Source organism: Pristiophorus japonicus, chromosome 26, assembly GCF_044704955.1.
Source record: "Pristiophorus japonicus isolate sPriJap1 chromosome 26, sPriJap1.hap1, whole genome shotgun sequence".
Classification (NCBI taxonomy): domain Eukaryota; kingdom Metazoa; phylum Chordata; class Chondrichthyes; family Pristiophoridae; genus Pristiophorus; species Pristiophorus japonicus.
In genome coordinates, this window is record NC_092002.1 from 16796829 (window position 1) to 16868917 (window position 72089).

The 72089-nt window shown below is 49.4% G+C and overlaps 1 protein-coding gene across 1 annotated transcript; it reads right to left on the minus strand.

Annotated features, from left to right (window-relative positions):
• Positions 1–21615: 21615 nt before the first annotated feature.
• On the minus strand, positions 21616–54285 carry spred3 (sprouty related EVH1 domain containing 3). Its single transcript, XM_070867551.1, has 5 exons — positions 54037–54285; positions 51534–51702; positions 48784–48845; positions 32565–32726; positions 21616–22329 (listed from the first exon to the last, which is right to left on the minus strand). Exons 1-5 carry the CDS (start codon positions 54283–54285, stop codon positions 21616–21618), a joined length of 1356 nt encoding a protein of 451 aa, XP_070723652.1.
• Between the last annotated feature and the right edge of the window lie 17804 nt (positions 54286–72089).

A 72089-nucleotide genomic window follows, 5' to 3' on the forward strand; every position in this document is an offset into this window, starting at 1 on the left:
GAGACAGAATGGATACGGAGCGAGACAGAATGGATACGGAGTGAGACAGAATGGACGGTGAGCGAGACAGAATGGATACGGAGTGAGACAGAATGGACGGTGAGCGAGACAGAATGGACGGTGAGCGAGACAGAATGGACGGTAAGCGAGACAGAATGGACGGTGAGCGAGACAGAATGGATGGTGAGCGAGACAGAATGGATGGTGAGTGAGACAGAATGGATACGGAGCGAGACAGAATGGACGGTGAGCGAGACAGAATGGACGGTGAGTGATACAGAATGGACGGTGAGCGAGACAGAATGGACGGTGAGCGAGACAGAATGGACGGTGAGCGAGACAGAATGGTCGGTGAGTGAGACAGAATGGACGGTGAGCGAGACAGAATGGACGGTGAGCGAGACAGAATGGTCGGTGAGCGAGACAGAATGGACGGTGAGCGAGACAGAATGGATACGGAGCGAGACAGAATGGACGGTGAGCGAGACAGAATGGACGGTGAGCGAGACAGAATGGACGGTGAGCGAGACAGAATGGACGGCGATTGAGACAGAATGGACAGTGAGTGAGACAGAATGGACGGTGAGCGAGACAGAATGGACGGCGATTGAGACAGAATGGACGGCGAGCGAGACAGAATGGATACGGAGCGAGACAGAATGGACGGTGAGCGAGACAGAATGGATACGGAGTGAGACAGAATGGATACGGAGCGAGACAGAATGGATACGGAGCGAGACAGAATGGATACGGAGTGAGACAGAATGGACGGTGAGCGAGACAGAATGGATACGGAGTGAGACAGAATGGACGGTGAGCGAGACAGAATGGACGGTGAGCGAGACAGAATGGACGGTGAGCGAGACAGAATAGTCGGTGAGCGAGACAGAATGGTCGGTGAGCGAGACAGAATGGACGGTGAGCGAGACAGAATGGATACGGAGCGAGACAGAATGGACGGTGAGCGAGACAGAATGGACGGTGAGCGAGACAGAATGGACGGTGAGCGAGACAGAATGGACGGTGAGCGAAACAGAATGGACGGTGAGCGAGACAGAATGGACGGTGAGCGAGACAGAATGGACGGTGAGCGAGACAGAATGGACGGTGAGCGAGACAGAATGGACGGTGAGCGAGACAGAATGGATGGTGAGCGAGACAGAATGGTCGGTGAGCGAGACAGAATGGACGGTGAGCGAGACAGAATGGATGGTGAGCGAGACAGAATGGTCGGTGAGCGAGACAGAATGGACGGTGAGCGAGACAGAATGGACGGTGAGCGAGACAGAATGGACGGTGAGCGAGACAGAATGGACGGTGAGCGAGACAGAATGGACGGTGAGCGAGACAGAATGGACGGTGAGCGAGACAGAATGGTCGGTGAGCGAGACAGAATGGTCGGTGAGCGAGACAGAATGGACGGTGAGCGAGACAGAATGGACGGTGAGCGAGACAGAATGGACGGTGAGCGAGACAGAATGGACGGTGAGCGAGACAGAATGGACGGTGAGCGAGACAGAATGGACGGTGAGCGAGACAGAATGGTCGGTGAGCGAGACAGAATGGACGGTGAGCGAGACAGAATGGACGGCGATCGAGACAGAATGGATGGTGAGCGAGACAGAATGGACGGTGAGCGAGACAGAATGGACGGCGATTGAGACAGAATGGACGGCGAGCGAGACAGAATGGACGGTGAGTGAGACAGAATGGACGGTGAGTGAGACAGAATGGACGGTGAGCGAGACAGAATGGACGGTGAGCGAGACAGAATGGACGGTGAGCGAGACAGAATGGACGGCGATTGAGACAGAATGGACAGTGAGTGAGACAGAATGGACGGTGAGCGAGACAGAATGGACGGCGATTGAGACAGAATGGACGGCGAGCGAGACAGAATGGATACGGAGCGAGACAGAATGGACGGTGAGCGAGACAGAATGGATACGGAGTGAGACAGAATGGATACGGAGCGAGACAGAATGGATACGGAGCGAGACAGAATGGACGGTGAGCGAGACAGAATGGATACGGAGTGAGACAGAATGGACGGTGAGCGAGACAGAATGGACGGTGAGCGAGACAGAATGGACGGTGAGCGAGACAGAATAGTCGGTGAGCGAGACAGAATGGTCGGTGAGCGAGACAGAATGGACGGTGAGCGAGACAGAATGGACGGTGAGCGAGACAGAATGGACGGTGAGCGAGACAGAATGGACGGTGAGCGAGACAGAATGGACGGTGAGCGAGACAGAATGGACGGTGAGCGAGACAGAATGGTCGGTGAGCGAGACAGAATGGACGGTGAGCGAGACAGAATGGACAGCGATTGAGACAGAATGGATGGTGAGCGAGACAGAATGGACGGTGAGCGAGACAGAATGGACGGCGATTGAGACAGAATGGACGGCGAGCGAGACAGAATGGACGGTGAGTGAGACAGAATGGACGGTGAGCGAGACAGAATGGACGGTGAGCGAGACAGAATGGACGGCGATTGAGACAGAATGGACGGTGAGCGAGACAGAATGGACGGTGAGCGAGACAGAATGGACGGCGATTGAGACAGAATGGACGGCGAGCGAGACAGAATGGACAGTGAGTGAGACAGAATGGACGGTGAGTGAGACAGAATGGATGGTGAGCGAGACAGAATGGACAGTGAGTGAGACAGAATGGATGGCGAGTGAGACAGAATGGACGGCGATTGAGACAGAATGGACGGTGAGCGAGACAGAATGGATACGGAGCGAGACAGAATGGACGGTGAGCGAGACAGAATGGACGGTGAGCGAGACAGAATGGACGGCGATTGAGACAGAATGGACAGTGAGTGAGACAGAATGGACGGTGAGTGAGACAGAATGGACGGTGAGTGAGACAGAATGGACGGTGAGCGAGACAGAATGGACGGCGAGCGAGACAGAATGGATACGGAGTGAGACAGAATGGATGGTGAGTGAGACAGAATGGATACGGAGTGAGACAGAATGGATGGTGAGTGAGACAGAATGGATACGGAGGGAGACAGAATGGATACGGAGCGAGACAGAATGGATACGGAGCGAGACAGAATGGATACGGAGCGAGACAGAATGGATACGGAGCGAGACAGAATGGATACGGAGCGAGAAAGAATGGATACGGAGCGAGACAGAATGGATACGGAGTGAGACAGAATGGATGGTGAGTGAGACAGAATGGATACGGAGCGAGACAGAATGGATGGTGAGCGAGACATAATGGATACGGAGCGAGACAGAATGGATACGGAGCGAGACAGAATGGATAGTGAGCGAGACAGAATGGATACAGAGCGAGACAGAATGGATACGGAGTGAGACAGAATGGATACGGAGTGAGACAGAATGGATACGGAGCGAGACAGAATGGATACGGAGTGAGACAGAATGGACGGTGAGCGAGACAGAATGGATACGGAGTGAGACAGAATGGACAGTGAGCAAGACAGAATGGACGGTGAGCGAGACAGAATGGACAGTGAGCAAGACAGAATGTATGGGGAGCAAGACAGAATGGACGGTGAGCGAGACAGAATGGATATGGAGCGAGACAGAATGGATACGGTGAGTGAGACAGAATGGATACAGAGTGAGACAGAATGGATGGTGAGCGAGACAGAATGGATACGGAGTGAGACAGAATGGATACGGAGTGAGACAGAATGGACGGTGAGCGAGACAGAATGGATACGGAGCGAGACAGAATGGACGGTGAGCGAGACAGAATGGATACGGAGTGAGACAGAATGGATACGGAGTGAGACAGAATGGACGGTGAGCGAGACAGCATGGACAGTGAGCGAGGCAGAATGGACGGTGAGTGAGACAGAATGGATGGTGAGCGAGACAGAATGGATACGGAGCGAGACAGAATGGACGGTGAGCGAGACAGAATGGATACGGAGCGAGACAGAATGGATGGGGAACGAGACAGAATGGATGGGGAGCGAGACAGAATGGATGGGGAGTGAGACAGAATGTATGGGAACCGACACAGAATGGATACGGAGCGAGACAGAATGGATACGGAGCGAGACAGAATGGATGGGAACCAACAAACTGACAGAAGTGAATAAACAGAGACAGAAAATTTGAAGGGAGTGATGAAGGGGGAAAGAGACTAAAGGGAGAGCGAGAGAGAGAATGTGGGACAAAGTGGGTGAGAGAGATAAAGGGCAGGCGGTAGAAAAGGGGTAGGGGGTAGATGGTGGGCAGGGAATAGACGGAGGAGGGGGAGAAATGATGCGGAGGGGGAGATGGTTGGGAAGGAGAGCGATGGAGGGGAGGGATGGAGATGGGTGGGGAGGGATGGAGATGGGTGGGGAGAGATGGAGCAGAGGGGGAGAGATGGAGGGGAGGGGGTGAGATGGAGGGGAGGGGGAGAGATGAGAGATGGACGGGAGGGGGAGAAATGGAGGGGGAGAGATGGAGGGGGGAGAGAAGGAGAGAGAGAGAGATGGAGGGGGAGAGATGGAGAGATGGAGGGGGAGAGATGGAGGGGAGGGGGAGACAGAGCGGAGGGAGAGATGGAGTGGAGGGGGAGACAGAGGGGAGGGGAGATGGAAGGTTGGAGTGTGGAAGCGTGCTGAAGGGGAGGGGGAAAATCAAGGGGAGGCTAGATAGAGAGGAAGGGGAGATGGGTGGTGGGCGATAATGGGGAGAATGTGGAAGGGTAACGAAGGGAAGGGGGAGAGATGAAGTCAGGCAGAGGGTGATTAAAGCAGAAGACGGAAGGAGTGAAAGAAGGTAGAGAGAGAATTGGGGCAAGGGAGAGACAGAATGAGGGAAGGAGATACAGAGTGGGGAAGATTGAGAAAGGTGAATGGGAAGAAGGCGATGAAGGTAAAGAGGGAGAGAAAGATACAAAGGGGGAGAAAGGAAGGTCAGAGGGACAGAGAAATGAAGAGAAGAGAGATATAGGGAGGGGAAAGAGAAAAAAAGGAAGGGAGAGAAATATAAGAAAGGGCTATTGATAGGAGTTTAAATTAATAAGATGGAGAGGGATCTGGTCAAATGATGCAGGTCTGAAGATAATAGAATTAGAAGCTGAGAGTTAAGGTCAGGCCAAGTGTAGGAACAAGGCTAACATAAATGGTCAGGAAACAGTTATAAAACAGAAATATAGAAGGACCGCTATAAATAAAATACAGGGAAAAACTACTAAAGAAAAATCAAATTGCCTGTACAGCAATGGACACAGCCTCCAAAATAAAAGAATGAACTGGAGACAATAACTCGCCAAGAATAAGCTGATGTCGCAGGAATAACTGAAACATGGTTACCTAAACAGGACTGGCAACTAAATATTGCAGGTTATAACAATCAGAAAGGACAGGGAAGGAAGACGGGGGGGGGGGGGGGGGGGGGGAGAGAGCTCTACTAATTAGAGAGAACATAATGGCTGTAGTAAAAAGGGATATAACTGACAGAAGGTTAGAAACAGAATCTAAATGAATTTACAGAAAAGGTAAGAAGGGATCGATCACACTAATAGTATTCTACAGACCACCTAATAATGGAAAGGAGGCTGTAATGTATGTACCTGTGAGTATGGTCATAAGTTTGTGGAGCTGTTGAGTTGTGAGTGGCTTAGCCAGTCACATGATGTTCACAAGGCTCAATAAAACCCCAGCCAGTTGGGTTCGGGGGATCCATGATGGGGCAGGTGGTTGTGAGCCTGGCGGATGAACCGGTAATGTGTAGTGTGATTGTTAAACCAACTAGTTCTTAATAGCAATGTGTTGCTCCGAATTCTTAAGCAAAGAGCCCACGAAGCAAAAACATTGTAGAGGTGGAGGAAGAAATATGTAACCAAACATGTGAAATGAGTAAAGGACATAGAATAATTATCATGGGAGATTTTAACTACCCCAAATAAACTGGCAAGAAAGAGGCAGCGAGAGGGGTACAGGGAATAGAGTTTTTACAATATGCACAGGACTCCTTTCTTAGCCAGTGTGTAAAAAGCCCAACAAGTGAGGGAGCACTGCTGGAATGGGAATGGGAAATGAACCAGAACAAATAGGAGACACAAGTGTAAGGGAACATTGAGGCAATAGCGATCACAACTTAAGATTCAAGATAAAGATTGAACCTTAGTATAAGTAAAACAAAGAGCAGATTATTTGTTTGGAAAAAAAAGCTGCTTTTAACGGGATGAGAATGGAACTTGGGAAAATAAACTGGAAACATTCACTGACAAACAAAGAGAACAGCAGTGGGAAACATTTAAAATGGTGATCAAGAGTCCAGGAGAAATGTATCCCACTAAAACGCAAGAACAAACTAGGTGGCAATGATACACCATGGAGGAATGAAGAAATAAGTGCAAAATTGAAACTAAAGAGGAAGACATAAACTAAGTACATGGACAACGAAAGAGAGGATGGCAAAATGGAGTACATAAAGGTTAGGAAGTAAATAAAAACAGTGAGGAAGTCAAAGAGAAACTGCAACATTAAATTGTTAAGGAATATTCGAAGAAATAGTAAAATAGTCTCCCGACACATAAATAGCAAAAGAAAAATCAGGATAGGGTGAGGGCCACTGAGGGATACACACAATAAACTCATGGGTAATGACACCGAAAGAGCAACATTTTAAATAATTACTTTGCCTCGGTATTTACCAGGGAGACGGACATGGTGGACATGTCATTGGAAGAAGAGATCACAAAGGATATAAAGACAAACTGAAAGAGGCACATATTAAAAGTTAGGGAAGAGGTCGTAGAGGCATTGTATAATACAAGAAATAATTAGAAAAGGGAATAGTGCCAGAGGACTGGCAGACAGCTAATGTGATTCCTATATATAAAAAGAGAGATAGAACAAGTCCAGGGAACTATAGACGTCAGTGGTAGGAAAGAAAATGGAATCCTTAATCAAAGATGTAACAGAAAAACATCTAGAAACTGAAAATATAATAGTCAGCACAGATCCCAAAATGGAAGGTCATGCATGAAGAACCTTACTGAATTCTTTGAAGAAGTAACAGAAAGGGTAGATACGGGTAATGCAGTAGACAGAATATATTTGGATTTCTACAAAGCCTTCGATAAGATACCATAGAGTAGACTCATGACCGAGGCCAGAGCATGTGGAGTCAGGGGACAAGTACCAGAATGGATAGCAAGCTGGCTGCAAAATAGAAAACAGAGATAGGGGTTAAAGGTCGTTACTCGGATTGGCAAATGGTGGAAAAGTGGTGTTCCACAAGAATCGGTGTTGAGAACGGCGCTGTTCACCATTTACACAAACGATTTGGACTTGGGAATCTAAGCACAATTTCAAAAATTTGCTGAAGGTACCAAATTGGGGGTGGGGGATGGGGGAAGGGGTGGAGTTAATACAGAAGAGGACGGCGACAAAATACAGGAATACATTAATAAACTTGCAGAATGGGCAAGTCATTGGCAAATTAACTTCAATATAGATGTGTGCAAGGTGGTACATTTTGGTAGGAAGAATAAGGAACTGACTTACTCCTTGGAAAGTAAGTTCTAAAAGGTGTAGGGGAACAGAGGGATCTGGGGGTACAGATACACAACGCACTAAAAATAGCGACACAGGTTAATAAGGTCATAATTAAGTAAACAAAGTACTGGGGTTAATTTCGAGAAGGATAGAATTGAAAAGTAGGGACATTATGTTAAATGTGTATCGAACCTTGGTTAGATCACTCTTGGAGTACTGCGCACAATGCTGATCTCTATATTATAAAAAGGATAAGGTGCAACAAAGATTTACAAGGATGACACCAGAACTGAGAGGTTACACCTATCAGGAAAGATTCAACAGGCTCGGGCTCTTTTCTCTAGAAAATAGAAGGCTGAAAGAGTAACCTGATAGAGGTCTTCAAGATTATGAAATAATTTGATAGGGTTAGACGTAGAGAAGATATTTCCACTTGTGGGAGAGACCAGAACTAGACAAAAGACATATGAACTTAAGAAATAGGAGCAGGAGTCGGCCATTCGGCCCCTCGAGCCTGCTCCGCCATTTAATAAGATCAGGGCTGATCTGATCATGGACTCAGCTCCACTTCCCTGCCTGCTCCCCATAACCCTTTACTCCCGTATCGCTCAAAAATCTGTCTATCTCTGCCTTAAATTTATTCAATGACCCACCTCCACAGCACTCTGGGGCAGAGAATTCCACAGATTTACAACCCTCAGAGAGGAAATTCCTCCTCATCTCAGTTTTAAATGGGTGGCCCCTTATTCTGGGACTATGCCCTCTAGTTTTAGTTTCCCCTATGAGTGGAAATATCTTCTCTGCATCCACCTTGTCGAGGCCCCTCGTTGTCTTATATGTTTCAATAAGATCACCTCTCATTCTTCTGAACTCCAGTATAGGCCCAACCTACTCAACCTATCTTCATAAGTTAACCCCTTCCTCTCCGGAATCAACCTAGTGAACCTTCTCTGAACAGCCTCCAATGCGAGTATATCCTTCCTTAAATACGGAGACCGAAACTGTACGCAGTACTCCAGGTGTGGCCTCGCCAATACCCTGTACACTTGTAGCAAGACTTCTCTGCGTTCATACTCTATCCCCCTTCAATAAAGGCCAACATTTCAATAACCCTTGACTCTCCTGTAGTTCAAAAATATATCTCTACGTTAAATATATTCAATGACTCAGCTCTCTGGGGTAGAGAATTCCAAAGATTCACGACCCTCTGAGAGAAGAAATTCCTCATCTCCATTTTAAATGTGTGACCCCTTATTCTGAGACTATGCCCCCTATTTCTAGATTCTACATTCCCCCACGAGGGGAAACATCCTCTCTGCACTAAGGGCCATAAATATCAGATAGTCACGAGTAAATCCAAAAGGGAATTCAGGAGAAACATCTTTACCCACAACGTGGAACTCGCTACCACAGGAAGTGGTTGAGGCGAATAGCACTAGATGCATTTAAGGGGAAGCTGGATAAACACACGCGGGAGAAAGGAAGAGAAGGAGATGGTGATGGGGTGAGATAAAGTAGGGTGGGAGGAGGCTCAAATGGAGCATAAACACCGGCATGGATCTGTTGGGCCAAATGGCCTGTTCCCATGCTGTAAATACTTTGTAAAGTGGGATGGACGCAAGAAGGGACAGAAGAAAGCAAACTTAGCATAGAAGAATGGAACACGGGTAAGCAAGAGTGGTAAGGTTGGGTCAGGAGAAGGAGACAGAGTGGTTTGTAGGAGAGAGGACACGAGATGTGAAGCGATGAGGAGGGAATGAAGAGAGAAAGAAGCCAAGGGAAGTCAATCAGTCTTGGGCATTAATGTTATCTCCACAGTTCTTCACAATGGTGTTTCACACGGGTGATGAGAAAAGACCCCACACACCCATGAAACACAGAACCAAAGGATACTTCAATATATGAGTATTGCTGCCAGTGTTATATTGGACACGTTACTGAAGATCTAACTATCTGAATGGAGCAGCCGATCAGGTCACTGGAAATAAGCACTGCTTCGCCCGACACTGGATGTTGCTAGGATGTGTGATGAATAAAATACCTGTAGAACATGCTCTAGTGTCCACAGGGGGAACTACCTTACCAGCCTAAGTCCAGTGCTGCACATTCACACTGCCCAATCACGGACGAGTTATGGGTCTGCCATATTCATTTAAGAACAAGGTGCACAGAGACTGGAAGAGTAGGGGACAACTCGCCAGATCGGTTACACCATCAGACCGTCACCGAAATTCAATTCCTGGAGACAGCCCTGTTCCATGGACAGGGTGGACCTCAGCACATCAGACTCGCGACCTACAGTTGTGGAGAACAACCATTCAAGATTTCACCTGGTCTAAGACCCCCCAATCTCCCACCACACACAAACGTGTGCACAAAAACACATGCACACAAACACACGTGCACACAAGCACATGTGCACAAATACACAACGCACAAACATACATGTGGACACAAACATGCACACATACAAACATACACGCACACACACAAACACGTGCAGACACACACACGCAGTCACACATACACAAACACACACAGGCACACACACGTGCAAGTAAATTCAGTGACAGACTGATCCTGTTGTTGTAGTTCAGTGGGGTTGGTACCAGTCAGAGACCCTGAATCAATGCAATCCAACAGTTGGTGCCAAAGTGTGGGAGGGAAAAATGCCCATCTCATCGAAGTGTTCACCAGTGCATCCATGCCAATTATCGGTTTGACCTGTTAGTTGCCACGTCTGAGCAACACACGACTCCCCACTTTGTCATCTCTCTCCTGTCCATCCCTTCCTGGTCTCGACGACCCAGCCAAGAGCAGCAAATGTACCCCTTATGCCCGACTGTGAAAGTTGATGAGATCACCGATAGTGACCAGGAGCCTCCTCCAGCCCCACAACCCTCCGAGATTTCTGCGCTCCTCTAAATCCGACCTCCTGCGCATCTCCAATTTTCATCGCTCCACCATTGACTGCCATCCATTCAGCTGTCTGAGCACTAAGATATGGAATTCTCTCTCTACCTCTCTCTCCTCTTTTAAGGTGCTCCTTAAAACCTGTCTCTTTGACCAAGCTTTTGGTCACCTGTCCCAATATCTCCACATGTGGCTTGGTGTCAAATTTTGTCTGGTAACGTTCCTGTGAAGCCTCTTGGGATATTTTTATTAGGCTGTAGGCGCTATATAAATGCAAGCTGCTGTTATTGTTGCCGTTCCTATTTATGCAAAGTTGCTTTATTCAGGCTGTGGAGGGCAGGTGTTCATGGGATTGGTTGCTGCATGCTGCTTTGAAATAAAGACTTGCATTTCTAGAGCACCTTTTATGACCTCAGTTCAGTCCAAAGCACATTACGGCCAGTGTAGTCACTGTTGTAATGCAGAAAGCACAACAGCCAATTTGCGCACAGCAAGCTCCCACAAACAGCAATCTGATAATGATCAGATAATCTGTTGTTTCAGTGATTTGGTTGAGGGATAAATATTGGCCAGAACACTGGGGATAACTCCCCTGCTACTAGATCTATTAGATCCACCTAAGAGGGAAGACAGGGCCTTGGTTTAACGTCTCATCTGAAAAACGGCACTTACAACAGTGCAGCGCTCCCTCAGTACGGCACTGGAGTGTCAGCCTGCATTTTGTTTTCAAGTCTCTAGAGTGGGTCTCCGACTCAGAAGGTGAGAGTGCTACCCACTGAATCACGGGCAGTGGATGAGCTGAGGCAAGGGTGGAGACAGGCGACATGTAACATGTAACTCCCCCGACACAGGTAATACCGGGTTGGGATGGTCTAGCTTTAAAACACTGCTATCTAATACACAATACTACAATTACATTGTGGGTACGACTCAATGATTAACTCTGGATCCATTGGATCAGATTGGCTAAGTGACCATTTACATTTCATGCTCAACTGTCAGCCTGGCTCGGTTGGTGACACTCACATCTGGCTCAGAGGTTTGTGGCTGCCTATTTCCACCTCCGTAACATCGCCCGTCTCTGCCCCTACCTCAGCTCATCCGCTGCTGAAGCCCTCATCCATGCCTTTGTTACCTCCAGACTTGACTATTCCAATGCACTCCTGGCCGGCCTCCCACATTCTACCCTATGTAAACTAGAGATGATCCAAAACTCGGCTGCCCGTGTCCTAACTCGCACCAAGTCCTGCTCACCCATCAGCCCCAATGCTCGCTGACCTACATTGGCTCTCCATCCAGCAACACCTCGATGTCAAAATTCTCCTCCTTATTTTCAAATCCCTCCATGCCCTCGCCCCTCCCTATCTCTGTAATCTCCTCCAGCCCCACAACCGAGATGTCTGCGCTCCTCTAATTCTGCCCTCTTGAGCATCCCTGATTCTAATCACTCAACCATTGGTGGCCGTGCCTTCTGTTGCCTGGACCCCAAGCTCTGGAACTCCCTGCCTAAACCTCCCCACCTCTCTACCTCCTTCAAGACACTCCTTAAAACATACCTTTTTGACCAAGTTTTTGGTCACCTGCACTAATTTCTATTTATGTGGCTCGGTTTAAAATCCCATGATACTCCTGTGAAGCGCCGTGGGACGTTTCACTACGTTAAAGGCGCTATCTAAATACAAGTTGTTGTTGTTGTTGAACCCCCACACAGGCCAGTGCCTGAACGCCTCTGGAGATACTGAAGGGTGTGCAACACCGCGAGAGGTGCTGTCCTCGGGATGAGTTATTAAACTGCCCGTGTTGCTTGGCCGCACATCGCGACTGGAAAGAAACTAGGAGAGGTTCCCCCGGTGTCCCAGCCATCCTTTCTCCTCAACCAATCCCACCACCACCACCAAAAGAAACCCAGGTAGATCAGTCATTCACCTCATGATTGGTGTGGGATATTGCCAGTATGGATTGACTGCTGTTAGCCTACAATACAACGGTCACTGCCCTTTCAAACGGCAGCCTTTGTGCAAAGTGCATTGGCGATTAAACCCAAGTCTGGTTGCTTCCTCGTTGAAGAACACAACTGTATGCTACCTATACAGCAATGATTTTAACCAAAAAAATCTATTGCAAACAAGAGGTCAGAGTAAAGCTAAAATAAAATGAAACGGTAACATCTGTGAGGGCAATGGGGAAAGAGTAGTGAGGGGGGAGAGTTACATAGGAACAGGAGGCCGTTTAACCCCTCGTGCCCTTTGACCTTACTTTGAGATTGTGGCTGATCTGTGACCTAACTCCATGTAGCACTTCTAAGGAACCGGTCGAGGCACGATGAGCTGAATGGCCTCCTTCTGTGCCATAAGATTCTATGTTCAGCCACCCCTCCCCCAACAATATTGTACAATAAATAATTCACAATACACAATTGCAAAAAATAAATATTCAAATGAAATACAATAAAATCTGATTGTCGAGCAGAGAACTCAAGGCACAAAGACAGACAGCACACTGGCTGATGGCTGAGGTAAAAATAAAGATTCATAAATAAATATTAGATAACTATGTCCACGACAGACCGATGGTTGGCACACTGCACAGGGCACTGCCCGAGACCAACTTGGGTCATACCATTCCCTTTAAGGACAGCACTATGACATCACTCTCTTTATTTGCTGCCTACCTATTTTTTAAAACCCTGGCTATTTAAAAAAACATTTTGCTTGGCTTGATAAATTGAGGATTTAGTGCAAGTTGCTCCACCTGTGGAAAACTGAGCATTAACGGATAAATTTGAATATCAAGACACTGTGACACCACATGAATGGCAATGTAAAGGCCCCGAGCTCTGGAATTCCCTTCCTAAACCTCTCTACCTCACTCTCCTCCTTTAAGAAGATCATTAATACCTACCTCTTTGATACAGCTTTTGAACTGGTGATGGTGGGTTGGTGACAATGAGTTGGCGACGATGGGGTGAGTTGGTGAAGGGTTTGTGATGATGGGTTGGTGATGATGGGTTGGTGATGAAGGGTTGGTGATGAAGGGTTGGTGATGATTGGTTGGTGATGAAAGGTTGGTGATGAAGGGTTGGTGATGAAGGGTTGGTGATGAAGGGTTGGTGATGAAGGGTTGGTGATGATGGGTTGGTGATGAAGGGTTGGTGATGATGGGTTGGTGATGAAGGGTTTGTGATGATGGGTTGGTGATGAAGGGTTTGTGATGATGGGTTGGTGATGAAGGATTGGTGATGAAGGGTTGGTGATGATGGGTTGGTGATGAAGGGTTGGTGATGAAGGGTTGGTGATGATGGGTTGGTGATGAAGGGTTGGTGATGAAGGGTTGGTGATGATGGGTTGGTGATGAAGGGTTGGTGATGATGGGTTGGTGATGAAGGGTTGGTGATGAAGGGTTGGTGATGATGGGTTGGTGATGATGGGTTGGTGATGATGGGTTGGTGATGATGGGTTGGTGATGATGGGTTGGTGATGAAGGGTTGGTGATGAAGGGTTTGTGATGATGGGTTGGTGATGAAGGGTTGGTGATGAAGGGTTGGTGATGAAGGGTTGGTGATGAAGGGTTGGTGATGAAGGGTTTGTGATGATGGGTTGGTGATGAAGGGTTGGTGATGATGGGTTGGTGATGATGGGTTGGTGATGATGGGTTGGTGATGAAGGGTTTGTGATGATGGGTTGGTGATGAAGGGTTGGTGATGAAGGGTTGGTGATGATGGGTTGATGATGAAGGATTGGTGATGAAGGGTTGGTGATGAAGGGTTGGTGATGAAGGGTTGGTGATGATGGGATGAGACAACAGAATGACTCTTTATAGCTGTGCAGCAATCATTCAATTAAAAATCCATTGACAGGCCTTAACTTCCTGTGTTAATTTAGCTCACATATATCAGTCCCATTGACCTTTCTCCTGTTTTCCCTGCTCTATGGCCAGTCCTATAAGAGGGATCGCTATCCTCACTCAGCCAGAGCTCATGGAGAAACGACCCAAAATATGAACTAATATTGTTCTTTCAAGGTGGTATCAGGAACTTCCTTCCAACTGGCCTATCAGGAGTTGTACAATGTTGGCCTCATACCTGAGTTTCAAAGACATGACAGATAGGCTCTGAACTTTCATGACAGTTGTCTCTGCCTCCGGCTGTCAATCTGGCAAAACCCCCAGGAAAATGGCAGGCATGGGTGCTATTGGGTCTTACCACTCTTTCTCTTGAACCAGCCTAATCTGCACTGAATGGCTGTCCAGGCCAGTTGAGCAGGGAGTTTGAGGAACTGTTTACACTGCACCGTAACAATCCCACCATGCCATGCAGCATTCTCCACAGTGACCTTTGTACTGTAGGGCTCAGGTTAGTGAGAAACACTGCTGTAAATTGATGCCGGTATAACTCTGATCCAGCATAATCATCTCGCTGTGCAAACTCTCTCTCTCATTTCCATGCAGTATACAGACGCCACACGAGTCAATCCCTCGATTGTCCGGGAAATATCAGAAAGCAGAAACAATGGAAAAGAGCCATCACAACATGGAGATAACATACTCAGTAAGGGGTGAGTTATTACATTAAAATAAATTCTACATCCATGCAAAATGGACTAAATTGAAAATGAGATAGCTAGGGACTGGGTTCAAAGCAGTCAATGTTCAAAGTTCAAAGTTCACTGATGGGTCAACACATGATGTCGTCAGAGTGCACACTCTCAGCCACGGGGTCAAATGTCACCACACCATTAACACTCACTACTGGGACCTTCAAATTATGTCGCACATATACTTCAGTCATTTAAAAAAATAATTTTTCAAAAAACATACATATTTCTCTAAAAATAAATTTCAACCAGAGGGTCCGCTCCCAGGCTTTCCCCAGGGAAAGGCCCAAGGCACCTCAGGAGAGCTCTGTACATTGTGAACACCCTTGAAACACCTTCACCTGTCAGTGGAGACACTACTCAGATCGTAAAAACCCAGTCAGGTACAATTAGGTAGTTCTGGTATCCATTATCCAATCAAAAAGGAGTAGATTTTCTCTTGACGTTGGCAGGGTTGCCTCAGTTACAGACGAACCATTCTCACAAGGACCCTTAGCTGGCCACCATTTGCCAGGTACGAAACCCAATCAGGAGCAGGATAGCGGCTGTGATCAGGGACCCCCCCCCTCCCCCCCCTGAGTTCTTTCTCTTCATGGTGAAGAGTAATTGCAATCTCGTTAATGAAATGTCTTGTCGTCATATAACACTGTTGCCTGCCTGACATTCTAGAAATTTCGAAGACACCCCCGCTGAAAACTGGAGAGCCGCAAGGACCCTGGATTAATGCTCATTCCCACACTGGCAACACAGGCGGGGAATGCAAGACCCAAAGAGATTTTAATTGACACCATTCCCCAAAGGAACAATAAATATTTCAGTATTGTGAGAAGATCTGCATTTCTCTCAGAATACTGTAGGCTTCAGATTACTAATACTGTATTAGAATCGAGCGTTAATACTGAATATTATTAAGTATTAAAGCAGAATCACTATTGAATGAATAAAATATTAATGGCAAATATTAAGACTGAGTATTAATACCAAATTATAACAGTATTAATGTTTTAGACTTGGGAATTGTATTTTTGACATACTGTATTAACAAATTACCGGAGGCTCTATTAAGACGTTGTCAGGGATGCTTAAGTCCATTCCAACTGAGTGGCTCCCTGTGCTGTCCCACATTCCCTCTGTCCTGCCATTCACCGCAACGCCACCGTGCTCCGTGAGCGGGAAACAATGCGGTTGAGGTGGAGTGCAGAATGTTTCAGTGTAAGGGGTGTCGCAGTTGTGTGGGGCGGACTGGTTGGGCTGGGTGCTCTTTACCTCCCCATCATTGTTCATTGTTCATAGGTTTATATGTAACCTTCAGGGCTGCTGACCGAGGGCCGTGCGGCTCTTTGTCGGCCGGCGCAGACACGATGGGCCGGAATGGCCTCCTTCTGTGCTGTAAATTTCTATGTTTGTATGAGAAACACCGACCTTTGCATCCAGGAAGGCTTGAGAAACCTTGCCACGAAAGGGCGGGAAATGGCGCCGGCCTTTCTGGGAAAAGGCGGTCAATATTCACGCATCCGGTTTCCGCCCACTATCCAGGTGGAGGGAATCTTGGGATGCAGGCGACATAAAGAACCGACACCCCCTCACTGACCCAGCAGTGGGGGTCACCGGCTCCGCCCTCCCTCGAGGACAGTGGGTAACGCGCCACCCAATCCGCGCAGGGCACAGACACCCGCTCCACACGTGGAGGGCAAGGGACCCGAAGTGCGTCTGTGGCCACGAGTCCCAGACCCTGGAACACATCGCATCAAACCGCCCACTGAGACCTGTTGTGGGAGGCCCCTCATTTCCCCACTCAGCATCTCGGGACCCCATCGAATGCAGAGCTAAACCAGACATCCCATTGTAAGCCTTTCCCTCATACAAAACAAGAAGGACAGAAAGGCAGAGAGAAAGTATTACTGACTTGTACAGCCCTCGGGTATTAATGATGGTGTTAATAATGGTATTAATAATGGTATTATTACTCTCCACTTGCCTGGATGAGTGCAGCTCCAAAAACACTCATGAAGCTCGACACCATCCAGGACAAAGCAGCCCACTTGATCGGCTCCCCATCCACCACCTTCAACACTCACTCCCTCCACCACCGGCGCACCGTGGCTGCAGTGTGCACCATCTACAAGATGCACTGCAGCAACTCGCCAAGGCTTCTTCGGCAGCACCTCCCAAACCCACGACCTCTACCCCCTAGAAAGAAAAGGGCAGCAGGCGCATGGGAACACCACCATCTCCACGTTCCCCTCCGAGTCACACTCCATCCTGACTTGGAAATATATCGGCTGTTCCTTCATCGTCGCTGGGTCACAATCCTGGAACTCCCTCCCTAACAGCACTGTGGGAGCACCTTCACCACACGGACTGCAGCGGTTCAAGGCGGCGGCTCACCACCTCCTTCTCAAGGGGCAATTAGGGATGGGCAATAAATGCCGGCCTTGCCAGTGGTGGCCCCATCCCAAGAATGAAAAAATAATTAAAAAAATTAATACGGAATATTGTATTAATGCAGGGTCACGATTGAATATTAATGAAGTATTAATACCAAATATTACAACCAAGTGTTCACACTGAATATTAATACTTGCATTCAATAAAATTGAATATTAATAAAAGCATTCAAGATACAGTCGATTACCAGTGTCTTATGATAAATGGAAAAGATTTTAAAAAGGAAAGTTTGATTCTGCATTAATAAAATAGTCAGTATTAATTTTTTAAATTATTTTTTCATTCTTGGGATGTGGCCACCACTGGCAAGACCAGCATTTATTGCCCATCCAGTTTGACTCAGGGTGTTGTGGGCGGGGGAGGGGGGGGGGGCGGGGTGAAGTGGGGGAGGGTTAAACTGAAAGAAAGATTATAACCTGGTTCTGCAATGATGTATATAAGTCTCGAGGCTATAACCTGCAGACTCCTTCCCGTTATAAATGCAAACCCACCTTAAAAAAAAGGAAAATGCCAGTCATTTTCCACAGAACTATACCCGCAGCCACGATTATCTATATGTGCCTGAGTCCCGACCCCAAAGGACGTTCCTGAGCAGTGATCTTAAAGGGGCAGTCCAGGTTAAACACGGCTCCAGCTTAACAGCTAAACATCCCAAAGCACTCTATCCATGAGCAATGCCACGGGGCATCCGCCAGTTTGGTTTTAAAAAAAACCCCTGAAAAATAAATAAGTGATTCCTTGAACATCCACGCAGACGTCAACTATTAATGAGCGTCTCATGGCACAAGTCTGGGTCATCGGCAAGGGCTTACTGCCGGGCTCCCCCACCCCCGGTGCCGTTTGCCGGTACGGGGCTGATCCTGTGTCATGTCCTAAAGGGAAACAGTCATCTAGGTGATTGGACCATCGATTGGCACACTGGGGATTGGCACTGCCATGGTGCACAGCATTATGACAGATACCGGGAGACCATTTCTCAGCCCGCCTGCTTTGCCCGCGGGGCAGGGGAAGGGGTGCAGCCCAGGCTGGCTGTGCCAGGGGTGTGGGGGCACTCTCCGACATGGCGGACTTATCCAGCACACGCTCGCAGGGTATTTTTTCTGATTGTCGCTCGCGTGTTGTACCATCGGGCCGTCTCGTTGCGTACAAGTGGCGGGATCAGGTCGTGTCCAACCGGCTTCCTGTCCCAAACCGCTGCAGCGGCCGCTGATCAACTGGGGGAGACTTTGCACTTTGAGCCTATGATGCCCCGACTCGCCCTGCTCTGCCCAGAAGTCCCTAGCTCCTTGCCTATATGGCTCTTCACTCCCTCCCCCCCATGGGGCTTGGAATTACATCTCCTTTAACCCCCCCGATCGGACTCTCCGCTGGTCAAAAGGTAACATAATAGAAATGACAGCTCCTCCCCCACCCCCCCAAGCCAGTGGTCCAGCCCACACCCCTCCTCATCCCACCGCCCCCCCCCCACCAGCCTGTGTGCCAACAGCGCCACCTCACCAGGCAGTGGGAATACAACGAACCCAGACCAGCGTTTGAGCCAGCGATATCATTCCGGCACCAACCCAACCCAAAGTTGGCCATCTTTGGCTCACGCCATTGTTGGAACGTAGTCAGGTGACACCAGCAGCCTGGCTCATTCATAGCCATCCAACAGCCGTCCCAGGCACCCCCCGTCGGACTGTACCTCGGGCTAACCCACACTGACAATCTCAAGCACGTGTACGCCCAACCCCAACGCCCCCCGATGGAACATTTGCAAACGAATGCTAGATACCGCACGTTGTGATTGCACCGAGCCGAATTACAGGGCGCCTTTTAAGAACATTAATGAAGCGATTGTCGTCCACCTTTCACCGCCTGTCCCGCTCCGCGCAGGCGGGCAGCTAGTAAACCTTGAGGGTCCCAATGACCACCTGGCCCTCGCCTACCACCAGAGTCTTGGAAATGATGGCGTCCAACAAGACCCCATCCCACCATTCTACTGCTCGCTCCAGCAAAGAGGAGGGGGAACGAATCTCCAGAGATGGGAGAAGTGTCTCCCCTGGGGAGCTGATTCCCTGTCGCACAATGCCGGGGAGATGCCTTAAACCAACGCACCACCTCTCCATTCATGGAATAACTGGTTTCACAGCTTTTGCCCCCTAAAGGTTTACGTCAGACACAACTGATGTCATAGAGACTAAGATGAGGTAAGGACGGAGCAATGCACCCACCCAATCGGGCTAATCGGCCTTTCACTTCTGAAGGTTTACTTTGCTACTGATCAAAATTTGTTGAAAATTGCCGCAATGTCCCCATGTCACAAACACGCACATACACAGTGGTACTTGGGAGAGACGGAGCAGATTCAAACACAGACTCTGGGTCTCGGGTTTACAATCGCAGAAATGTCTGGGTATCTGAATGGAGCCAGTGCTGGAATGTGAATGTGTGTTGGGGGGTGGGGGGGGTCGGGAGAGAGGTAGATCATGGGTGTGCGTGAGTGAAAGAGTGAGCAAGAGAGGGACAGAGAGAGGTAGAGTGTGTGTGTGTGCGTGAGAGAGTGAGAGAGAGAGATAGAGCATGTGTGTGTATAAGTGAGACAGTGAGAGTGTGTGTGTATGAATGAGAGAGACTGTGTGTGTGTAAGTGAGAGCGAGTGTGTGTGTATGAGTGAGAGAGTGTGTGTGTGTGTGTAAGTGAGAGCGAGTGTGTGTGTATGAGTGAGAGAGTGTGTGTGTGTATGAGTGAGAGAGAGTGTGCGTGTGTAAGTGAGAGCGAGTGTGTGTGTATGAGTGAGAGAGTGTGTGTGTATGAGTGAGAGAGAGTGTGTGTGTGTGAGAGTGAGAGTGTGTTTAAGTGAGAGTGAAAGCGTGTGTGTGTAAGTGAGAGTGTGTGTAAGTGAAAGAGTGAGGGAATGTGTGTGTGTGTGTGCAAGTGAGAGAGTGAGAGAAATAGAGCATGTGTGTGTATAAGTGAGACAGTGCGCATAAGTGAGAGAGTGAGAGGTAGAGTGGGTGTGTATAAGTGAGAGAGTGTCTGTGTAAGTGAGTGAGAGAGTGTGTGTAAGTGAGAGAGTGAGAGAGAGGTAGAGCACGTGTGTGAATGTGAGTGAGAAAGCATGATAGAGAGACAGGGGTAGAATATGTGTGTGAGAGCGGGAGGTAGTATATGTGTGAGAGTGAGAGGTAGAACATGTGTGTGTGAGAGAGAGAGAGACAACCTCTATACATGAGAGAGCAGGAGAGGTGGGTAGATAGGCGTGACAGTACAAAGGGAGAAAGTTTGCATTTATGTGTGAGATGAGATAGAATCCAAATATGTAAACAATTCGGTAAGTGGAGTTTTGGTGGGGGAGATGGGTGAGGGTTGGTGGGGGAGTTTGGGGGGGGGTAGGTGGGGGAGTTGGGTGAGGGTTGGTGGGGGAGTTTGGGGGGGGGTAGGTGGGGGAGTTGGGTGAGGGTTGGTGGGGGAGTTTGTGGGGGTGTCGGGGGGGTCGATGGGGGAGGGTTTGTGGGGGAGTGGGGGAGGGGGGAGTTGGGAGGGGGTCGGTGGGGAAGGGGAAGTTGGGGGGGGGAGGGAGGTGGGGGGAAGTTTGATTTTCTCTTATTCCAATGCGCCATGTTCAATTTTCATGAACCTAACACAGGAACGCGTCCATTCTATACAGCCAGTTCGGGGAAATAAATAAATAAACAAACGAGACTCTCCCGCTGAAGTGCGGGTGGTTCAATTTCTCCTTCTACCTGGGCTACCCTGTGTAAATGTGGATGAATGGTTAAAAAAAAAACACCTCGGGCCTCCCGAATGTGAGCGAGTGTTCACTTGGTGAATGAAGCCTGGATGAGCCTGTGTGGGGGGGGAGGTGTGTGTAGGTAATTGATTGCCATTACAAGGGACCACCTTAATTAAGTGTATCACACAAGACAGACTGACTTCTAAGTAAGCTCCCGGTGCCCCCCTCACGGGCTGGGATAGTTAAACCAGCACTCCTCTGCCGAGATCGGTAACAGGCCGTCTCCAGACTGAACTAGGCCTCGTTCGGCCCAAATGCCAATCTGTCACACCGCGTTAATCGCTGCAAGGTCCTTCTGGCAGGACTGCTTTTGGTTGCAAAAGTGCCTTATTGTTTCTGGGTTCCGAGCCCTCGCTTCTGACACCCCTTTACCCTAGCCCCCGGGCCGCTCACCGCACCGCCTTGTGCTTACCCCCGCAGCAGCCCCACCTCTCGCCACAGCGGTGACAGGCCCGGAGAGGCAGGTAGCAGCACATGCAGGGCGCCATGAGGGAGAGGGCGGCCAGCGCCAACCAGCGAGCGCAGAAGTGGCGGCTGGAGGCGTCGCAGGAGCAAGGGTCGGAGTAGTCACCCTCGGAGTCCGACATGCAGTGGTAGAGCATGGACTCGGCGCACCACATGCAGCTGGCCTGGTGGACGCAGCGCCCGATGGGGTCGGGCGCGTCCTGGCAGCGCCCCCGCCCGTTCTCCCGGTCGCGGAAGACGTCGCGGCAGTAGACGCAGCGGGAGTCCTCCTCCTCCTCCGCCCCCCCGCCGCTCCCCCCTCCGCCGCCCGCCCCCACGCCCCCCGCCGCCTCCTTGGCCGCCTTCTTCAGCAGGCCGGGCGAGGAGGGGGACGCCCGGCAGCCCGGGGAGCCCCGGGCCTCCTTGAGTGGGCACTCGGTGCCCGGGCTGCCGCCCCCCTCCCCGCGCCCCCCGCCCTCCCGCGGCTCGCCCTTGGCAAAGTGCACGCACAGGTCAATCTTGTTGGCGTCCCGCTCCCGGACCACGGCCCGCCGGTAGTCCTCGTAGCCCTTGGCCACCCATAGGTCCTTGCAGGGGTTGGCGCTCTCCAGCTCGTCCTCGTCGCCAAAGCTGCCGTGCAGCGCCGGTCGGGTCGTCAACTGCGGGCAGAGGAAGCGGAAGTTGGTGTGGTGAATATGGATTCTAGCAAGGCTTTTGATAAGGTCCCACATGGCCTTGATAACCAGGAGGGTCAATGAGGGCAGTGCGTTCGATGCAGTGTATATGGACTTTAGCAAGGCTTTTTGATAAGGTCCCACATGGCAGACTGGTCACGAAAGTAAAAGCCCATGGGATCCAGGGCAAAATGGCAAGTTGGATCCAAAATTGGCTCAGAGGCAGGAAGCAAATGGTAATGGTCGATGGGTGTTTTTGTGACTGGAAGGCTGTTTCCAGTGGGGTTCCATAGGGCTCAGTGCTGGGTCCCTTGCTTTTAGTGCTATATATCAATGACTTGGACTTGAATGTAGGGGGTATAATTAAGCAGTTTGCAGATGTTACAAAAATTGGCCAGGTGGTTGATAATGTAGAAGAAAGCGGTGGACTGCAGGAGGATATCAATGAACTGGTCAGGTGGGCAGAACAGTGGCAAATGGAATTCAATCCGGAGAAGTGTGAGGTAATGTATTTGGGGAGGGCTAACAAGGCAAGGGCATACGCATTAAATGGTAGGACAAGTGTAGAGGAACAAAGGGACCTTGGAGTGCAGGTCCATAGATCCCTGAAGGTGGCAGGCCAGGTAGATAAGGTGGTTAAGGCGACATACGGAATACTTACCTTTATTAGAATACAAGAGCAGGGGGGGGTTATGCTTGAACTGTATAAAACACTAGTTAGGCTACAGCTGGAATACTGCGTGCAGTTCTGGTCACCACATTACAGGAAAGATGTGATTGCACTGGAGAGGGTACAGAGGAGATTTACGAAGATGTTGCCTGGACTGGAGAATTTCAGCTATGAGGAAAGATTGGATAGGCTGGGGTTGTTTTCCTTGGAACAGAGGAGGCTGAGGGGAGACCTGTTTGAGGTGTATAAAATTATACACCTCAATGTTTCCCTTAGCAGAGGGGTCAATAACCAGGGGGCATAGATTTAAAGTAATTGGGGGGGGGGGAGGGTTTCGAGGGGATTTGAGGGAAAAGTTTTACAACAATCCGGTAATTTCATGGTCACCATGACTGATACTAGCTTTTTAAAAAAAAATTATTTAATTTATTTAACTGAATTTAAATTCCCAGCTGCTATTGGGATTATTGGGTCTGCATTATTAGTCCAGGCATCTGGATTACTAATACAAAAGCAAAATACTGCGGATGCTGGAATCTGAAATAAACACAGAAAATACTGGAAATACAGGAAAGTCAGACAGAATCTGTGGAGAGAGAAACAGAGTTAACATTTCAGATCAATGACCCTTCGTTAGAATGGGATTACTCGTCCAGTAAAATAAGAACATAAATAGGAGCAGGAGTCAGCCATTCGGTCCCCCGAGCCTGCTCCGCCATTTAATAAGATCATGGCTGATCCGATCATGGGCTCAGCTCCACTTCCCTGCCCGCTCCCCAGAACCCTTTACTCCCTTATCGCTCAAAAATCTGTCTATCTCCGCCTTAAATATATTCAATGACCCAGCCTCCACAGCTCTCTGGGGCAGAGAATTCCACAGCTTTACAACCCTCAGAGAGAAGAAATTCCTCCTCATCTCAGTTTTAAATGGGCGGCCCCTTATTCTGAGTCTATGTCTCCTAGTTTTAGTTTCCCCTATGAGTGGAAACATCCTCTCTGCATCCACCGTTTCGACATAACCACTATGCTACCATAACCAGCCTGAGGTCTCACGGTACGATTCAAAGAGCAAGGACTTCTTCCAATGACCCAGTCCGACATTTCTCGCTGAACCAACACCAGCGAGAAGAGCTTCACTGGGTCTTGTTCGGCTCAAAATGGCCGCAGCGTTTGCCCACATGGTAAGTCAATGAACCTCAGCGTCAGTCAAATCTCCTCTCAGGAGGTTGAGAGGAGATTTGATCGAGGTGTTCAAAATCATGAGGGGTTTGGACAGAGTAGATCGAGAGAAACCGTTCCCATTGGCGGAAGGGTCGAGAACCAGAGGACACAGATTCAAGGCGATTGGCAGAAGAACCAAAGGCGACGTGAGGAAAAACGTTTTTACGCAGCGAGTGGTTAGGATCTGGAACGCGCTGCCTGAGAGGGTGGTGGAGGCAGACTCGATCGCGGCTTTCAAAAGGGAGTTGGATAAGTACCTGAAGGAAAAATATTTCTAGAATTACGGGGGAAAGGGCGGGGGGGGGAGTGGGACTGGCTGAGGTGCTCTAGCAGAGAGCCGGCACGGGCTCGATGGGTCGAATGGCCTCCTTCTGTGTTGTAACCGCTCTATGATTCATTGATGGTGAAGCATTTTGAAATATTTCTGAGAGAATTGATAGAGTAAATGGGTGAAAAAAAACACAACTGTTTCCAGCGGGAGGAGTGTTGGTAAGCAGAGGACACAGATTTAGGGTAAATGGCAGAAGGTTGAGGAGATTTTTTAAATTTTATTTATTTTTTAAACACAGCGAGTTGTTACTATCTGGAACGCGCTGGCTGGACGGTAGTTGCAGCAAATTCAATTATAACTTTCAAAAGGAGATTGAATAATGGGCAAACATTTCCAGGGCTGTGGGGAGCAAGGGAGTGGGAATAATTGGGTAGCTCGACCACAGAACTGCCACAGACTCGATGGGCCTCCCTCTATGAAATGACTGAACAATTTTGTCTTTCCCAATATCTTAAAGGGGCTTACAATCCAGCCTCATTATTACAGACTTGGAGCATAAGAAATGGGAGCAGGAGTGGGCCATTCTGCTCTTCGAGCCTTGCCTTGTTAGACTTGAAAGACAAACGCATTCCTGGTTCATGAGCAAATGGTTCTTCCATTAGATGATGTATATTCGGCCTCCGGACGAGGCTTGACTTGCCTGCCCATGAATAGACTCTGTTGACAGCTGCAGTACCACCGAGTACTTGCAGAGGGCAATGGCGAGTCCCTGTCAATATTCTCAGCACCGCCACCAGCAGTATTATCAGAAAACTGCAGCCTGAACCCATCCTGTCCGTCACTTCATCCAATCCACTGGGTCCCTGCCGGGGGGCCGGGGCGAGGGGAAGGGGGGGGGGGGGCGGTGGGGGGAGGCAGAATTTCACTCTAAGTCACCGCCCTCTCCCTCCAGAAACTAACAAAATAAATAAAAACTCCCCTGTTGTGTTCCTAACACAGATGAGACTGCACACAGGGAGGTTAAAGTAACAGTGACCTCAGTCTTTAATAAGACACTCCAGAGTGAGGAACAGGCCTTAGGGGCCGGCTTATATACAGTGCTCCCAAAGGATGCTGGGATCCCTTGGGACTTCAGGGGACGCGCTCCCTGGTGGCGGAACATGGGAGTGCATGCTTTACAGATACACAACATCACTCCCCCCCAAAGTCAAAGTGAAAACTATTTACAAGGTGAGGCGGTCGGGAGCCTTTCTTTCCCTGGTGGACCGCCTCGGTACAAATGTCTGTTCTGATGTGTTGGCTGTGCCCTCGCTGGGCTGGCGTGTTGTTGGCCCTGCAGGGCTGCTGGGTGAGCCTGGCCTTGCTGGGCTGTTGGACGCGATGGGTTCAATTTCCTAGTCCGGCGTGGTGTCGTTGACCCTTTGGGTGTGTGTTGTGGGCTCGAAAAAGGTGGTGTCTGCTGTGGGTTGTTCAGGGCAGTCTGTGAACCGCAGCCTCGTTTGGTCCAGGTGCTTTCTGCAAATTTGTCCATTGTCTAGTTTGACTACAAACACCCTACTCCCTTCTTTAGCTATCACCATGCCCGCAATCTACTTGGGACCAGGTCCATAGTTTAGCGCATACACAGGGTCATTCAGATCAATTTCCTGTGACACAGTGGTGCGACCATCGTTTACATTTTGTTGCTGCCGCCTGCTCTCTACCTGATCATGCAGGTTGGGGTGAACCAGCGAGAGCCTGGTTTTAAGTGTCCTTTTCATGAGTAGCTCAGCCGGGGGCACCCCTGAAGTGAGTGGGGTCTCGTGCAGTAGCTGAGCAGTACTCGGGACAGGCGGGTTTGGAGTGAGCCTTCTATGACTCGTTTGAGACTCTGTTTGATGGTTTGTACTGCCCGCTCTGCCTGCCCATTGGAGGCTGGTTTAAACAGGGCCGAGGTGACATGTTTGATCCCATTGCGGGTCATGAATTCTTTAAATTCAGCACTAGTGAAACATGGCCCGTTGTCACTGACCAGTATGTCAGGCAGGTCGTGGGTGGCAAATATGGCCCTCAGGCTTTCAATGGTGGCGGTGGCGGTGCTTCCCGACATTATTTCACATTTAATCCATTTTGAAAAAGCATCCACCACCACCAGGAACATTTTACCGAGAAACGGGCCCGCATAGTCGACATGGATCCTCGACCATGGTCTGGAGGGCCAGGACCACAAACTTAGTGGTGCCTCTCTGGGCGCGTTGCTCAACTGAGCACACACGCTGCATTGCCGTACACAGGACTCTAGGTCAGAGTCGATACCGGGCCACCACATGTGGGATCTGGCTATCGCTTTCATCATTACTATACCGGGTGTGTGCTGTGGAGATCCGAGATGAACGTCTCCCTGCCCTTTTTTGGTAGCACTACGTGGTTACCCCACAACAGGCAGTCTGCCTGAATACACAGTTTTTTTACTAGGGACAGTAAAGGATCTTGGCTGGTCCAAGACCTAATCTGGCGGGCCGTGACATGTGATTTATCATTTTTAAACACTTCCATGACCATCAATAAGTCTGCGGGCTGCGCCACCATCAACAAGTTTGCAGGCTGCGCCATTTCCACCCCCGTGGTGGGCAATGGTAGCCGACTGAGAGCATCCGCACAGTTCTCGGTGCCTGTCCTGTGGCGGATGGTATAGTTATACGCTGATAGCGCGAGTGCCCACCTTTGTATGCGGGCTGAGGCATTAGTATTTATCCCCTTGTTTTCAGCGAACAGGGATGTAAGGGGCTTGTGATCAGTTTCCAGCTCAAATTTGAGACCAAACAGGTACTGATGCATTTTCTTCACCCCGAACACACACGCTAATGCCTCTTTCTCAATCATGCTGTAGGCCCTCTCGGCCTTAGACAAACTCCTGGAAGCATCGGCGACAGGTTGCAACTTCTCCGCAACGTTAGCTTGTTGTAATACACACCCGACTCCGTACGACGACGCATCACATGCTAGCACAAGTCTTTTACATGGGTTGTACAATACAATCAGCTTGTTGGAGGATAAAATGTTTCTGGCTTTCTCAAAAGCAATTACTTGTTTTTTTCCCCATACCCAGTTCTCACCTTTGCGCAATAACACATGTCGGGGCTCTAAGAGGGTGGTTAACCCCGGTAGGAAGTTACCAAAATAGTTGAGGAGTCCCAGGAACGCCCGCAGCTCCGTGACATTCTGTGGCCTGGGCGCGTTCCTGATAGCCTCTGTCTTGGCATCTGTGGGCCGAATGCCGTCCGCCGCGATCTTTCTCCCCAAAAACTCCACTTCTATTGCCATGAAGATGCATTTCGACCTTTTCAGCTGCAGCCCTACGCGATCCAGTCGCTGGAGGACCTCCTCCAGGTTTTGTAGGTGCTCGACGGTGTCCCGGCCCGTGACCAATATGTCATCCTGAAAGACCACCGTGTGTGGTACCGACTTGAGTAGGCTCTCCATTTTTCTCTGGAAGATTGCTGCAGCCGACCGAATTCCAAGCGGGCATCTGAAGTAGATGAACAGTCCCTTGTGCGTGTTGATGCAGGCGAGGCCCTGCGAAAACTTCTCCAGCTCCTGCGTCATGTAGGCCGAAGTCAGGTCGAGCTTGGTGAACGTCTTGCCTCCTGCCAGCGTCGCAAATAGGTCGTCTGCCTTAGGTAGCGGGTATTGGTCCTGTAGCGAGAAACGATTAATAATTACTTTATAATCGCCGCAAATTCTGACTGTGCCATCACTTTTGAGTACTGGAACAATTGGGCTGGCCCATTCGCTGAATTCTACTGGGGAGATGATGCCCTCGCATTGCAGCCTGTCCAACTCGATTTCCACTCTCTCCCTCATCACGCGCCTTGTGGTGAATGGGTTGTGCCTCTGGGACCAAGTGGATCCGCACGTTCACCCCGGAAAAGTTTCCACTGTCTGGCTGAAAATGTGAAGGAAATTTGTTAAGAACCTGGGTACATGAGGCCTCATCGACATGTGATAGCGCTCGAATGTCATCCCAGTTCCAGCGGATTTTGCCTAGTCAGCTCCTTCCAAGCAGTGTGGGGCCATCGTCCAGGACAATCCAGAGCGGCAGTTCGTGCACTGTGCCCTCGTAGGTGACCTTGACCATGGCGCTGCCCAGGACAGTGATAAGCTCTTTGGTGTACGTTCTCAGTTTCGTGTGGATGGGGCTCAGGACTGGTCTGAGTGCCTTGTTGCACCACTGTCTCTCAAACATCTTTTTACTCATGATGGATTGGCTCGCGCCAGTGTCCAGTTCCATGGCTACGGGTAAGCCATTCAATTTTACATTTTACATTTAGCATTATAGGTGGACATTTCGTCAAAAATATGTGCACCCCGTGTAAACTTCAGCATCTGCCTCCTCTCTCGGAGCTCGAAGTTGCTTTGGTCCACCATGGTGGACCACGTGGTGGACCAACTCTGCCACGTGGTGGTTAGCAGGTTTTGCAGAGCTTGCAGCTTGTTTGCAAGCTCGTTGGAGGTGCCCCATTGTTCCACAGCTCTTGCAAACATACCCTTTGAAGCGGCATGAACAGGCTGAATGGAAGCCTCCACAACGCCAAGAAAGTGTGAATTGCCTTGCATTCATCCTTTGTTGCGGACTCTGAGTCATCTGGATCACCTGAGGCCTGCTGGCAGTTGCAGACTCGTGGTTTCTGCCCTGTACATTTCTGCTCGCAAACACAGTTCCAGTTAATTTATGAACATTGTTGGCACTTGTGTGCTGAGAGATTTGTTTGGTGTTATCACTGGTGGACATAAACACCTGTGCTATTGCAATGGCCTTACTGAGGGTCCATGTCTCTTCAGTCAAAAGTTTTCGTTGGATGGTCTCGTGGCCAATGCCCAGTACAAAAAAGTCTTCGAGCGTTTGCTCCGGGTAGCCATCAAACTGACATTTTCCTGCAAGTCGCCTTAGCTCGGCGACGTAGCTCGCCACTTCCTGACCTTCAGATCGCCATCAGCACGCTCTCCCTCGGGTTAAGATGCTCCCGAACCATATGACTTATCTGTGGGTTTCACCGGAGCCAGAAGATTCTTCATGAGGCTGTAGGTCGGTGTCCCGCACACCGTGAGGAGGACCGCTCTCCTTTTTGCAGCGCATTCTTCTCCATCCAGCTCATTGGCTACAAAGTACTGGTCTAACCAGTCCTCACCCTCCGAGAACTTCTCCAGGATGCCCACAGTTTGCTGCATCTTTGCGTTGAATTCGTATACTCGTCGCCAGTTGTTGTGTTCGAAACACAGATGAGACTGCACACAGGGAGGTTAAAGTAACAGTGACCTCAGTCTTTATTAAGACACTCCAGAGTGAGTAACAGGCCTTAGGAGCCGGCTTATATACAGTAATCCCAAGGAATGCTGGGATCCCTTGGGACTTCAGGAGATGTGCTCCCTGGTTTTGGAACATGAGAGTGCAAGCTTTACAGATACACAAAACCCCTATCTGTGTTTAGATTTTTCCACTTGCAGTAGTGAGATCAAGTCCCACTCCAAAGACTTGGGCACAAAAATCTCGGCTGACACTCCCAGTGCAGTACTGAGGGAGTGCTGCATTGTCGGAGGTGCCGTCTTTTGGATGAGACGTTAAACCGAGGCCCCGTCTGCTCTCTCAGTTGGATGTAAAAGATCCCATGGCACTATTTCAAAGAAGAACAGGGGAGTTATCCCCAGTGTCCTGGGGCCAATATTTATCCCTCAATCAACATCACTAAAAACAGATTATCTGCTCATTATCACGTAGCTGTTTGTGGGAGCTTGCTGTGCACAAATTGACTGCTGCGTGTTCTACATTACAACAGTGACTACACTCCAAAAGTACTTCATTGGCCGTCAAGCGCTTTGGGACGTCCTAAGGTTGTGAAAGGCGCTATAGAAATTCAAGTCTTTCTTTTATCTGTGGACAAGGAACAGAAGGGGCATCCCAGAGGGTGTCTGTATTCTGCCTCCTTCTGTGCACAATTAGATGCAATTTGTGCTTCAAGAATTGACTCAGTCTCCTCTACAATGCAACCCCTCCCCCCCACAATCTTCAGAAATACTTTCATCAGCTGGAATTAGGGGCGGGGGTGCATTTAATGACAGGGGTCAGGGGCTCCTGATGTCATCTGGGCCTTTGAGCGTCACCCAATCAGCACAAGCACAGACCCAGAAATGGCCGGGCTACGCACTCCTGCCCCCTGGTGGCAGCTGGGAGCGGGTGGCCGTGCGGAAAAAGGCCGACACGGCTCCCCCTGGCGGTTCAGCTGTGTCACTGCAGTGAGCCAAAATCCCAGAATTCCCCAATCCGGGGCCTTGTATAAACAGGCTCCATCCTTCCCGACACTGATGGAGGGCGCGAACCAAACTAAAAGTGACCACGGCAACGCTGACTCGCGCAAATCCATCAGTTCTGAGTGGAATTAAACTTCATTCACGTTGTGTCGATTTTTTTTTCGAAACTTCCGGTGGCACATTTCTCATTGCTTCCAGAGCCCAGCAGCAGACCAACTCGATTGTCCGTCAAAGCGGCACGACGCAACGATGGGCGTGAGTCAAACAGCACGGCAGTAATCCCAGTTCTGACAAAGGGCCACCGACCTGAAACGTTAACTCTGTTTCTCTCCCTACAGATGCTGCCTGACCCGCTCATTATTTCCAGCAGTTTCTGTTTTTATTACGGCAGTACTCCGATTGGTCAGTGTGCGGCAATACCGCTCAGCGATTGGTTCACTCAGCTGTCTGTCACAGTGTCTCATAAGAACATAAGAATTAGGAGCAGGAGTCGGCCATTCGGCCCCTCGAGCCTGCTCCGCCATTCAATAAGATCTTGGCTGATCTTCTACCTCAACTCCATTTTCCCGCCCTATCCCCATATCCCTTGACTCCCTTAATATCCAAAAATCTATCGATCTCTGCCTTGAATATACTCAACAACTGAGCCTCCTCAGCCCTCTGGGGTAGGGAATTCCAAAGATTCACCCCCCTCTGAGTGAAGAAATTTCTCCTCATCTCAGTCCTAAATGGCCGACCCCTTATTCTGAGACTGTGACCCCTGGTTCTCGGTTCCTCAGCCAGGGGGAAACATCCTCCCTGTATCTACCCTGTCAAGCCCTGCTAGAATTTTGTATGTTTCAATGAGATCACCTCTCATTCTTCTAAACTCTAGAGATTATAGGCCCAGTCTACTCAATCTCTCCTCATTGGACAATATACCCATGCCAGGAATCAGTCTGGTGAACCTTTGTTGCACTCCCTCAATGGCAAGTATATCCTTCATTAGATCAGCGAATCGGGGCTGTGTCGGGGAGGTGGGGGGGGGGGGGTGGTGGGGGCAGGGCTGAGCTGAGCAAAGCCACGCGTTGTGACTGGTCGGAGTTTTTAGCGTTGGCTTCATTGGTCTGTCGCGTTGCCGGTGGGCTGATCTCTGACTGCGCTGCGATTGGTCGAGGCAGCTGTCGCTCACCTAGTGGGACGCTGCGATTGGTCGAGGCAGCTGTCTGTCGCAGACCGGCCCGCTGCGATTGGCCGCTTTGCCTCCTGGGAGGGCAGCACGCTGCAAGCGATGCTGTGGGTCGTCATGGAGATCTGCGATGGTGGCCACTTGAACAGGAGGCGGGACTCGGCCGCAGTTACCAGGTCAAATCGGCCAAGATGGAATTCCCTGCCCCGGACGGCTGTGGATGCTCAGTCGTTGAGTATATTCAAGGCTCGAGGGGCCGAATGTCCGACTCCTGCTCCTAACTCTTACCTTCTGATGTCAGTAATTGGCTAGTGATGGCTGAATGCGCTTCCTGTCCGGGAGCAAATGTCGTGGAAGACGCAAAGAGGACGGAGTATAAAAGTAGGGAAGTCCTGCTACAACTGTACAGGGCGTTGGTGAGATTACATCTGGAGTACTACGTACAGTTTTGGTCTCCGTATTTAAGGAAGGATATACTTGCTTTGGAGGCAGTTCAGAGAAGGTTCACCAGGTTGATTCCTGAGATGAGGGGGTTGTCTGATGAAGCCAGGTTGAGCAGGTTGGCAATACTGGGGCCTGTGTATTGAAGAGGTTGGTTTCTATACCTGGTTGGGATGCACGGACACTTGCGTCTGCCCGAGTCGGAATTCGTCGGAGGCTGGTGACGTGATGTAGCAGCTGGATGATGATTCGCTGGTTACTATGGTGATGTGTTTCGGGAGCATCTCCTTCCTGCTATTGGACGATGACTCGCTGTCTGTGTGCATCTAGCAAGGAGAATTCAAAACGGTCAGAGGCGAGTGTGCAGAACGGAGGGGAGACAACAGGGCAGGATGCTTCAAAATTAAACTCTCGAATTCCCCCCACTCCCGGTGGACCCCTCTCTATCCCCCACTCCCCAGTGTGCCCCCCTCTCTATCCCCATTCCCCGGTGCCCCCGTCTCTATCCCCATTCCCCAGTGCCCCCCTCTCTATCCCCTCTACCCCCATTTCCCAGTGTGCCCCCCTTTATATCCCCATTCCCCAGTGCCCCCTCTCTATCCCCACTCCCCAGTGCCCCCCTCTCTATCTCCCACTTACCAATGTACCCCCATCCCCCAATGCCCCCCTCTATCCCCCATTCTCTAGTGTACCCACCTCTCTATCCCCCATTCCCCAGTGTGCCCCTCTCTCTATCCCCCACTCCCCAGTGTGCCCCCTCTATACCCCCACTCCCCAGTGTGCCCCCCCTCTCTACCCCCACTCCCCAGTGTGCTCCCTCTCTATCTCCACTCCCCAGTGTGCCCCCCTCTCTATACCCCCACTCCCCATTGTGCCCCCCTCTCTATCCCCACTCCCCAGAGTGCCCCCTCTCTATCCCCACTCCCCAGTGTGCCCCCTCTCTACCCCCACTCCCCAGTGTGCCCCCCTCTCTATACCCCCACTCCCCAGTGTGCCCCCTCTCTATCTCCACTCTCCAGTGTGCCCCCTCGTTATCCCCCATTCCCCAGTGTGCCCTCCTCTCTATTCCCATTCCCCAGTGTGCCCCCCTCCCTATACCCCCACTCCCCAGTGTGCCCTCCTCTCTATCCCCACTCCCCAATATGCCCCCCTCTCTATCCCTATTCCCCAGTGTGCCCCCCTCTCTATCCCCCACTCCCCAGTGTACCCCCCTCTCTATCCCCATTCCCCAGTGCCCCCTCTCTATCCCCACTCCCCAGTGTGCCCCCCCTTTCTATCCCCACTCCCCAGTGTGCCCCCTCTCTATCCCCATTCTGCAGTGCCCCCCTCTCTATCCCCCTATCCCCCAATGCCCCCCTCTATCCCCCATTCCCCAGTGTGCCCCTCTCTCTATCCCCCATTCCCCAGTGTGCCCCTCTCTCTAGCCCCCATTCTCCAGTGTACCCCCTACCCCCCATTCTCCAGTGTACCCCCCTACTCCCATTCCCCAGTGTGCCCATCTCTCTATCCCCCATTCTCCAGTGTGCCCCCCCCTCTACCCCCATTCCCCAGTGTGCCCATCTCTCTATCCCCCATTCTCCAGTGTGCCCCCCCATCCCCCACTCCCCATTGTGCCCCCTCTCTCTATCTCCCCCCTCTATCCCCCCATTTCTATAACCCCCCCCCCCCCCCCCCCCCCCAGTTCCTCAGTTCCATGCGACAGTATATTGGTAATGTAACAGTCACCTCGGAATTCCAAATCCTACTGTAGGGACACATGATTGAATCTATCCAACGGCAAAAGAAGCAGGGCATGTGACTAAATGCATCCAATGGCTGAAAAAGCTTCATGGGCAGTGGGCAAACCTCCATGTGGTCGGTTTTCACTGTCTTAGCCTGGCGTTTACGTGGCAGTAACAGCCTCAAAATAGTGTTGATAGCCAATGTTGCCTGTAAATTCTTGTGTGGCCCCTTTAACGGGTTGTGCAGCCCGTTTAAAAGTCTGTGCGTGCTCGTTTTGTCAATCTGAAAGCCAGTTCACCGGCTGTACGGGTCACATAGAGCGCTGCACGGCCGTGTAGCTTAAAACCGTTGTTAGTAGCCTTACCACCCTGTTGGCTCCGGCGATGCGGCCATTTTGAAAGGGGCCTACTTCCGGTGGCCCCTGTTCCCGCGATAGGCCCATGTTAAGATGGAAATTGGGCCCTATGACATAAATAGAAACATAGAAAATAGTTGCAGGAGTAGGCCATTTGGCCCTTCGATCCTGCACCACTATTCAATAAGATCATGGCTGATCAAAGGGTCCCGACTGCCATTTTAGGTCAGAACTGGACGGTTCCACTGGTAATGGAACTGCTGAGGCCGACTAATGGTAAAGGTGGAATTATGTTTGTGGACCCTGGTGCAGCAGTAGTAGGGGGAGCCCACAAAACAATCTGGACTGCTTCCATCCGGGACCCCCATCATCATCATAGGCAGTCCCTCGGAATCGAGGAAGACTTGCTTCCACTCTAAAAGTGAGTTCTCAGGTGACTGAACAGTCCAATACGGGAATTACAGTCTCTGACAGACAGTAGATGAGGTAAAGGGTGGGTGGGGAGTCTGGTTTGCCACACGCTCCTTCCGCTGCCTGCGCTTGTTTTCTGCATGCTCTCGGCGACGAGACTCGAGGTGCTCAGCACCCTCCCGGATGCACTTCCTCCACTTAGGGCGGTCTTTGGCCAGGGACTCCCAGGTGTCGGTGGGGATGTTGCACTTTATCAGGGAGGCTTTGAGGGTCTTCCTTGGAACGTTTCCTCTGCCCACCTAGGGATCGCTTGCCGTGTAGGAGTTCCGAGTAGAGCGCTCGCTTTGGGAGTCTTGTGTCGGGCATGCGGACAATGTGGCCCGCCCAGCGGACCCCCAACATCACCATCGTGACCCCACCTCCCCACCCCACTCACAACTTAGCTTGCCCCCTAGCACGATCCTGAGGACTTAAAATAGCGGGGGGGGGGGGGGGGGGGCTTAAACGCACCCAAAGCTGGCAGCCAATCAGTGCACCCCGCCAGTTGGTCAGCCAAAAGTCAAAATAGGTCCCCCCCACTAAAATGTATTTATTTTCCCCTTTTTTTCTCGCTCCACTTCTAAAGGTGCTGACACTTGCTGGAGTATAATTCCATGGATGTCCACAACCCTTCGATACCTCAGTCAAACTCCCCATTCTTCACACGCTGGCTCCTCCATCAGTCAAGCCACTCTTGTCTGCAGCTGGCGGCTGGTTTTGGCATCCGCCATGCCCCCATTTCCAGCCCGAAAACAGGCACAATCGGGACCTGACAGAGCAGTGCAGGGAGATCGGTGCTGACTAACTTCCTCCTATGTTTAGACCGCAACTCAGCCTACAGGCAGAATATCTCGATGTTACTGCACCTGTAGATGGTACTGTTGTTAATGACCTTATAATATTAAGAAAGAAAGACTTGTATTTATATAGCGCCTTTCACGACCACTGGACGTCTCAAAGCACTTTACAGCCAATGAAGTACTTTTGGCGTGTAGTCGCTGTTGTAATGTGGGAAACACGGCAGCCAATTTGTGCACAGCAAGCTCCCACAAACAGCAATGTGATAATGACCAGATAACCTGTTTATTTGTTATGTTGATAAATATTGGCCAAGACACTGGGGAGAACTCCCCCTGCTCTTCTTCGAAATAGTGCCGTGGGATCTTTTACATCCACCTGTAGAGGGCAGACGGGGCCTCGGTTTAACATCTCATTCGAAGGACGGCACCTCCGACAGTGCAGCACTCCCTCAGCACTGCACTGGAGTGTCATCCTAGATTTATGTGCTTGAACCCACAAACTGCTGACTCACAGAGGCAAGCGGCTACTCGCTGAGCCACAGCTGACACGGAATAATTTCAGTGGACACCACACCTAACATTATAACACCATTGATCAACTGATTTAAAGCACCTTCTGGAAAAGCGGAGTGCAGTTCCTAACTCTGTCCACCAGGTGACAGTGCAGTGGAGAATGCCTTTCTGAATGGCAGCCATCTTGGTAAAGGAGACTGGTAACATTCCTCCCTCAACCAGAAATATCGGCCCAGACATTGCCATTGGACGCCTCCGACCGCAATAATTTCTACAAATGTACCTAGTGGTCCCGAAGGTTCGGCGACTTGCGATCCTGGGGCTCTCGGCAAAGCGGCCCACGTATCCCAGGATGGTACAGGTTTTGTACGGATCTCTGGGATCATGTGGGCCGGCCCAGCCTATCAGAGTAGGGCGATCCCCATTCATACTTATGGTGAGTTCTGTATGTACGGAGCTGCTACAATATGAATGGGAATATCCCCAAAACACACAAGCGCTTAAAATAAAAACACATTACATTTTTAAAATTAATTGAAATGGAATTTAATTAAATATTTTATGCAAAAAATTTTTTTTTTGAAAAAATAAATGTATATGTTGTAACAGGGCTAAAAATAAACTTACCTTAATGGACAAGGTTTTAAAACATATAAATAAGTGATAACATTTTATATTTCTGCTTGTTAAAACTCTTACGCTGGTAAAAGCAAGCCTTACACCTGCTTTCACCAGTGTAAGAATTTGAAGGACATTTGCTGGGCAGGAGTCAGGCAGAGTGTCCAAACCTCCGCCCGCAGTGGCCCTTTTCCTTCGCATGCGTGCGATCTATCAAAAGATTTTTTGACGGAGCGCAAGTGCCGGGTTTGGGCGCATGCGCTTCGCATACCTAAACCCAGAACTTGCGGGGATCCCCACGGGCATGTACGAGCGCGATTACAAGCCCATCATTAAAAATAAAATGAGGAAAAAATGCTTTTGGGCAAACGGGAGAAGATCTCATCTGAAGCAGACAAGTGCTACATTCACACATCCAGCAGGAGTGAAGGGGCTGGGGGGTGGGGGTGCGTAGACCACCACACCACTTCCTGGGGGATGAGCACGCTGGGCGCTGTCCAACACGGGTGGGGCAGCATGGCTTGGGGTGGACCTTCAGGAGGAAGGCCATTTCCAAATACCCTCAGCGTTTCAGGTAAATGCTCTATGGCCTACTCCTGCTCCTATTTCTTAGGTTCTTATGTTCTATTCCAGGCCATTTTGGAACTCCTTCTGTCCACTTGTTCCTGGGTCTTCCTTCGGCCGATGAAAATCTACGTTGCCTTCAGTGGGCAATGTGCCAGTTACCTTCAATAATTAATTTTTGTCGCCCGCACCCCGATTGGCATCAATAGGTTTCCCAATAAGCAAAATTGATTCGTTTGCAACGAGGAGGACCGATTGAGAAATGCCAGGCAGGTTGGGATGTCCAAGAAGTGCTCTGTGCCCTCCTGCTGGTTTGCCGAGAGAGATGGCAACAACACCTCACCATGGCAACAACAACCTCTTGCATTTATATAGCACTTTTAATGTTGTCTTCTTCTTTCCACGGATATCCAGGCCAAAGCTCCCGGTGTAACAGTGTGGTTATCTTGTAGGCTGCCTGTGAATTCCCTCTGAGGGCAGAGCTCCATGATGTGCTCCAGGGTCTGATTAGGAGCTCCACAGTCACATGACGGGGAGGCTTTAATCTTCCACCTATGGGGAAGGTGACAGCATCGACTGTGACCGGTTCTGAGATAGTTGATGGTTGTCCACTGTTTGAGAGGAACGTTTGAACCTTCAGGTTATACTGTGGGGTCCTCGATAAGGAATCCATTCCGTATGTCACAGTTCATCGAAGCATTTTGCCATCATAAGAATATAAGAACATAAGAAATAGAAGCAGGAGTAGGCCATACGGCCCCTCGAGCCTGCTCTGCCATTTAATACGATCATGGCTGATCCGATCATGGGCTCAGCTCCACTTCCCCACCCGCTCCCCATAACCATTTATTCCCTTATCGCTCAAAAATCTGGCTACCTCCATCTTAAATATATTCAATGACCCAGCCTTCACAGCTCTCTGGGGCAGAGAATTCCATAGATTTACAACCCTCTGATTTACAACATCTCAGTTTTAAATGGGCGGCCCCTTATTCTGAGACAATGTGCCCTAGTTTTAGGAAATATCCTCTCTGCATCCACCTTGTCGAGCCCCCTCATTATCTTATCTGTTTCGATAAGATCACCCCTCATTCTTCTGAACTCCAATGAGTATAGGCCCAACCTATCCTCAAAGTCAACCCGCTCATCTCATCTCACCTCGTGAACCTTCTCTGAACTGCCTCCAAATCCTTAAATACGGAGACCAAAACTGTACACAGTACTCAGGTGTGGCCTCACCAATACCCTGTACAGTTGTAGCAGGACTTCTCTGCGTTTATACTCTATCCCCCTTGCAATAAAGGTCAACAGTCATAAAGACCATCAGTCATCAAGGCTGTACCTTAATGTAGTAAAACGTCCCAAGGTGCTTCACCGGAGCGATTATCAAACAAGGTTTCACACCGAGCCACATAAAGCGATATTAGGACAGGTGACCAAAAGTCTCGTCAATGAAGTAGGTTTTAAGGAGCGTCAAAGAAGGAGAGAGAGGCAGAGTGGTTTATGGAGGGAATTCTGGAGCTTAGGGCCCAGGCAATGGTGGAGCATTGAAAATCGGAGATGTGCAAGAGGCCAGAATTGGAGGAGCGCAGAGATCTCTGAGGGTTGTAGGACTGGAGGAGGTTACAGAGATAGGGAGGGGCGAGGACATGTAGGGATTTGAAAGCAACAATGAGAATTTTAAAAGCGAGGCGTTGCGGACCGGGAGCCAATGTAGGTCAGCGGGCACGAGAGTGATGGAGGAAAGGGATGGGTGCGATTTAGGAAAAGGGCAGCAGGGTTTTGGATGAGCTCAAGTGTTGTGTGGGTTCATGGTGGGAAGCCGGCTCGGACAGCATTAGAATCGTCGAATCGAGATCATGGCAGATGCAAACTGTCTTTAGCTGCTTCATCAAAGATATTCCCTCCATCATGGGGCTGGTCACTGACCATTCCACAGTGTCTACCTCCAGTCACTGTTGAATTAGCCCATGGCAGCCCAGCATAAGCCCTGGACCTCACCCAGGCTTGGACTGACACGTGGCAGCTAACATTTGCGCCAACGAAGTGCCAGGCAATGACCATTTTCAGCAACGGTGGCCCACTCACCTCCTCCTCACCTTCAACAGCACCAACATCACCAAGTTCCCCTACCATTAGCACCCTGGGGAGTTACCACTGACCAGACACTTAACAGAGCCCAGCCATATCAACAATGGCAGGGTGGAGCTTTAGGACTCTGCAATGGGTGGTTCACCTCCTGATCCATCAAAGCTCCTCCACCATCTACTGCCGTGTCTCAGTGTGGTAGAACTCTGGGTCAGAAGGTTGTGGGTGCAAGTCCAACGACTTGAGCACAAAGATCTAGGCCGACGCTGAGGGAGAGCTGCCCTGTAGGAAGTACTGCCTTTTGCATGAAACGTTAGACCGAGGCCACAGCTGCCCTCTCAGAACCCATGGCACTATCCCGTAGAAGAGCCAGAGAGCCCTCCCCAGTGTCCTGACCAACCAACATCACTACAACAGATTATCTGGTCATTATCCTATTGCTGTTTGTGGGAGCTTGCTGTGCACAAATTGGTTGCCGAATTTCCTACATTACAACAGTGACTACACTTCAAAAGTACTTCATTGGCTGCGAAGTACTTTGGAACGTACTGAAGTAGTGAAAGGTGCTATATAAATGCAAGTCTTTTGTTTCTCTGTGCTCGCTGACCTAAATTGGCTCCCGGTTAAACAATTTCTCGATTTCAAAATTCTCATCCTTATTTTCAAATCCCTCCATGGCCCTCGCCCCCTCCCTATCTCTGTAATCTCCTCCAGTCCCACAACCTCCCGAGATGTCTGCGCTCCTCTAATTCTGCCCTCCTGAGCATCCCTGATTATAATCGCTCAGCCATTGGTGACCGTGCCTTCTGTTGCCTGGGCCCCAAGTCTGGAACTCCCTCTCTCTCTGCCTCTCTTTCCTCCTTCAAGACACTCCTTAAAACCTACCTCTTTGACCAAGCTTTTGGTCACCGGCGCTAATTTCTACCTATGCGGCTCGGTGTCAAATTTAAAAAAAATCTCATAATAGTCCTGTGAAGGGCCTTGGGATGTTTCACTACGTTATAGGCGCTATATAAATACAAGTGTTGTTATTCCATTAATTTTGATTGCCAAATTCAGCCTTGGCAAAGACTGCTAATAGGTGGAAGTACCTTTTAAGGATTTCTGAATTGTTGTCCTCCTACCGTGATATTCCCCTTTAATTCTTGCCATCACTTTAAATTTGACTATTGTACAATTTTCCTGTTCCAACCATTAGTGTCCTCTCGCTGGCCCTGTTTGATTCTGCATCCACGGTTGTGAATAATAATTACACTGGGTGTTTGGAGACTTGCAGGGGGGCCTGAACCAGTTCCAAATGGTTCCGAACTGACTTAGACCGAAAGGGCTGAATTTTCGGCCCTGCTGATTTCGGGGCGGTAATGGCGGTAAAGTTTGTGCCCGGGAACAGTTTGCGCCTCAGTCAGCAAAATTGGGGGGCTGGGCCCTGAGTGTGGGGCGCTGCGCTAAGGGAGGTGACACCTCTCTCGGGGCGCTAGGCCGGCTGAGCATGGGAAAATCCCCGAGCGAAACAGCCGGGCTCAGATCGCTCAGAGAAAGGCCTCGGGGGGGGGGGGGGGGGAGGGGGGGGGGAAACCATGAAAAAAATACCACCAAAAACATTCCCAATGCACAGCCCACGTCACCACAACATAAATCGCAAAGAAATGTAAACGAACGAACAATCGCACTTACCTGAGGTGGACATAACTGACCTCACAGGCGTTCCCAGCAGGGGGCGCTGCGGCGCGTATGGGTTGGGCAAGAGTCCAAAATTGAGCCGGTGTCGCACACCGGCTCGGATCGCCTTGTCTGGGCGGTGATGTTCCGCGCAGCCGCAAAACAGACTCCGAAAGCCGGCCCAGAACAGCTCACTGCCGCCATTGCCAGGGCAAAAACAGAGGCGGGCATCACCGGACAATCCAGCCCTAAGGCTCAAGTTGTCCGCACACTCGGCACTCCCAGCAAAGGGACAATGGAACAGCGATCAGGAGCAGCGACCCTGGCTGATGCTTTCCTCTACCTCGCCCAGTGTTGACACCGTCCATTGAACATGGGCGTGGCGAGGGGACATCGAACCTGGTCTGTACCCCTCCCCCCCGCATTTCATCACCCCGCCTCTCACGAGGCAACCACTGGGGTACCTCGTTCGGATGGCCTTTGCGAATGGGTTCCAGGACACTCTTTGACTATGGGAGCCATCAGACTGAAAGCAAATCCTGCCCTGGCCCAACTACAGCATCCTTACAGCAGGAGATCTGGGCTGCTGCATCCTGTCCCTCGCTCACGGGCACTGAGGCCAAGCATGGCATTCCCAATCCTATTCTTGTTGACGAGAGTCTGAGTTTTTCTCCCTCCCAGGGCCTGTTGCCTGGTCTCCGCCCGACAGGCCCTCCAATGATGCTGCTCAAGCCTGTAGGCAGGGAGTTTTTCTTCTCAAGGCCCAATGAGCAGGAGCCCTGTCGAACACTGAAAGAATCTGTGAAAGAGGCCTGGACTACTAATCCAGAGAGAGCAGAGCCGGAATTTTAATTTGGAGGCGGGTCGGGAGCGGGGTGCGAGGGAACGGTCGGGAAACCCGGGAGAATGGGTTTCCTGTAGGCCTTGCAAAATTTAACGGCAGGGCTCGATTAACATTTCGAAGCCAGATGGAGAGATTGGCTGGCTGTGGGCGGGTAGGCCTGCAACACTAGGCCGCAGAGAGGAGGGAGGGAGGGATTGGGGAGACGGGTGATTCAGGGCCGGAGAAGCATCGGGGGGTGGGGGATGTTGATTGGGGCCAGAGGAGGATCCGTGGTGGGAGCGGGGTGGGGGGGAGTCAGGAGTTGGAGGAGCGAGAATGCGATGGGGTGCAGGAGAGGGCAGGTCAAAGGTCGAAGGCCGGAGGGGGAGGGGGAGGGGGGATGGGGGATGGGGGAGATGGGTAGATCGGACGCTTCGGGGAGGGGAGGTTAGAGAGTGATCGTAGGCCTCGTGGTGGGGAGTGGGAGGGAATCAAAGGCCTCAAGACAGGAGTTGGAGCAGAGGCCTCAGGAGTGATCTCCCATCCCGGGGCGGGTGAGCCAGGGACACTGGAACACCATTTACCTCATGGATCCGTCAGTCCTCGCCTTACTTTAGCTGGGTGATTCCCCGGGGCCTGAGAACCCCGACCAGCCAGAGTTAAATTTGTAATGGCATGTCACATTGAGACGACCCGTCTCCTGGGAGCTGGCTGATTTCCCGGACCCCGTGCTGCCTCCATTAAAACCACAAGTGGGCAGGTTGGGTTCCCAGAACCCACCTGACCCCTGACCCCAAACCACCTGTTTTTGGGGTTAATGTTCCCCCGCCCCCCCCCCCCCTCCATGAGTTCAAATCCCACCATGGCAGTTTGAAAATTTGGATTGACTTTAAAAATATCTGTCAATACAAAACTGGTATCAGTAAAAGTGACCATGAAGCTGTCGGACTAACTTTATGTGTCAGCCGTGACTCAGTGGGCAGCGCTCTCGCCTCTGAGTCAGAAGGTTGTGGGTTCAAGTCCCACTCCAGGGACTTGAGCACATAAATCCAGGCCGACACTCCCAGTGCAGTGCTGAGGGAGCACCGCACTGTTGGAGGTGCCGTCTTTCAGATGAGACATTAACTGTGGCCCCGTCTGTTCTCTCAGGTGGGTATAAAAGATCCCACGGCACTATTTTGAAGAAGAGCAGGGGAGTTATCCCCAGTGTCTTGGCCAATATTTATCCCTCAATCAACATTGTCATGTATGTAACCATCATGCAATGGTAATCTTCATGGAACTGTAACCTTCATGCAACTCCTGTACACTGTACTTATACCCTAGAAATGCACACCCTGACCACAGGGGGTGAACTTGTGGGAGACACTCCTCACCTGGGTTTCCAGGTATAAAAGGGGAGGTCCCACCCAGGGTCAGCACTCCTCAGTCCTGGGAATAAAGGTTCAGGTCATGTAGTGACCGTGTCTGCAGTACATGCCTCGTGTGAATTTGTAGTAAGATGCAGGGACATTACATTTGGTGACGAGAAATGGGAATCACCGAACCACGAGGATGGCCACCGGTAGCACAGAGGAACGTTACTGTGTGGCGAGGACTGGGACGACTTTGTGGAAAGACTCCAGCAGCAGAGCTTTGTCACGAAGGACTGGCTGGGAGCGACAGCGGCTGACAAGCGGAGGGCGCATCTACTGACCAGCTGCGGACCACAGATGTATGCGCTGATGAAAGACCTGCTCACACCCCAAAAGCCAGCGGACAAGTCCTTTGAAGAGCTCAACCAGCTGATCAGTGAGCATCTCAAGCCGGCGAGTAGCGCACACATGGCCTGACACTGGTTCTACACACACCGGCGTCGGGAGGGACAAAACATCTCGGACTTCGTTGCAGACCTGCGGCGCTTGGCCAGTCTCTGTAAGTTCACAGACCCTGCAGGGAGGAGATGTTAAGAGATTTCTTCATTGAGGGCATTAATCATACCGGAATTTTCAGGAAGCTCATAGAGGCCAAGGACTTGACTTTAGAAGGGGCGGCGTTGATAGCTCAGACCTTCATGGCAGGGGAAGAGGAGACCAAGCTAATTTACGCGCGCAGCCCTGGTCCCAACGTGGCGATGGACCAGGGAGTTAACATTGTGAACGCTGCTCGGGACCCTGCAGGCAGGCAAGGGCATTTCGAAACTGCCCAGGCAGCAACAGACTCTAGGGTGGGCCCGTAACAGGGACAATGGAAAGGGGATCGGCAATTCACGCCATCACGAGAAACAATGCGTCCCGCGATGGGACTATTAACACCCACCATCAGAGTGCTTAGAAACAACCAAATGGGCAATCAGAGAGGAATGCCGGGTAACAATCCCTTTATTAACAACAATCTCAGCTCATGCTGGAGATGCGGGGGTAGACACACTGCGAAAAGCTGCAGGTTCCAGCAATATACCTGTAGGATTTGTAACGTCATTGGACACTTGGCCAGGATGTGCAAAAAGGCTGTGGCGAGGCTAATCTGTGAGACAGAGGAACCAGATGAGGGGTCTGCAATGAAGGATGCCTGGGAAAAAGCCATGGATGCTGAAGTTCAGCGGGTTCACGTGGCTGACGTCCACAGCTCATACACTAAAACGCCACCCATGATGATGAAAGTGTTATTGAATGGCATCCCGGTGCACATGGAGCTGGATACAGGAGCTAGCCAGTCACTTATGAGCGCCCAACAATTTGAGAGACTATGGCCACACAGAGCTAGCAGGCCCACACTGGAACGCATTGACACGCAACTACGGACATACACCAAAGAGATCATCCCAGTGCTAGGCAGTGCAAACTTGGTGGTAACATATAATGGATCACAGAACCGGCTGCCACTCCGGATTATTCCGGGAAATGTCCCCGCGGTCTTGGGGAGGAGTTGGCTAGCCGAGATGAATTGGAAATGGGGGGGATGTGCATGCCATTTCATCCATGGAGCGAAGTTCATGCTCACAGGTCCTACAAAAATTCGGGTCACTGTTTTAACCCGGTGTCGGAACGTTCAAGGGCACTAAAGTAGTGATACGCATCACTCTGGACACCAGACCAGTGCACCACAAAGCCAGAGCGGTGCCGTATGTGATGCGTGAGAAAATTGAAAGTGAATTGGACAGGCTGCTCAGAGAGGGCATAATTTCGGCCGTTGAATTCAGCGACTGGGCAAGTCCCATCATTTCTGTCCTTAAAGCGGATGGCTCGGTCAGGATTTGTGGCGGCTACAAAGCCACCATCAACCGAGTGTCACTGCAAGACCAATACCTGCTCCCGAGAGCGGAGGATCTTTATGCCATGCTGGCAGGTGGCAAGCTGTTCACGAAGCTGGACCTCACCTCGGCCTACATGACTCAGGAACTGGCCGAAGAATCCAAGCTTCTGACCACCATCACGACGCACAAGGGATTATTTATCTACAACAGGTGTCCGTTTGGCATTCGTTCGGTGGCCGCTATCTTTCAGAGAAACATGGAAAGCTTGCTCAAATCCATTCCTGGAACAATCATATTCCAAGACGACTTCCTTATCACGGGTCGAGATACCGAGGAACACCTCCACAACCTGGAGGAGGTGCTACGCCGACTGGACCGGGTAGGCTTGCGGCTGAAAAAGGCCAAGTGTGTGTTTTTGGCCCCAGAGGTCAAGTTTTTGGGCAGGAGGGTTGCCGCAGACGGGATCCGGCCCACTGAATCAAAAACGGAGGCGATCCGCTGGGCGCCCCGGCCCGGCAACATGTCGGAGTTGCGATCATTCCTGGGACTTTTGAACTATTTCGGGAACTTTCTGCCGAAGTTAAGCACATTGTTGGAGCCATTACACATGCTCCTGCGTAAAGGTTGTGGATGGCTTTGGGGGGACTGTCAAGAACGGGCTTTCAATACGGCGAGGAACCTGCTGTGTTCTAACAAACCGTTGACTTTGTATGACCCCTGTAAAAAACTGGCTGTCAATGCCAATGCGTCAGCTCGCATACAGCAATGGGCTCTCACGCTGGCTGCGTATGACTACACCATACGGCACCGGCCAGGCACCGAAAATTGCGCTGACGCGCTCAGCAGGCTCCCACTGGCCACCAGTGAGGGGGCAGCGGAGCAAAGCGCTGAGATGGTCATGGCCGTTGAGGCTTTTGACACCACAGGCTCCCCCATCACAGCCCGCCAGATCAAACTCTGGACCAACAGAGACCTCCTCCTATCCATGATAAAGAAATGTGTCCTGACTGGGGATTGGGCACCCGCACACATAGCGTGCCCTGAGGAGGTCAGACCGTTTCAGAGACGGATGGATGAGCTCTCCATCCAAGCCGAGTGCCTGCTGTGGGGCAGCTGGGTAGTCATGGCCCAGAAAGGCAGGTAAGCGTTCATCAGGGAACTCCACAGCGAGCACCCAGGCATCGTGTTAATGAAGGCCATTGCCCGGTCACATGTATGGTAGCCGGGGATTGACTCAGACCTGGAACACTGGGTTCACAGGTGCACGACGTGTGCCCAGCTGGACAATGCCCCCAGGGAGGCCCGACTCAGCCCATGGCCCTGGCCCACCAGGCCATGGTCACGTATTCACGTAGACTATGCGGGCCCGTTCATGGGGAAAATGTTCCTGATCGTTGTCGATGCATACTCGAAATGGATCGTGCACGACATCCATCACCGTGGAGAGTCTGCGTCCGGTTTTCGCGATCCACCAGCCATGAATTCCAGGAGTTTATATCGGGCAATGGTATCAAACACGTCCGGACAGCGCCGTTCAAGCCGGCTTCCAATGGCCAGGCGCAATATGCGGTCCAAGTCATAAAACAGGGCATGCAACGCATCCAAAGACCCTCCCTTCAGTACCGCCTATCGCGCCTCCTGCTGGCCTACAGGTCCCACCCACACTCGCCCACGGGAATCCCGCCAGTGGAACACCTCATGAAACACACGCTTAAAACGCGGCTGTCCTTCATTCACCCAGCCCTGGCAGACATTGTTGAGGGCAAGCGCCAGTCCCAAACCGAGTTTCATGATTGAAACTCAAGGGGGAGGTGTATAGAAAGGGATGACCCGGTATTTGTTCTTAACCATGCTTTGGGACCCAAGTAGCTTGAGGGCACAGTAATTGGCAAAGAAGGGAATAGAGTCATAGTGGTCAGACTAAACAATGGGTAGATATGCCGCAAACAGTTGGACCAAGTAAAGAAAAGACACGGAGGAACCTGAAGAAGAGCATGAGATGTCACCCACACCACTGCCAGTGGACGAGCAACAAGGACATTCCACAGCATATACAGTCCCTGCGGCCAGCCCGGACAGGCCGGAATCACCTCAGGTGACAGAGACGCGTGCCGAGGCTCAGCCACCAGGGCCTCAACTGCGGCGCTCCACGAGAGAGCGTCGACCTGATAGACTTAACCTTTGACACAAAAAGACGTAGGGGGGGGAGGTGATGTCATGTATGTAACCATCATGCAACGGTAATCTTCATGTAACTATAACCTTCATGCAACTCCTGTACAATGTACCTAGAAATGCACACCCTGACCACAGGGGGCGAACTTGTGGGAGACACTCCTCACCTGGGTTTCCAGGTATAAAAGGGGAGGTCCCACCCAGGGTCAGCACTCCTCAGTCCTGGGAATAAAGGTTCAGGTCACGTAGTGACCGTGTCTGCAGTACATGCCTCGTGTGAGTTTGTAGTATGGTGCAGGGACATTACAAACATAACAAAAACAGATTATTGGGTAATTATCACATTAATGTTTGTGGAAGCTTGCTGTGTACAAATTGTCTGCTGCATTTCCCACATTACACCAGTATATAAAAGAGCTGGAGCGGCATACCACTCCAACCTCCAGTGCGAGCTGCTCCAAGTGTGTGACGATTTTGAGATGGGCTACTGGGTGACGTCATCAAAACCCCGGTCGCCGTTTTGGAGCGTGGGCAGGAACATCGGAGGACCCAGGTACAGAGGAGTGAGAAGGTCGCGGCGAGTATTTGTGGCGAGATGCGGTGAATGTTTGTGGCAGAAGAGCGGCGAGAGATCGTGGCGGAGGTGCGACAGATGAGGGTACGGGGCCCAGAAGAGCCGAGGGCCCAGGGGCAGCACGGGCCCAGCCCACGCTGCGATACGTGTGGGCGCTAGGTCCGTGCAGCAGAGCAGGTCTCCAGTCATCTTGGTTCAACCCTTGCCACTGGACCAAGACCTAGCTCTGTCAAGCCCGTGGCTGGCCACCACACGTTAAAAAATTCACGCACAGGCATCTTCCACCCCCTCAAACTGGAGTTCAGGACTGGAACATCGGGTCCTTCATCGAAACACCTGTGAACTCGTGGAAGCAAGTCATCCTCGTTCGAGGGACCGCCTGTGATGATGACAACAGTAACGACACTCCAAAAGTACTTAATTGGTTGTAAAGCGCTTTGAGATGTTCAGTGGTCGTGAAAGGCGCTATATAAATGCAAGTCTTTCTTTTAAAAACACCAACTGGTTTACCAACATCCTTTAGGGGGGAGAAGCCACAGTCCTTACCCAGTCTGGGCCTATACCTGACTCCAATCCCACACCAACCTTACTGACTCTTAACTGCCCTCGAAAGTGGTCTTGCAAGTTGCTCAGTTGGATCAAACCGCTACCAGCAGTTAAAGAACTCCCAGCACCACCACCTTCTCAGGGCAACTAGGCATGGGCAATAAATGCCAGTCTTGTCAACGATGCCCGCATGCTAAGTGAACACAAAGATAGGACAGCAGAGACAGTAAAGAGATGGTGTCATTCTGTGGCCTTACTTACTGCAGCGATATCCTCCACAGCATCCACCTCGCCCTGACTCGAGGAAGAGGAGGTCAGGGAACCTGTGGGAATGTAACGAGAGACGAGCGGGTAAGGTCAGAACAATACAGAGACATCGCTACCCTGCACCGAGCGGGAGGGTTAAAGTCACAGTGACAAGATACCCGGAGTGAGTTACAGCCTGGGAGCTAATCGAGGGGTTCGGGGGGGTTTATATATAGAATGAAAGATACTCAGGGATGAGTTACAGGCTGGAATCTAATCGAGGGGTTTGGGGGGTTTATATATAGAATAACAGATACCCGGGAGTGAGTTACAGCCTGGGAGCTCATCGAGGGGTTCAGGGGGTTTATATATAGAATGAAAGATACTCGGAAGTGAGTTACAGGCTGGAATCTAATCGAGGGGTTCAGGGGGGTTTATATATAGAATAACGGATACCCGGGAGTGAGTTACAGGCTGGAATCTAATCGAGGGCTTCGGGGGGTTTATATATAGAATGAAAGATACTCAGGGGTGAGTTACAGCATGGGAGCTCATCGCAGTTCGGGGGGTTTATATATAGAATGATAGATACCCGGGAGTGAGTTACAGGCTGGAATCTAATCGAGGGGTTCGGGTGGTTTATATATAGTATAACAGATACCCGGAAGTGAGTTAAGGCTGGAATCTAATCGAGAGGTTCAGGGGGTTTATATATAGAATAACAGATACCCGGGAGTGAGACACAGGCTGGAATCTAATTGAGGGTCTTTATGTGGTGTTTTCCGTTTCACCCCGTGCAGTAATAACTCCCCGACAGATCAGAGCAAGGTCCATGTTTCGAGATAGTTAAACCAATGGCATCTCAGCTTCCAGTTTAATCACAAATTTAGGTCCCAAAAAAGAGGCTTATGATAATCCTCACTAACAAGGCTGCAGCTTTTCTTAAATTGGCCGAGCTTAAAGACACCGATGACTCGGAATTAACGCTCAGCGGTGAAGCAAAGGCGTTTTGCCGCTGGTCCTGAAGAAAGCTGCCCACAGAAATCTCGTGATCTCTCTGGCATGAAGTTTGATCTTTTTCCATGCATAAGGGACTGGGGCGCTCCATAGTGGGGAATCCCTAACGCGACCTGCTGTGACATCAAGAGACTGTCTAAGCAGCCAATCACTTTGCAGCATTCTCACAGACCGGGAAGCAGGAAATGAGAACCTGCTTTTATCCTGACTTTAAAAAAAATTTTACAGAAAGATAAACAAAGATTGGGGCTCTCACATGGGGATAAGGTAGAAGCTGACATAAATATGAACAAACTTTAAAAAAATATTAATTAAAATGTTTTTATTTTTTAACAAAATTGTAATTTTTATCATAATGGAGAAATCTGACGCTCCACAAAATTAAAATTGTTTTTTCAGGACTGCTGCATTTGTTTAGCAATCAATACACTGCTAAAAAAAAACCAAGGACACCTAATGCAACAAGGTCTAACTTTTAGCAGTAAATGACCGACCGCAACTTCAGGATTTCCGCGTTCGGCTGCGCGTGCACTACATCCTGAATTTGTGGTCAGTTTCACAGGGGCAATAGCAGCGAATGCTGCTAGTTTGCCGTTATCACCCACCGCACAGTCCGGCCCACCTTGTCAACCGTGAACCTTGGTTTAACCAAGTGCAGGACATGTGACCAAGGCCCAGTGGTACAGTGCTGAACTCCCAGTCCAAGGAGTTTGCCGTGGTGTTAGACTCACAATAACGGCAGAAGACTTGCTGTTCCATGTCTCTTTAGACTTCTACTTACAACTAACCCAGCTGTAGCAGGCTGTCTGAGCTGGCATTTAATGCTGTTCCCTCTCCCTTTCGTTCTCCAGCAACAGAAAACAATGAGATGAAATTAGGAATCAGGGCTTCAGTACAATAAGTGAAGAGCTCCTATTCGAATACCATTCTTGGTCCCAAGCTGTTTTTTTGTTCTGCCTGCTGAGACATGCTTCTAACTGGATCACTGGGCCTTATACAGGGAGAACTCTGTATCACTGGGCCTTACACTGGGAGACCAACTCTGTATCACTGGGCCTTATACTGGGAGAACTCTGTATCACTGGGCCTTACACTGGGAGACCAACTCTGTATCACTGGGCCTTATACAGGGAGAACTCTGTATCACTGGGCCTTACACTGGGAGAACTCTGTATCACTGGGCCTTATACTGGGAGACCAACTCTGTATCACTGGGCCTTATACTGGGAGAACTCTGTATCACTGGGCCTTATACTGGGAGACCAACTCTGTATCACTGGGCCTTATACTGGGAGAACTCTGTATCACTGGGCCTTACACTGGGAGACCAACTCTGTATCACTGGGCCTTATACTGGGAGAACTCTGTATCACTGGGCCTTACACTGGGAGAACTCTGTATCACTAGGTCTTACACTGGGTGAACAACACTGTATCACTGGGTCCTCAGACTGGGGCCCAACACTCTAGGACTCTGCCTTAGTATGAGAGACCAACACTATCACTGGGCCTTATACTGGGAGACCAACTTTGAATAACTGGGCCTTACACTGGGAGACCAAATCTGTATCACTGGGCCTTACATTGGGAGACCAACTCTGTATCACTGGACCTTAGATTGGGAGCCAAACACTATCACTGGGCCCTTAGACTGGGGCCCAATACCGAGCCACTAGAGGAGCGGGATGACTAGTCTCACGTTTATCAAGCTGTGTTGTGGAAATCGAAGAAGTCAGCGCTTGCTCCTACCTTCTGCCATTTCCTCAATGGCGGTCTGAATGCTCCGTTCGAAGGTGACTGCATCAGCAGGACTCTGGAACGTGAGGCCAAACTTGTCATCATCTACCTTCCAGTGGTGAAAGATGGGATTCACCTTGTTGTAAATGAGGTCTCTCTTGAGGCCACATTCCAGGATCATCTGTAGGAGGGAGAACGGAGTGAGTACTGGAGACTCTGTCTGGTCAGTCCTCCCACGCATCGTTACCACAGAAGCCATGTCCTTAAATCAGGAGATCATTTCTATCTTATACAATCCTTTCTTCCATTAAATACACGCAACAATATTGGAGAACCGATTATCTTGTTGTAGGCTAATATCCTAATACACTGACTTTTCCTCCTTAATCTCTCAATCCCAGTGAAACAGAGGAGAGAAAGGCCAGAGGTGGAGGGAGGATTGGACACCTAGGAACAGGAAGAGGCCATTCAGCCACTTGAGCCTGTTCCTCCATCCAATTAACTCATGGCTGATCTGCACCTTAATTCCATCTACCCACTTTGGTTCCATAACCCCCAATAACCTTACTGAACAAAAATCTATCAATCTCAGGTCTGAAATTTTGACATCGAAGACGATGGGACTCGGAGGGAGAATGGGACGCAGAAGGACACTAGGACATGGAGGGAGAATGGGATGCAGAAGGACGATGGGACATGGAGAGACGATCAGATACGGAGGGAATGGGACATGGAGGGAGGATTGAACATGTAGGGAGGATCGGATATAAGAACATAAGAAATAGGAACAGGGGTAAGCCATTTGGCCCCTCGAGCTTGCAAGGTTCAATAAGATCATGGCTGATCTGATCTTGGGCTCAACTCCACTTACCTGCCCGCTCCCAATAACCCTCAACTCCCATGTAGTTCAAGAATCTGTATCTCCGCCTTAAATATATTCAATGACCCAGCCTGCACAGCTGGAGTAGAGAATTCCACAGATTTACGACCCTCGGAGAGAAGAAATTCCTCCTCATCAGCGAATATGATTGGGTGTCAGATTCTAACTGGCCTGTTGCTTTATTCCTCAGAATAAGTTTATATTTATTTTTAATGTTATACTTGCATATAGTTAATATTTTGTTTTTAAATTACCGTAGGTTTATTTATAAGATAGGTGGAGTCCCTTCGGCCAGCGATAGGAGCGCGGATTTTCGAACTGCAGGTATGGGTTTTTCTTACGGTGTTTCTAGGGTCTGTGCGCTGGTTTGAAAAATTTAATTTGCGGGGAGAGTTTGTCTTATGCGCAGAAATGGCACACAACCTTCTTTTGCAGGTACACCAACGGTAGATTCTGGTGCTGGTAGTAGACACCGGCGCACCGACATTGGGGAATTTCAAACGGAGCTTTGGCGCCAAAAATTTCACTGGGCGCCTAAAAAAACGGTGCCCAGTGATGGACAAACTTGGGGCCTAGGTCCTGGCAGGCTGGTGACTGGAGGTTTTCAGGTGTAGTCACTGGCTGGCAGGGCTGGAGGTGATCCCTTGGCACAGACTGGGTGCCACCATTGCCACACCAGCCCTGTGACAGAGTGAGGGCGAATGGCTGCAATGTCCGTCACACCAAGCTCAGTTACCGAGGGCCATTCCTGCGACCCTCTCCAACGACTGGCTCATGGGTTACAACGCGAGCAGGTCCTTTTGGACAAGACGTTAAACCGAGGCGCCATCTGCCCTCTCAGGCGGATGTAAAAGATCCCGTGGCACTATTTCGAAGAAGAGCAGGGGGAGTTATCCCCGATGTCCTGGGTCCAATATTTATCCATCAATCAACATAACAAAAAACAGATTATCTGGTACCTCGTGGGGGAATCTAGAACTAGGGGCCATAGTTTCAGAATAAGGGGCCGCCCATTCATAACGGAGATGAAGAGGAATTTCTTCTCTCAGAGGGCCGTGAATCTATGGAATTCTCTGCCACAGAGAGCTGTGGAGGCTGGGTCATTGAATGTATTTAAGGCGGAGATAGACAGATTTTTGAGTGATAAGGGAGTCAAGGGTTATGGGCAGCGGGCAGGGAAGTGGTGCTGAGGCCAATATCACATCAATCATGATCTTATTGAATGGCGGAGCAGGCTCGAGGGGCCAAATGGCGTACTCCTGCTCCTATTTCTTATGTTCTTATTAACACATTGCTGTTTGTGGGAGCTTGCTGTGCACACATTGGCTGCCGCATTTCCTACATTACAACAGTGACTACACTCCAAAAGTTAGCTGTAAAGTGTTTTGGGTCATCCAAGGTTCTGAAAGGTAAATTCAAGTTCTTTCTATTTAACCATGGGTTATAATTTCGGTCCCACCAGGAATGCAGGATCCGACAAGAACGTACACCTGGGACCTGTCTGTTCACAAGAATTCTTGCTTTGACGAAGGTGGAGACACTTCTGCCATTTTCCTTGGGAACGTCACCAACCCTTAAGAGGGCACTTTGAGACCTGGGCCCTTTCTTTGTCTTGCCCGTCATGTGACCACTTACCGCTTGGTCCCGGAGACGCTCTCCACGGATCAGGAAGCCACCCCGGCTGCTCCCCTCTGAGCGGGCGACCTTGCAGATCATGACCTGACTGAGGCCGGCTCCTCCCAGTGGCACCCAGCCCCCACTGGAGTCGTCGCGGGTCATCACTACAGCTCGAACTCGCACCACATAGCTGTCAGAGAAAGACACATTCCCGTAAGGCAGGGAGAGGTCAGGGGGGCCCGGGAGGGGGGGGGGTGGAAGATCCATGGTGGGTAGGAGGGATAGACCCTGGAAGAGAAGGAAAGATAGTTCCAGGGAGTGGCAAAGAGACCGATGGAGAGAGAGAGAGAGAGAGAGAGAGAGAAAGAAAGAGAGGGGGAGGTCCAGGGAGGGAGGGAGGGAGAGACCCTGGAAGAGAAGGAAAAAGATAGTTCCAGGGAGGGGCAAAGAGAGCGATGGGGAGAGAGCGAGAGAGAGAAAGAAAGAGAGGGGGAGGTCCAGGGAGGGAGGGAGAGACCCTGGAAGAGAAGGAAAAAGATAGTTCCAGGGAGGGGCAAAGAGAGCGATGGAGAGAGAGAGAGAGAAAGAGAGGGGGAGGTCCAGGGAGGGAGGGAGAGACCCTGGATGAGAAGACGATAAATATTCCGGGAGGGGGAGAGAGCGCGAGGCGGAGAGAGAGAGAGAGAGAGAGAGAGAAAAAGAGAGAGGGAGGTCCAGGGAGGGAGGGAGGGAGAGGCCTTGGAAGAGGAGGAGAGATAGTTCTCGGGAGGGGGAGAGAGAGCGAGGGAGAGAGTGGGATAACGAGAGGGAGAGACCCTAGTGAAGGGGAGATAAATCCCGGGAGAGAGAAATCCAGGGAACAACAGAGGGAAAGCAATCTGGGGAGGGAGGGATGGAAATGGATCCTGGAAGGGAGTGAGATAGATCCCAAGAAGGTAGGAGTGACTTCCCGGGAGTGAGGTGAGAGATCCTGGAAAAGAGACAAGGAGAGAGGGAGATAGGAAGGAAAGGGGATCAGTGAGGAAAGGAGCGATGGAGATCTGGTGAGGAATAAAGAGATAACATAGAAAGTGGGTGGGGGAGGGAGGTATTTCATAGAATTACATCGAATTTTACAGCATAGAAGCAGGCCTTTTGGCCCAACAGGTCCGTGCCGGTGATTACGCTCCACACCAGCCTTCTCCCAACCCTCTTCATCTCACCCGAGCAACCTTCTATTGCTTTCCCCCTCATGTACTTCTCCAGCTTACCCTTAAATGCATCTTTGCTATTTGCCTCAACCAGTGTCAGCTGTTGCTCAGTAGGTAGCACACTTGCCTCTGAGTCAGAAGGTTATGGGTTCAAGTCCCACTCCAGAGACTTGAGAACATCAATCAACCAACCAGTGCAGTGCTGAGGGAGTGCTGCACTGTCGGAGGTGCCGTCTTTTGGATGAGGCCCTGTCTGCACTCTCAGGTGGATATAAAAGATCCCAGGGCACTATTTCGAAGAAGAGCAGGGGAGGTATCCCAATATTTATCCCTCAATCAACATAACAAAAATAATTCAGCTGGGTCATTATCACAATTCTGTTTGTCGGAGCTTGCTGTGCGCAAATTGGCTGCTGCATTTCCGACATGACAACAGTGATTACACTCGAAAATACTTCATTGGCTGCAAAGCGCTTTGAGATGTCCGGTGATTGTGAAAGGTGCTATATAAATGCAAGTCCTTCTTCTTTTCAACCACTCCATATGGTAGCGATTTCCACATTCGAACCACTGTCTGGATGAAGACATTTCTCCTGAATTCCTTATTGGATTTATTAGTGGCTATCTTATATTTATGACCCCGAGTTTTGGCTTCCCACAAGAGTAAACATCTTCTCTACATCTACCCGATCAAATCCCTTCGTAATCAGGTCATTTCCCTGTCTTCTCCTTTCTGGAGAAGAGCCCGGGTCTGCCCCGATAGTTGTACCCTCTAGGTTCCGGTAGCATCATTCGGGTGGATCAGAGTACAGCTTCCCCGTCAGACCTGGGAACAGCAGCAGTTTACATTCTGATCACCCTCCACAAACATGAGCCGTTCAAGACTGCATCTTCCCAGCAGGCGGGGACTACAATCTGATTTACCAGAGGCTTGAGCTTGATGGGCCCAATGGCCCTTTTCTCATTGTTGGCTGTTGTTAATCTCTTCTCTCTCATAGGCAGTCCCTCGGAATCGAGGAAGACTTGCTTCCACTCTTAAAATGAGGTCCTTAGGTGGCTGAATAGTCCAATATGAGAACCACAGTCCCTGTCACAGGTGGGACAGACAGTGGTTGGAGGAAAGGGAGGGTGGGACTGGTTTGCCGTACGCTCCTTCCGCTGCCTGCGCTTGATTTCTACATGCTCTTGGCGATGAGACTCGAGGTGCTCAGCGCCCTCCCGGATGCTCTTCCTCCACTTAGGGCTGTCTATGGCCAGGGACTCCCAGGTGTCAGTGGGGATGTTGCACTTTATTAGGTAGGCTTTGAGGGTGTCCTTGTAGCGTTTTCTCTGCCCACCTTTGGCTCATTTCCTGTGAAAGAGTTCCAAGTAGAGCGCTTGCTTTGGGAGTCTCGTGTCTGGCATGCGGACAATGTGGCCTGCCCAGCGGAGCTGATCAAGTGTGGTCAGTGCTTCAATGCTGGGAATGTTGGCCTGGTCGAGGAGGCTAATGCTGGTGCATCTGTCCTCCCGGGGGATTTGTAGGATCTTGCGGAGACATCGCTGGTGGTATTTCTCCAGCGACTTGAGGTGTCTACTGTACATGGTCCATGTCTCTGAGCCATACAGGAGGGTGGGTATTACTACAGCCCTGTAGACCATGAGCCTTATGACTAGGAACACAAGGAAACACAGAACAAAAAGAAGTCCAGCAAGTCTGCCCCGACGACAATCTAGCCTCTCATGGATGCCACGCTCTGTAATCTCCGGGTAAAGTTCTGCCGAATCCCCCCGGCGCACAATGTGCAAAGCAAACGAGTGCGTGTTGTTGTGGGCATGGAGCATGTCTATAGACATATGTTACAGAGCCAAAACACGCAGCACTATTGGGCGAGTATATGTTCACAATGCATGCGTCATGATATACACACGTCACAGTATAAGCAAATAGCAGCTCGTCATGATCTATGGTATACGCACACACACGCAAAACATCAGCAAAAGTTAACGATAGGAAAAGACCATTTGCCCCATCGTGTTTGTCCCAAGATTCCAACTCATATCCAACTGTATTTTAACATCTAATTCTGGTACCTTGCATGGCAGATTATTAGAATCATAGAACGATTACAGCGCAAGAGGCGGCCATTCGACCCGTCGAGCCCGTGCTGGCTCTTTGCAAGAGCACCTCAGCTAGTCCCACTCCCCCGCCCTTTCCCTGTAGCCCTGCAAATTTATTTCCTTCAGAAACATAGAAAATAGGTGCAGGAGTAGGCCATTTGGCCTTCGAGCCTGCACCACCATTCAATATGATCACGGCTGATCATTCACCTCAGTACCCCTTTCCTGCTTTCTCTCCATACCACTTGATCCCTTTAGCCGTAAGAGCCAAATCTAACTTCCTCTTGAATATATCCAACGAACTGGCATCAACAACTCTCTGCGGTAGGGAATTCCACAGGTTAACAACTCTCTGAGTGAAGAAGTTTCTCCTCATCTCGGTCCTAAATGGCTTACCCCTTATCCTTAGACTGTGTCCCCTGGTTCTGGACTTCCCCAACATTGGGAACATTCTTCCTGCATCTAACCCGTCCAGTCCCGTCAGAATTTTACATATCTCTATGAGATCCCCTCTCATCCTTCTAAACTCCAGTGAATAAAGGCCCAGTCGATCCAGTCTCTCCTCATATCTCAGGTACTTATCCAACTCCCTTTTGAAAGCCACGATTGTATCTGCCTCCACCACACTCTCAGGCAGTGCATTCCAGATCCTAACCACTCGCTGCGCAAAAAAGTTTTTCCTCATGTCGCCTTTGGTTCTTTTATTAATTGCCTTAAATCTGTGTCCTCTGGTTCTTGACCCTTTCACCAATGGGAACAGTTTCTCTCAATCTACTCTGTCCAGACCCTTCGTGATTTTGAACACCTCGATCAAATCTCCTCTCAACCTTCTCTGCTCCAGGGAGAACAACAGTTTCTCCAGTCTATCCATGTAACTGAAGTCCCTCATTCCTGGAACCATTCTCGTAAATCTTTTGTGCTCCCTCTCTAAGGCCTTCACATCCTTCCTAAAGTGTGGTGCCCAGAATTGGACACAATACTCCAGTTGGGGCTGAGCCAGTGTTTTATACAGGTTCATCATAACCTCCTTGCCTTTGTACTCTGTGCCTCTATTTATGAAGCCCAGGATCCTGTATAAGTTTTTTTAACCACTTTCTCGACCTGTCCTGCCACCTTCAACGATTTGTGCACATACACCCCCAGGTCTCTCTGTTCATGCACCCCCTTTAGGATTGTACCCTTTAGTTTATGCTGCCTCTCCTCGTTCTTCCAACCAAAATGTATCACGACACACTGTTCTGCGTTAAATTTCATCTGCCACATGTCCTCTTGCTCTATCGCTATCCTCCTCACTGTTCACTATACTCCATCACTCTTTGAGTAAAGATTTTTTTTCTGCAAAGAGCGGCATTAAATTTACTATCTCCTCATTTATATTATTTTATTTTTAATTTATTCACAGGATGTGGGCATCGCTGGCAAGGCCGGCATTTAGTGCCCATCCCAAATTGTCCTTGAGAAGGTGGTGGCGAGCCGCCTCTTGAACCGCTGCAGGTCGTGTGGATTATAGATTTTCGTAGCGGTTTTGACATAACTGAGTGGCCTGCTGTGCCATTTCAGAGGGTATCTCAAACGGTTGGCAACCAGAGGACACAGATTTAAGGTGATTGGCAAAAGAACCAAAGGCGATGTAAGAAAAAACCTTTTTACACAGCGAGTGGTTTAGATCTGGAATGCGCTGCCAGAGAGGGTGGTGGAGGCAGACTCAATCGTGGCTTTAAAAGTTGGACAAGTATCTGAAGGAAAAATATTTGCAGGGCTATGGGGAAAGGGCGGGGGAAGTGGAACTGGCTGAGAGTCGGCACGGGCTCGACGGGCCGAATGGCCTTCTTCTGTGCTATAACCGTTCTACGGCAGTTAAGAGTCAACCACATTGCTGTGAGTCTGGAGTCACATAAAAACATAGAAAGTAGGTGCAGGAGTAGGCCATTCGGCCCTTCGAGCCTGCACCACCATTCAATATGATCATGGCTGATCATGCAACTTCAGTACCCCATTCCTGCTTTCTCTCCATACCCCTTGATCCCTTTAGCCGTAAGGGCCACATCTAACTCCCTTTTGAATATATCTAATGAACTGGCCTCAACAACTTTCTGTGGTAGAGAATTCCACAGGTTCACAATTCTCTGAGTGAAGAAGTTTCTCCTCATCTCGGTCCTAGATGGCTTACCCCGTATCCTTAGACTGTTGACACCTGGTTCTGGACTTCCCCAACATCGGGAACATTCTTCCAGCATCTAACCTGTCCAATCCCGTCAGAATTTTATGTGTTTCTATGAGATCCCCTCTCATTCTTCTAAATTCCAGTGAATATAAGCCTAGTCGATCCAGTCTTTCTTCATATGTCAGTCCTGCCATTCCGGGAATCAGTCTGGTGAACCTTCGCTACACCCCCTCAAAAGCAAGAATGTCCTTCCTCAGATTAGGAGACCAAAACTGAATACAATATTCCAGGTGAGGCCTCACCAAGGCCCTGTACAACTGCAGTAAGACCTCCCTGCTCCTATACTCAAATCCCCTCGCTATGAAGGCCAACATGCCATTTGCTTTCTTAACTGCCTGCTGTACCTGCATGCCTATGGTCAATGACTGATGTACCATGACACCCAGGTCTCGTTGCAGCTCCCCTTTTCCTAATCTGTCACCATTCAGATAATAATCTGCCTTCCTGTTTTTGCCACCAAAGTGGATAACCTCACACTTATCCAGACCAGACCGGGTAAGGACGGCAGATTTCCTTCCCTAAAGGACATTAGTGAACCAGATGGGTTTTTACGACTTTCCGGTGGTTTTATGGTCACCATTACTGACACTAGCTTTTTGTTCAAGATTTATTCAATTCACTGAATTTAATTTCATGTCTCCAGATGATTGGGCCAGGCCTCATGGATTACTAGTCTAATGACATAACCACTGTGCTACCGTACTCTACACATTGTCCTGCCTAACCTGGAGGTAATATTCTGGGTTCACTTCATCTTTACCTTTTAAAAGTTTAAGGGGTTGAAGTTCGGTTTATACCGCCACCCGTTCCTGTGGGCGGGAGGCGGCTAACTGGCGGCAAAAGCCGACCTCCGATGGTAAGCAGCATCCCCGCCCCGACTGATTTTGAGTCGGCTCTTTGGCAGAGGTGCCAAGAGGCAGTGCTACGCCGGCTAACGTCACCTGCGTGGTGACATCATCCAGCGTACAACGCCTCCCCGGCGCCTCTGTCGCGAAATTTAGTTTGTACGGTTGCCGTACCGGCGGGCGGCTGCACAGCCTGAAATACGTGGTGGTTAAACCGCAGAACTTATTATTTAAATGGAGAAAGATTGCAAAGTGCCGCAGTGCAGCGGGACCTGGGGGTACTTGTGCATGAAACACAAAAGGTTAGTATGTAGGTACAGCAAGTGATCAGGAAGGCCAATGGTATCTTGGCCTTTATTGCAAAGGGGATGGAGTATAAAAGCAGGGAAGTCTTGCTACAGTTATACAGGGTATTGGTGAGGCCACACCTGGAGTACTGCGTGCAGTTTTGGTTTCCATATTTACGAAAGGATATACTTGCTATGGAGGCATTTCAGAGAAAATTCACTAGGTTGACTATGGGGATGAGGGGGTTGACTTATGAGGAAAGGTTGAGTAGGTTGGGCCTCTACTCATTGGAATTCAGAAGAATGAGAGGTGATCTTATCGAAACGTATAAGATTATGAGGGGGCTTGACAAGGTGGATGCAGAGAGGATGTTTCCACTGATGGGGGAGACTAGAACTAGAGGACATAATCTTATAACAAGGGGCTGTCCATTTAAAACTGAGATGAGGAGAAATTTCTTCTCTCAGAGGATTGTAAATCTGTGGAAGTCGCTGCCTCAGAGAGCTGTGGAAGCTGGGACATTGAGTAAATTTAAGACAGAGATAGACAGTTTCTTAACCGATAAGGGAATAAGGGGTTATGGGGAGCGGGCAGGGAAGTGGAGCTGAGTCCATGATCGGATCAGCCATGATCGTATTAAATGGCGGAGCAGGCTCGAGGGGCCGTATGGCCTACTCCTGCTCCTATTTCTTATGTTCTTATGAACTCGGGCAGAATCAGCCAGAAAGCGAGGTACGTTTTGTTCTTTATTTCTTCATATTTTCATTCATTGTAACAGTAGGGCGAAGTTTGAATTTATATTTTCTTTCTTCCCGGTTTCCCAGCGAGCATGGCGGCCACCTTCCGATGTGGAATTCAGTCGGCCTGAGCTCCGGCCCGAGGCTGGGTGCACAATGCCACTGTTTAGCGCTGCTCCCTCACCTGTGGGTGTTAAAACTGAATCCGGCAGTTGGAGCCTGTGCCTAACGGCCAGCGCTAAAATCGGCGCTCACACGGTGATACCGCCTCAAAAATGGCGCGCCGAATTTCGAGCCCTGAATACCTCAGGGGTACTCCATCTTGTACAGTCTTGCACGAGAGAGCTTGAGCCTGCTCTAATCTCTCTCCCACCACATTCCCTCAACACCTGGGATCATCCCTGTTGTATGTCCCTCTTGAAGTCAGGTGATCCGAATTGCACACAGTATTCCAAATGAGGACTGCCCAGTACATTATCAACCCTCAGCCCGACCATTTACTGTAGAACTGCGGCCCACTAACACGGAACTAATGTCCTCCAAGGTGTCAGCCTGTGGCTCAGTGGGCAGCACTCTTGCCTCTGAGCCAAAAGGGTTGTGGGTTCAAGTCCCACTCCAGAGACTTGAGCACATAATTCTAGGCTGACACTCCCAGTGCAGTGCTGAGGGAGTACTCCACTGATGGAGGTGCTGTCTTTTGGATGAGATGTTAAACCAAGGCCCCGTCTGCCCTCTCAGGTGGACGTAAAAGATCCCATGGCAGTATTTTGAAGAAGAGCAGGGGAGTTCTCCCCGGTGTCCTGGCTAATATTTATCCCTCAATCAACATCACTAAAAAAAACAGATTATCCGGTTATTTTTGCTGTTTGCGGGAGCTTGCTGTGCGGTAATTGGCTGCCGCGTTTCCCACATTACAACAGTGACTAGACTCCAAAATTGCTTCATTGGCTGTAAAGCGCTTCTGGGGACATTTGGTGGTCGTAAAAGGCGCTATAGAAATGCAAGAGATTGGAATCATGGCGGGCTCGAGGACCATGCAGAATGCGAACTTCCAAACTGGATATGGGGCGGGCATCGGACCCGGTGGAGAGCGCTGGGCTGAGAGAGTGCTGCACTGTCAGAGGTGCCGTCTTTCGAATGAGACGTTAAACCGAGGTCCCGTCTGCTCTCTCAGGTGGATGTAAAAGATCCCGTGGCACTATTTCGAAGAAGAGCAGGGGAGTTATCCCCGGTGTCCTGGGGCCAATATTTATCCCTCAATCAACATAACAAAAAACAGATTATCTGGTCATTATCACATAGCTGTGTGTGGGAGCTTGCTGTGCGCAAATTGGCTGCTGCGTTTCCCACATTACAACAGTGACTACACTCCAAAAGTAATTCATTGGCTGTAAAGCTCTTTGAGACATCCGGTGGTCGTGAAAGGCGCTATATAAATGCAAAACTTTCTTTGCTTTTTAAATTGCTTCTCCACATTGTTTCAACATTGAGAGTAATGAATCAGATTCCAACTCTCCACGTGTTAAAGTGACAAGCCCATTCCTCCCTTTGCCACTTTCCAAGTCTGCATGGCCTGGAATTTGCGGTCAGTGGCGAAGCAAAGAACCTCCCCGCTAGCCCCGGAGTGAGCGCTGCACGAAGATCTCGCGATCTCCCTGGCGAGAATTTCGAGTTTTCCCACGCGTCGTTGAAATCAACGGAAGTTAATGGGGATTCCCTAACACAAGTTGCTGTGAAGTCACAAGCTGTCTAAGCAGCCAATCAAAAGGCAGAATTCTCACAGACAGCGAACCAGGAAGTGGGTAAAAATGTGAGAGAGCGCAAAAGAAAGATTGGGGCTCCCACATGGGGAAGAGGCAAACCTGATATGATGTGTTTTTAACTTTCTCAAATATTGTAACTTTTATTAAAATGGATAAAGTTGACACCACAAAATTAAAATTAGTTTTTCAGGGCCATTACCCTTGTTTAGCAGTCAATAGGCTGTTAAAACCCCAGTTTTTTTTTCCACTGCAAGGTACAGCACGAGCTGGTGCAGGAGGGTGATGGCAGTGAATAGGGTGACTGGATTAGACGTCATCAAGGTCGAGGTCGGTGATTGGAGCGTGGGCAGGTACAGCCAGAGTGGTGAGATTGGAGCGCAGGAGCAGCGAGAGATTGTCGACGGAGGTGATCTGGGCCCAGGAGAGGCGCGAGTTCGGGGCCCAGGGGCCAGCCCACACTGCGATATGTGTGCGCACTAGGCCCGTGCAGCAGAGCTGGTCTTCAGTCGTCCTGGTTAACCTTTGCCACTGGACCAAGACCTAGCTCTGTCAAGCCCGTGTGGTGGCTGGTGTGCAACGGTCACCCCACGTTAAAAAAATCCACGCACAGGCATCTTCCACCCTTCAGGATATAGTTCGGGATCCGGAATATTAGGTCCTTCATTGAAACACCTGTGAACTCATCCCTTTTTGGTGTGGAAGCAAGTCACCCTCGATACGAGGGACCACCTACGATGATGAAAGCCCCAGTTACACTTAATCCAAAAGGGTCTAACTTTTAATGGGGTATTTAACAGTGTAATTGACGCAGAATACTCCATTTTCATCAGTTTCCATGATTTGAGAGATTTCAGTATGAGGCGGGAGTGTGGGGCGGGGGTCGTGGGGTGGGGGCGGGGGACAGGGGGCGTTTGGTGTGCGGCAGGAGGGGCGGGGTGGGAGGGGCTTGGCCACAGGGCAGCCGGTGTCGGAGCTGCGAATGACCGACCGCAACTTCAGCATTTCCGCACCAGGCAGTGCGCGCACTAAATCCTGAAGTTGCGGCGGTCCATTTCAAAGGCGGAAGGAGGGCGCACAGTGTCAGTTCACGGACATCAAGGGCCGCAAATTCCGGGTCCGTGCGTTAAAGTGCCACGGTTATTACTCCCAGGTGCAGCCACAATGACAAGCATTCCCACAAGAGTATTGACCAAGGTCTTCTAGCGACAGACGGGCTGGCAGCCAATCAGCGCAACTCCACTCCATTTGAGCAATGCCACGGGAGATCAGCCAACCTTTAATATTTGCACGCAGATTGCAATAGGTCAGGGAGTGTGCCTTTAATGACAGTAAGATTGCCCTAAAATGTCACAGGTCAAAGTCACTAATGGCGATGACCATCGTGCATTTGTCAGTCGACCGCACTCTCCTCCTCCAATGGCACTGCCCTCACCCGTTTCCTTGGCTTCCTATCGCACATCGCAGAGAGTAGGAATAAGCGGGTCCTTTTCAGAATGGCAGGCAATGACTAGTGTGGTACCACAAGGTTCAGTGCTGGGACCCCAGCTATTAAAATATACATTAATGATTTAGATGAAGGAATTGAATGTAATATCTCCAAATTTGCAGATGACACTAAGCTGGGTGGCAGTGTGAGCTGTGAGGAAGATGCTAAGAGGCTGCAGGGTGACTTGGACAGGTTGGGTGCGTGGGCAAATATATGGCAGATGCAGTATAATGTAGATAAATGTGAGTGTGATATATTCACAGAGCACAGCACACACAGCTCCTAACATGGCAGGCAGCTCTCTCGGAAGCCTCCGGAAATCTGCCTGGTTCTGTTTATTATTAACCCTGCACTTGCAGTACACAATACGTCCACATCCACAGTGTGGAGCTACAAACATTACAAGCTTACACTTCTCCCTCCTTAATGAAGAAGCCATCATAACAAACATCATACATAACTTTCATGTTTATACATAACACAGGATTGTAAACTTATTTTTTTCCATATTTACAAATTTAACTTTACCACTTGTTTTCTGTTTCGAAGAGGATACCTTCGCTATTGAACAGAATCTTCCAAACATGGTGTCGATTTCACACTCATTCGAGGCTCATCCTGAGGAACATTTTCTTTGATTTTCATTTGAACTCACTCTAACTTCAGGCTCTTTGTTTTCCTGACTCGGACTCAGACTTTCATTCTGATTCTCTCCTGGATTTGTTTCCTGTACATTGGATTTAGGATTTGCTACTGGTGTATTCAAAACTATCTGATGAGTCAGAAATAATTGAATCATTCCCACCTTCAACTCCTTCCAGGTAAAATATGATCAATATGACCAAACCTAACCTGTCCATTATCAAACATCTTTCCCAAATATGTTCGAGGACCACATATCTTCACCACTCTTCCTGGTAATCACTTTAACCATTTATGGTGATGGTTCTTCACTCTCACCTTCTGGTTTAATTTCACACTTCTCTCTTTTACTCTACCTCTATCATGATTCTCTTTCTGTCTTAATTGTGTCTCTTCTCCAGACTGTGCCAAATTTGACTTTAACAACGAGAATCTGGTTCGTGGCTGTCGTTTGAGAAACAACTCTGCTGGTGTTCTACCAGTAGTTGTATGAGGAGTATTTCAATATGCAATCAAAAAATTAGCCAATTTGTGATCCAATGACAACTGTTGTTTCCTTGGATTTGGATCTAATATTTGTTTTATGAGGGCACGTTTTACAATTTGTACAGTGCGCTCTGCTGCACCATTCGAAGCAGGATGGTATGGTGGAACCTTGGTATGTTTCACACCATTTTTGCTCATGAATTGTGCAAATTCTTCTGAACAAAATTGTGGTCCATTATCCGAAACAAGTTCTTTAGGGAGGCCAAATGAAGAAAATAAACTTCGCAAAATGTTTAATGTTTTACTTATTGTTATTTTCCACATTGTGATCACATCAATCCACTTCGAATAGCTATCAATCAAATAAACAATTGTTGTCCTTCTAACTCAGCAAAATCAATACGTAGCCTTTGCCACACCCTGGGAGGCCATTTCCATGGCTGTAATGGTACTGGTGGTGGTTGCTTGCTTACTGATTGACATGGTGTACACTGACTCACGATGTACTCTATATCTTTATCAAGACCTGGCCACCATAAATAACTGCGTACAAAACTCTTGGTCAAGCACATTCCCAGGTGCTGGTCATGGAGGTCTCCTAATAATTTGGGCCTGAATTTATTTGGTATAACCACTCTTGCACCCCACTTGATACAATCTTTATCGATTGATAATTCATTTCCACGAATGAAAAATGGATGTGTATCTTTGTCTGTTACCTGGTTTGGCCATCCATTTACAATATACTCATACACCTTTGACATCACTGGGTCATGTTTGGTTGCTCTACCAATCTCTTCAGCTGTGACTGGCAGTTCATCAATGTATGAAAAATAAAACACTTCTTCCCTATCGGGTGTAACTTGTGATGGGAAGGCAATCTAGACATTGCATCAGCATTACTGTGATCAGCTGATCGTCTGTATTCAATATCATATGTATATGCTGACAAAATCAAAGCCCATCTCTGCATTTGGGCTGCAGCTAATCTTGGAACTGGGGACTTTGGATGGAGGATTGCTGTTAGGGGCTTATGGTCCATAACAATGGTAAACTTACGACCATACAAGTATTTGTGAAACTTCTTGACCCCAAAAATTAATGCCAAAGCTTCCCTTTCAATTTGCTCATAATTACTCTCACTGGCACTGAGAGTGTGTGAAGCAAAAGCAATTGGTCTCTCCTCCCCACTCTTAATACATGAGAGATTACTGCCCCAACTCCATACAGAGAGGCATCACATGCTAGCTTAATCTCCTTAGATATGTCATAGTGAACTAACATGGTAGCTCTCTACCAATTTGCTTTTACACTCCTTGAATGCTGTATCGCATTCCTTTGACCACTTCCAATTGACCTGTTTTTTCAATAGTTCATTCAGTGGATGTAATACTGTAGCCAAATTTGGTAGGAACTTCCCATAATAGTTCAAAAGACCCAAGAATGAACGCAGTTCAGTGACATTCCTGGGAGTGGGTGCATTTCTGATCGCATCCAATTTTTCCATGGTTGGATGTAAACCATCTTTGTCTACTCTGTACCCTAAATATTCCACTGAGTTTTTAAATAACTCACACTTACGAGCAGACACTCATACTCTGTGCTTCTCTAGCTGTTTGAGGACTTCATTCAATATGTTATTATGAATTTGCCTATTTGGCGCTGAAATTAGTATGTCATCCAAATAACATACTACCCCTTCAATACCTTGCAAAATCTGGTTCATCACCCCTTGGAATATGGCAGGGGCGGAAGACACTCCAAACGGTAGCCTATTAAATTGATATAGGCCGAGATGAGCATTTATAGTCAAATATGACTTGGACTCCTCATCTAGTTCAAGCCGTAAGTAGGCATTCGTAAGATCCAGTTTTCAGAAGATCTGATCACCTGTTAGTGTTGTGAACAAATCTTCTATAAACGGCAATGTATTGGGGACATTACCCTCTAGAACCTGGTTTACGGTTACTTTATAATCACCACACAATCTTACCTTACCATCAGACTTAGGTACAACAACAATGGGTGTAGCCCAATTGCATCGATCTATCTTACAAATAATGTTCTCAGTCTCTAGTCTTTTGAGTTCTTGCTCAACTTTCTCCTTGAGTGCATATGGTATGGAACGTGGCTTGTAGTAAACCGATCTAGCGTCCTTCTGTACCCTGACACTCACCTTGAAGCCTTGGATCGGACTGCCCGTTTCACAGAACGCCTTCGGATATTTCTTGATAACCTCATCCGTTGATGAAAATCTCGCTTCCACAGAGAAAATCTTACTCCAATCCAGCTTCAGTGAGCTCAATCAATTTCTTCCTAGTAAGGCAGGCTTGTCTCCTTTCATTACTATTAGAGGCAAGTTCTGAAATTGATCTTTATATTTCACCGGTGATACGACCTACCACAGGAATTTCTCTCCCAAGTAGCCTCGCAGCTCTATCTTGGATTTCTCCAGTTGAAAATCATGCAATTTGTCGCGGTATAGTGACTCCGGTACAACACTCTCGGATACACCCGTGTCAATTTCCATTGGTATCCTGAATCCCGCAACATCTATGTGGATTTTGATGCTTTCCGAATCGCTGTCCGTTAACCTCGTGCTCCTGATGACATGTAACTCTAACATCTCCTCGTCCTGTTGTTGTTCTTCCATGCTATGTAGTCTCTTGGGATTTCTACTCATAGCTTTAAAAACTGGTTTGCCCTTCAGTCGGCATGCCTTCGCAAGATGCCCAGTCTTTCTGCAGAAGAAACACACTGCCTTCATGTATGGACAACTTTGAGCAATGTGTTGTCCCAGGCACCTATAGCACGACTTCGACGCTCTGTTAGAATTTCCAGTTTCTGAGACTTTGGGTCCCCACCATCTATTACTTTGAACCTGCAGGTGATTTACCTCGGTTAACTGACGACCGTAATTATTATTTAATTCTCGGGAATATTGTTCGGCTCTGCCCATCGACCTCGCTGTCTGACAAGCAATCTCAAAAGTCAAGTCATCTGTCGTCAATAACTTCCTTCTGATCGCATCATTTTTCACCCCACAAACAAAACGATCCCGTAATGCTCGGTTTTGAAAGTTTCCAAAGTTACAGTGCATCGATAGCTTTTTTAATGCTACGATGTAATCACTGATACTTTCATCAGCCTTTTGATTCCGAATCCCAAAATAATAGCTTTCAGCAATTTCTAACGGTTTGGGGTTATAGTGCTGCTCCAGCTTCGTTAAAATCTCTTTAAGCATTGTGTCCTTTGTCTCGTCAGGCACAAGCAGATTTACAAGGGTTTCGTATAATGTTGGACCTGCCTCCGATAAGAAGATCGTGTTCTTACGTTCCAACACAGCCCGGCTCTGGATCGCATTGTCTGGAACTTCGATTATGCTATTTGCAGTGAAATACATTTCTAGCCGATCCACATACGCTTTAAAACATTCCCGGTCATGTCTACATTCCCCCAAATGTCCGATTACACCTGCCATTTTAACGTCTAGCTGTTCACACCGTGTGCTGTATTTTACCTCGGATTTTGTAGCTTTTTTCCAAAGACAGAAACTTCCAAAATCTCTCTGTCGGCTGACTAAATCCTTCACCAACAAAATTTAAGCTTTAAATCATCCAAAAAAATCCCATCTCAATTGCCAAATGTGATATATTCACAGAGCACAGCACACACAGCTCCTAACATGGCAGGCAGCTCTCTCGTAAGCCTCCGGAAATCTGCCTGGTTCTGTTTATTATTAACCCTGCACTTGCACTACACAATACATCCACATTCAGTGTGGAGCTACAAACATTACAAGCTTACAGACATTACATTAAGGTTATCCACTTTGGTGGCAAAAACAGGAAGGCAGAATATTGTCTGAATGGTGACAGATTAGGAAAAGGGGAGGTGCAACGAGACTTGGGTGTCATGGTACATCAGTCATTGAAAGTTGGCATGCAGATACAACAGGCGGTGAAGAAGGCAAATGGCATGTTGGCCTTCATAGTGAGAGGATTTGAGTATAGGAGCAGGGAGGTCTTACTGCAGTTGTACAGGGCCTTGGTGAGGCCACACCTTGAATATTGTGTTCAGTTTTGGTCTCCTAATCTGAGGAAGGACATTCTTGCTATTGAGGGAGTGCAGCGAAGGTTCACCAGACTGATTTCCGGGATGGCAGGACTGACATATGAAGAAAGACTGGATCGACTAGGCTTATATTCAATGGAATTTAGAAGAATGAGAGGGGATCTCATAGAAATATACAAAATTCTGACGGGATTGGACAGGTTAGATGCAGGAAGAATGTTCCCGATGTTGGGGAAGTCCAGAACCAGGGGTCACAGTCTAAGGATAAGGGGTAAGCCATTTAGGACTGAGATGAGGAGAAACTTCTTCACTCAGAGAATTGTGAACCTGTGGAATTCTCTACCACAGAAAGTTGTTGAGGCCAGTTCGTTAGATATATTCAAAAGGGAGTTAGATGTGATCCTTATGGCTAAAGGGATCAAGGGGTATGGAGAGAAAGCAGGAATGGGGTACTGAAGTTGCATGATCAGCCATGATCTTATTGAATGGTGGTGCAGGCTTGAAGGGCCGAATGGCCTACTCCTGCACCTATTTTCTATGTTTCTATCTCCTACATTGGCTTCTCCTCCAGAGCCAACATGGTCACAAGGTTCCCATTCTCGGCTCCCTCTTCTTCCTCATCCCCATGTCGCAACCGAACATTCCTGTCTCCCCTCACACTACGCTCGATCCCATAACTGTTGCTGTGTGTCTGAACAACCTCAAATCATGGACTTTTGATGCTCAATCTTGGCAAATACCCAAGCCATCTTGTTCGGTTGCACCAGAAACTCCAGGCCGTAACCCCTGATCTCATTCCCCTTCTTGGTTTCCCTCTGAAGCTTAACCCGATGGTCCATAACACTTGGGATCCTGCCAAACCTTGAGCTGAGGCTCAAGCACTGCATTCAGTCCATCACCAAGATCATCTATACTCACCCATAGAAGGAAAAGAATTTACAGCACAGAAAGGGGTCTATTCGGTCCAATATGTTTGTACTAGCTCTTTCACAACAGCTATCCAATAGGTATCCCAGTGCACAACTCTGCAGTGTCAGCTGTGGCTCAGTGGATAGCACTTTTGCCTCGGAGTCAGAAGGTTGTGGGTTCAAATCCCATTCCAGAGACTTGAGCACAAAATCTAAGCTGACACTCCCAGTTCAGTGCTGAGGGAGTGCTGCACTGTCGGTGGTGTCGCCCTTCACATGAGACATTAAACTGAGGCCACGTCTGCTGGTGGACGTACAAGATCCGTATAGTTTAGGTGGACTATATCGAAGAAGAGCAGGGGAGTTCTTCCTGGTGTCCTGGGCCAATATTTATCCCTCAATCAACATCAATAAAACAGATTATTTGGTCATTATCACATTGCTGTTTATGGGAGCTTGCTGTGCAGAAACTGGCTGGCATATTTCCTACATTACAAAGAAAAGAAAGACTTGGATTTATATAGCGTCTTTCATAACCACCGTGCGTCCTAAAGCGCTTTACAGCCAATGAAGTATTTTGGAGTGTAGTCACTGTTGTAATGTGGGAAACGCGGCAGCACAGCAAGCTCCCACAAACAGCAATGTGATAAGGACCAGATAATCTGTTTTTTTGTGATATTGATTGAGAGATAAATATTGGCCCCAGGACACCGGGGATAACTCCTCTGCTCGTCTTTGAAATAGTGCCGCGGGATCTTTTACGTCCACCTGAGAGAGCAGACGGGGCCTCGGTTTAACGTCTCATCCGAAAGACAGCACCTCCGACAGTGCGGCACTCCCTCAGCACTGCACTGGGAGTGTCAGCCTGGATTACATGCTCAGGTCTGTGGAGTAACTAAATTTCAAAAGGTGCTTCATTGGCTGTAATGTGCTTTGGGACATCCTTAGGTCATGAAAGGTGCTATAGAAATGCAAGTTTTTTTTTTCACTCCCCCTAGCTCTATAGCTTCGTCTGATTCAAATATTTATCAACTTCCCCCTTCATAGATGTGTCGGAACTACTCTCTGTGCAAGGCATTCATTCCATGCTCCGACCTCGCTAAAATCGGCCATCTTAATCCCTAGCTTAGTCTGCTCCACTACTGCTGACATCTGCATTCAATGTCTTTGCCACTTGCATCTGCGTCTTTTCTGATAACTGCCCCCCCCCCCCCTAGCACCACTGCCCTATGAGCTCACCCTCCAGATGCTCTCAGTCACCCAGAGATCAGCATCCTTACGTAAGACAAATTCCCACTCACCTATCACCCTGCCGACTGCCACAGGCT

What these genes read in the sequence shown, in the direction of transcription:
- spred3 (XM_070867551.1), bottom strand. Translation starts at nt 54,285, where the DNA reads ATGGATCTTCCACCCCCCCCCCTCCCGGGCCCCCCTGACCTCTCCCTG. An exon ending in CTGTGGAGGATATCGCTGCA is followed by an intron (nt 32,727 to 48,783) that starts GTAAGTAAGGCC and finishes TCTCCTTGCTAG; the next exon opens with ATGCACACAGACAGCGAGTC. An exon ending in TGTCCGTGCATCCCAACCAG is followed by an intron (nt 22,330 to 32,564) that starts GTATAGAAACCA and finishes CTCTGCCCGCAG; the next exon opens with TTGACGACCCGACCGGCGCT.